Source organism: Manacus candei, unplaced genomic scaffold (genome assembly GCF_025592945.1).
Source record: "Manacus candei isolate 608988 ecotype Guabito, Panama unplaced genomic scaffold, ASM2559294v1 h1tg000026l, whole genome shotgun sequence".
NCBI classification, from domain to species: Eukaryota; Metazoa; Chordata; class Aves; order Passeriformes; family Pipridae; genus Manacus; species Manacus candei.
The window spans coordinates 2,512,421-2,570,159 of NW_026138074.1; the positions used below are offsets into that span (position 1 = coordinate 2,512,421).

Here is a 57,739-nt window from a genome sequence, read left to right on the forward strand (position 1 = left end):
ATCACTGTGGTCAGTGGTGCACTCCTGTGGGTAAATTTAACCCTGTGGTTCTCTGATCCGCTGAGATGCAACGGGAAAAATGAAAAGGGAGGAGAATTACCCAGGAGTTAACAGGCATTCTGCTGTGGAATTGGAGCCATTATGATGAAAAAAAATATATATTCTTAATTTTACTTTTTCAAAAATAAAACCAGGCAGGGGCAACATGGGCAGGGACAATCTGGACCACAATGCATCTTCCTCTTCCCAGTGCTTCCCTTGCAATCTTAGCTCTGGCCCTTTCCTTTCCTCACGCTGTTTTGCAACCTCTACTCCTTGTTGCACTATGTGCCGCAACACAAACTGCGTTGTGATGACGATCAGAGTCTAATGCATGATGGTGAACATTCAAGACACTTAAGTAGGATGGGTTTTGGAGTCAGGACCTCAGGCCAGATGCTGGCTCCAAGTCCAGCTAATTTACACTACCTTAGAAAACCGGTTTTGTTGGCTCTTTGGAAAACTCTCCAAAACAAGAGCAATGCTACAGCACAGACCTTGCTGGAGTTGCCTCAGGTTGTCCCATCTCTTCCTCCTCAGTTAATTTTGACCACTAGAATCAGAGCTAGAGGCCTCCATGTCCTGTTCATCTTTGGGGCTGTGACTGGATCCTAGTGATGGTGTGAGCTGAAACTGTCCCCAGAAGGGAAAGCTCCTGCAAAGATTTCCCTAATTCATCTCTTTGTGAGATACCTCAGCTTATTTTTTAACACTTCCTTGGAGAAAATAACATGTCTTAAGGGTACCAAGAAACTACACTTCAGAACGAACAGTTGAGAGTGAGGTACAAGGCAGGAAGACAACAAACTTGGTCTGAGGTAGATGGTGGAGTTTGACTTGCTTACAGGATTATTTGCACCCTTGGTTGCCATGACCTGGCTCAGATTCCTCTGATGAGCACCATGGGCAAGTCTGATCTTCATAGTACTTTGCCTGCATAACTTTGGAGAGCTACAGGGCAATGGGAGAAAGTATGTATGTTTTGGAAGATTTCTCCTCTTTCCTGGAGAGCATGTGAGGAGGAACTCTGCTGGTAGCAGAGCAGAAAGCATGTCACCAGCTCTGCAGAGCCAGACACCAACACAGCTGTGATGCCAAAAATGGAAGTCAGGGCACATAGTCAAATAGGTTTTGCACAAAGGGGAACCAGAGGCTCTGGAGCCAGATCCTGCTCTCGGTTTACCACAAGTAAAATTAAGGGTTAGCTGGTTGCAGAAGACCAGTTCCATGCCCAGCCAGTGATGCTGGCAGCAGAGCTTGGTTCCTTGGGTCAGCATGGTGCAGCAGATGAGGAAGAGGTGCTGGAGCATCTCAGGGCACAAAAAAAGAAAGATCTGCTCAAGTGTGGCCAAGGTTAAGAAGCATACAAAATGTTCATCCTCACTGCCTGCTTTCTGTTTCCTTATCAGTGCTGCAACTGCCCATTCTGCCCTGTACTGCCTGCCTGTGGCCTCCCTAGATCTCTCCTCAACATGCTATGAACTTGTGCTCCTGTTGCTTCATTTTCTTTACCCAAGTTCATTGCTCATTTCAGATCTTTGCCTTTGCAATTCATGGTTAATGGGCTACCCGGGATGACAGAACAGAGGAGCAAAGATCTCTTTGACTCCTCTGCTGAACCCATGTTAACGAAAGCAGACAAATGAAAGCTGTGTGCACGAGTCAGGAGCTGGCAGGGGAATGGCTGTGCTCAGTGGACTGGCAGACACTGTGTTGTGGAGACATCCCTTGCTGGAAGGCTGTGGGCAGCAGAGGCTGGTGAACCCCAGAAGAAGTGCCATCAGCATATGCTGTCTGTATCCCTCCTCCTTCTACTCTTCCTGGGGCACTTTTATGCCCCTTACCATCCTCTGCTTGAGATTGCCCCTGATATCCCATGGTGGCGTCCAGCAGAGACAAAAGGACTATTCAGGGTGGTAAATGGGACACAGGGAAAGAGGCTGTGTAAGGGGTAGAAACACCTAACTTGTAGTTGTGTGAACTGGAGAATCCATACTGTGCTTCCTACTCCGGCATTGCTCCAGCATGGAACATTTTCCCCATTTTAATGGTGTACCGTGAAATCCGTAGGCACTCTAGGACCCCATCTCACAATTAGAGACAGAGAAGCTGGGTGACAGCTGCAGCAGTCAGGGAGGCAACAGCCCTCATATATTGAAAGACACAGAAACACTCTCTCCAGAAAACTGGATTGTATCTGCCTATTTGGTAAGGGGGAAACTTCAATGCCCAAAGGCAACAAGTGTTGTCCCCATGCCAGCTTCCAGCTCCCGCCATCTGGGCATCCCTACAGCCCCAGGAGCCAGCAGCTGCTGCCCCACACCGCAGCACTGAAAGCTGCTCCCTCAAGGGCTCCTGCACGGATCCCACTAAAGTGTGCGCTGCTGGCTGAGGAGGAGGAGGACACTGAAGCAGAGCCGAGCTGGGAGGTAGGTAATGCTCACAGGGATGGGAATTTGCTTTACCTACCCAGCATTGAGGAAAACTTGCCCAAAATCTGGCGCTTTACTACAAGGGGACTGACTGGTGACGGTATTTTATCTTTAGGACAGCCTGCTGTTTTCCTTCTGACACTTGCCTGTTTTTTTCGGACTCTGGGAAGCCTAATTGCTGCTGCACATCTCCTCCTCCTGCAGCTGTGTTTGCACTGTCTTGGAAGTGACTATGTTGAAAGTTGGTCAGTCCTTCACCCCTGGCTGATCCCTGTATTTTTGCACCCATGTCTCTGGGTGACGGTGACTTGGTGCATCTGTCAGCTCTGCGGTGCTTCTCACCTTCTGTAATCCAGTTCCTAGTGCCTGTGTCAGAGATGAGAGAGGATTTGAAACCCAGGCACACTGGGGATGTTTTCAGCTCAGGTGCTGTGTCTTCACACTTTAGTGACAACCAAAGGGCTGATCCTTTCTCACCTGTCTAGGTCTCTGCCAACACTTCAAATGAAGTGTAAGACCTGTGTGTCCCTGACTGCCCGCTGCTTTTTATGGCAGCATGATTTTCTCTCTGCGAGCAGCAATTCCCTGCCTCCTGCTCTCACACCACAGGTAAACCTCCTCTTTCAGTGCACTGTCCACAACACTGCAGCCACGATGGAGCCAGAGTGGGATGTCGGGGCAACAGCAGGCAGCAGCTGCCTGCCCAGCCGCCTCTCTTCCCCACAGTCTGCTGCTCAGCCCTGCACCACACAGTGAGCCAGTGGCTTTGCTGATGCTGCTGAAACCTTTTTGCTTGCTGGAAGATTGGATGCCCTTTCTTTTTTCATTAGATTGATTTTTAGCCAGAGCAGGCAGACCTCCCTGCTGTGCCCCTCGTAATGCATGCTTCAGGACAGCACAGCCATGCTGAAACAGGAGCTGCGCTAACTGTAGTTGTGGCTGTGTTTCATTAGACTGACCTCCCCAGATCCCTTCCAGGTAAGTTTTTTATTGGTTGTGTGCATACCCAAAAGCCTATTAAATTTATTTGCTGAAAAGTTTCTTGGAGGACCACCAAGCACCCTTGGGATCAGCAGTTTGATGGAGGGTACTGAATGCTACTTCTGATATGGTTCTGTAACACCTGAAGGACATTTGTATGATCCTGCTGGCCATCAGCACCCTTAGACCATAGTTTAAGATTCTAGACATAAGATAAACTAAAAACCAACTTTGTATTAAAAGCAAGACTGGATGTCAGGCTTGCAGATGATTCCCAGGGCTGAATTTTTAACACAAGTGATTTAATGACACCTTTTTTGTCACAGGTTTTTAGAGAGCCTGGAGACAAGTATGTAATTGTCCTTTTCACTTCCTTCTTTTGTGCAATAGAGGAGTAAAAAGGTGTGTTTTAAACCAAGCTTAACAGTGAGGGCATAAGTGAAATCATGATGGGAGCACACTCATATTTTTTAATAGCATGCTGCACTGGGAAGTACATTAAATGTTAACCTCCTGTAGTATATGTAGTCAGCTGCTGTTTGATGTCTTATCAGAATAATTATTCACATTGCAAAGGGCAAAGAAAACTCAAAAATGTTATGCATCTTTCTTTTTTTATAATGTGATTTCACTTTTCTGCCTTGGACTGTGGATATATTTTGTTACATTACAGAGGAGAATTTCCGTTTTAATTTTGCTTTCAATTTTCCCAAACTGTTCCTGACATAGCAGGAACAAAGGAGGGTTGTTCTGTTCCATCCCAGCTCGCAGCGATTATCATTGGCAAAGTGAGGTGCAAAGACTTCCCAGTGCTGGCTGCCCCCACCTATGCTCTGAGCTCTTCTTTAAAGAGAGCTAACACTGGGAAGGGGTTCCCAAGTTTGGAATCACTGGCTTTACACATATTTGATAGAATAAAGATAAAGCAAGTAGAGAGCACTCTGGGTTAAGGAAATACAAACACCCAAACCACTTTTTCTGTTGTTTTTTGGACCTTATTTGAGATTAATTCAAGAGCTTTCTTTTTCTTCTAAGATTCCCTAAAGCATTGCGGCTCCACTCTTGGCTTTGGGATTTCTCAGATGTCCTTTGCTCTGTCCAAGAAATGTACACATGTTACCATTATTCCTGTCTATAAAAGCTGGTCTTGAGTTAGGTCCTGCTCAGAAAGATCCTTAAAAGGTTAATGAAACTTTTGACCTTTTACTCTTTTGCCTACCATCTTATAAGGTAGGAAGGCTTGATGGTCCTTGGAATTATTGGAGGATATCAGAAAAGAGTCAGCAAAAGAAAATCTGTGTGTCATAAAAGGAAATGTAGATTTTAGCTATGCAGTGGCAAAAGTTCATCTGTTTTATCCCACTCATTTGAAACCCACACCAGAAAAACATGAAGCTGCATTTTGGCAATGAGAAGGAAACTTGAACCATGCATCTGCATGATAGAAACTGACCCCTCCTGCTCTTCACTCAACTTCTTGCTGGATGTGGTATTTTTCAAAACATTTTGGGCTGTATCTATCATCTTCATTGAGCTGTGCATGTCCATCCCCAGCCCACAGGAAAGGAGGATGGTGTAGGTGGTGGGAACAGGAGCTCTGTTTTACCCTGAGTAGCCTAAGAGATCCTCCCTGCTGCTATGATGAAGAGGGAGAAAGAAGGGCTGATGCAAAAAGCAAACTCCTTTCAGTGAGTGCAAGGTCAGCTGCACTGTGGCCAAAATCACGTTTGCAGCCTCAGGCTGTGGTGTGAGGAATGCCTCCCCTCTGCCTCACTTTTCCCCCTGTCTTCCCCATTCTTCAACAAGTGTTACTGCTGGCAGACCTTGGTATGTCTCTCTGTAAGCAGCAGGGGCTTGATTACTTGCTTGTTCTCTCAAGCAGCACCATGCAAGATCAGGAGAGAGTTTAAATATGGTGAGAATTGATCCCTGCAGGTTCAGTACCTGCACTGCTGCCATCAGCCTAGGACAAGTGGGGGGTATCTGCTAAACAGCCTGTCCTGCTTGTTCTTGATGTGTCTGGATGACTTGCTGGGTCCATGCTGAGGTGCTGAGCACTGGCCTTCCCTCTGCCACAACACATGGCTCAGCACAGCAGCTGTGCTTGTTTGCAGTGGTGTGGATGCTGGATGTGCCTGGTGTGGACAGGGTGTGTCTTTGATGTTGAAAATGAGTTCCCAAGAGCCTACCAGTGCTACAACTCTGTAGAGAGCTATGTCCCTGGCTGTCTCAACCAGCAAATTTTGAAATTTCTTTCTGATACCAGTAAAAAGCCCCTCCAGGCCAAACGTACAATCACTGCACAGAAGTGTGTTGTGTCTGTATTCTGCTCTTTTAGCCTTACTTTCACCGTTGTGAGCTTGACCCATGAGCTTCCAGCTTTTGCCAATGCCATCATGATGCCCTCATTGCCAGGCCCTTTGACTCACCATCTCTCCTAGAGCAGGTTGAGTGAACCTTGAGGTTTTCAACACTTTGGGTATCTTGCACATTTCCTGCAAAAGGTGGCAAAAAAAATGTGTTTCCTGAGATGAACTAAATGAAAAAGAATAGTTACAAAAAACAGACAAAAGAACCTAAAAACCCAAGAAAAATAATAAAGCTGCTCATCAGCTTCCTGTTTACCAGCAACTCAGATAAAGATTTATCAGCAGCATTGTCAAGCTCTCTTCACACCTCCTCTCAGACCACAGCAGTGTAGCAGGTGTGTGTTACCCTAGCAAAATCTCTTTTCATGCCCCTGGTGAGGGCAGAAGCCTAAAGGAAGATGTGAAAGACAGAACAATGCTATGCAGATGCCTGCTTTGAGATCGTAGCCACTGTGGTCTGTATGGGAAGCATCAGCAGGATGGGATCATTGCCCAGATTTTGATATGTGATTGCTCTTGTGCTGAGAGCAGCATGCCAGTGGCTGGCTGGCTGAATCCAGGGCCCCTGAGTCATCAACCAGTCCTAAACCACACAGACTTCCCTGTTTTAAGAGCATGGTTTCATGTGTTGAAAACCTTTTTTCCTTTTAAAATCTGATAAGCATCTGGAGTTGCTTCTACAGGAGGTTCCTGTGGCAAAAATGAAGCTGCACTCAAGAGACAGACATGGGCACCAGTGCCCACATGAGAAGTCTCCCATCCTGAGGCCTCATAATTCCTCACAGCCACGGGAATGGCATGGCCTGAGGCCAGCTGAGAGGCAGAAGTGGTGCAGCCACTGCAGTGTGGCAGTGAGCTCTTGCAGGAATACCACTGGCACCCAGTTGCGGGAAGGCACTGGGCTTGCACCTGGGAACAAGTCTCTGGTGGTCTGCACCACTTGCTGCTGCTGCTGCTCTCTGAGGGTAGATAGTGTCAATGGTCCCAAGCCCAAACCCTGCCAGGAACCAGCCTAATCATTTAACTAAGGAGCTAATTAAGTGCCCTTACCCATGCCCAAGCAGCATCTGGTTTATCTCCATTCACAGAAACAAAAAGTGTTGCACAGGGTCAGACAGCATGGCTGTGGGGGTAGCATCCTGCCTGGTTTCTGTGCTGAAGCTCACAGAATTCCCACCTGAAGGGTCAATGAGCCTTGAAAAGAAAGTCCTGAGCATCAGCAGGAAGGTCTTTTGTGCTTTTCAGTGGTCTCTGACCGGCATTGCTTGGCTGGGTGCTAGGAGTAGAGCTATGCTCTGGCTGGGCTGGGCAGGCTGGAGCAGCTGCAACTGGATGCTGCTGGTGCAGGATGACCCAGCAGTGGTGGTGGTGGCTAGTGGTCACCTTTGCTCCAAGCCAGCATGGTCAGTGCCAAGGTCTGGTGGTGAGCACTGGGCAGACAGACAGCACAGGAAGCCCTGATAATCTGGTGGGGAACCACCAGCTTGTGCCAGAGAGGGAATTATGTGCCAGTCAGTGTAATTACAGTTGCTGGAAAGCACTAGAAGCAATAGGCTGGCTGCAAGAAAATAAAAAGAATAGGAACTGATACTGATCTGCCAAGAGGCAGCTGTGTCAAACCAGCCTCATTTTCAACCTCATGCCAGCCAGACAAAGCAGTGGTATCCCATATCTCAGAGCTAGCAAGCTTTCTGAGCACCTGAAACAACCTTCATGTGGGTGCACAGGTGGTCAGACAAACTCCTGAGCAATCACTGCTGGACAGGAGAGCTGCATAGAAGGATCCTGCATCCAGGGCTGTGCCCTGCCCTGGCACAAACCAGCATTTGCCTCTCTTTGCTGCTCTGGATGAAGGTCTGGTGCATGATTTTTCCATTTTTACACATGCCACCACCTTGGGAAGGGGTGCAAACATACTGGTGAACAGGATGGCTGCTCAAATTGACCTTGACAAGCAAAAAAGCCTGGCAGTGATGGGCTGCAGTGCATTAAGTACAACTTAATGCCCACTTCTGCACATGGGCAGGGTCAGATGAGGCCACAAACATAGTATCGTGAGGGCAGCACTTCTGGAGAACAGGATCTGGGGCTGATGTGCAGCATAGGAGAATTGTGAGTCACCAGTGCTATATGATTGCAAAAGGAAACAGCTACCCCAGGCAAGTGAATCTTCCAGTCTGCTTTGCCAGTTCTGGGTACTGTAATGCAAAAGGGATTAAGGAAAACTGGACAGTCACCAAAAAAAGAAGAGTGGCTAGTTTTAACAATTTAGAAAGCATGACCTAAAAGGAAAAAATATGGATTATGAGCTGTTAAGATTGAAGGAAAACATGGTATTAGAATATTTTAAAACAGCTAGAAGTAATTGCTCCTCCTTGGATATGGTAAATAACTGACTCAAATTATACCGGGAGAGTTTTAGATTAAGTATTAAGACAAATTTACTAGCAGTGAGTCTGGAGAAGCACTGGGATGGTTTGTAAGGAGAATCTGGGGAGAAAGCAGTGGCTTAGGAACAGGCTGAACAACAGCATAGCAAGAGTAACAGTGGGACAGGACACTGCCCCTGCCTTCAAGACAGGGGACATATGATCTCCCAGTGTTTCATGCAGCCCTGTCTTCTGTGATTTTTCTGTTCTAACTGGTTGCATCTCTCTCTGTTCTCCCTCCTTAGGCAAAGCATGGTCAGATGCAAATCTAAGAGGTTCCCATGCAGTGGTGAATGGAAGGTTTGAGAGAGCAAAGTGTTAAAAATCTAAGTGCTCTAGGGTGAGGGGAAAAAAGCATCAGGTAAGGGACAGACGGGGAAGATTTTTGTTCTCAGAGACTACATATGCAGGAGGTATATTTGTTTACTTCTTTCTGTCCCACAATTACCCTGTTGTAAAGCATGAGTGAGAAAATTCCACTCACTGCTGACACCACTATGAATGAGTTACTGTGCTGGGAGTTTTGCAACGCAGAGATTTCTGCTAGGGTGAAACTAAGCGATTGTGCAAGGCTGCAGCTGTCAAAGCCATAATCCTTGTGGCTTTGGTGCCGGTAGTGAAAAGTAAAGCGTGGAGCAGAATGAGCTGGTCCAGACCTTACCAAACACCTCCAGCTGCTTCTCCTATACAAACTCAGCAACAGTTTTTGGAGGACTCTCTGGCTCATAGCCTTTTTTTTTTTTGCACTGAGCATCTGCTGCAGGAGAGAAAGCCAGAAAAATGCCAAATAGGTTTTTTCCTGTGCACACTTGTACGTGTCTGCAGACACAAGCACTTTGTTACTGTAACACAACTCCACTTGGTGGAGGGTGTCAATATTTTTGCTGACCAAGCTAAAAAGAAAAATACAATTTTCTGCCTATTATCAGCAGAAGACACACATCTCAGTTCTACTGGAAAATGTTTGAAGCTTTGTAGTCTGCTCGGTTTCAAGGAAGAAGAGTTAGAAAAGGAGGTTTTGTTTAAAAAAAAAAAGCTATATTTGGAAGCAACACATTTAAAAATGAAAAATAGCAATGTTTTTCTGAAACTTGTCAGAATAAAGTACTATGACTCTTCTTTATTTTTCTTTGCTTGATTTGGAGGGGGAAATCCTACTCCCAAACAGCTTGGAACTTTCAGAGGTATTTTAGTCAACTAAATATACTTTTTTTGATGACAAAAAAAAAATCTCACATGGTCACAGAATTTCACCCAACCTCTTTGTACACAGGCATACAAATATATTATCCCCATTGAGAAAAGCAAAAGAACCATTCTTCCATGTGACGTATTTGTACCTCTACACTGGTAGAAGTGTAGAGGTACAATCATCTGAATAAAAAATTTTGATCAAGGTGATGCAGTCCAACTAAGATGGTGTGTTGATAACTGATGCTGGTAGACCCAGACATCGTGACAATAACTGAAACATGTCAGGATTCCTCAAAAGACAGCTCCTATGTGGTGTTTCATCCTGTACCTCACAGGTCCCTTCCTGCCTTGGTAACTCAGGTCTCAGTGTCCCCCTTGCCCATCCCTGCTGCCCTGAGAGAGAGGAGTGCAAGAGGGAGAGTGCTGCAGCTGGGTGAGGGCAGTTGCTAGTAAGTGCAGGCAGCAGAGACACCTGGGAGAGGGTTGTTGGGGCAGAGAGACAGCGAGGAGAAGGAATCTGGGATGGGACATTCATCAAAATTCTACCTGCCACGCTGCTCTCATGCTGCAGAGGATGTTCTCACCCTGACCCCCCACTTTTACCTTCTCCTGAAAAGCTGAGCTGTCCTCATGGTTTTTCTCATCAACCTTAATGATTGCTGTTATTTTTCAAGGCATTTTAGCTGAGCAACCCAGAAACTCTGAACATCACGTAACCCCTATTGCAGTTAATCCTGGGGTTTTTTCCCTCTGCTGAACTATCTCTTCCCTCTGCTAATATGACACAGTAAGCTCTCTGAGATGTAAAGTGAGAGCTGATCTGAAAGGGAAAAACCTCCTTTTGACTAAGAAGCTGCTTTTATTTTGCTGTTGAGGAAAGGCAGAGAAAGTGCTCTTCTCTGATAACAGCACCGGACTTGGCTGGCTCCCACAGCTCTGAGATATGTGGAAGCCGAGCATTGCATTGAGGTAAATATGTCCTCTGCTTTCCAGCTGGGTGCTATGAGAGCAGGCAGATCCAGGAAACACTTAGTCTTTTCTTCGGAGATATCCTACCAGGTAGGCATCTCACTCTGTTTTTATTCCCATCTTTTCCTAATGCCTTCTACAACAACACCAGAGTCTGTGCCATGGTGTCGGAAAGGTGCCTCCCATCTGCCTTACAGAACAACAAGAGCCATACTCAGCCTCAAGGCTGGCACTCCTGAGGCCAAAGCAAGTTCTTGCTGGTGGAGTCTTCTATGGCAACCACAGTTTCCTTTCTGTGTTAAAACTCAATTCATCTGGACCATCTGTAGGAGCAAGGAGAGGTTTCTACAAGAGCAGGCATAGCAGTTCTGCAGCAGCTAAGCTGGCCATCACCCCCAGGCTGAGGAGCTGCCGTGATGGCACAGGACAAGGAAACTTCCTGGGACTGATGTTAGAGGCTGACTAATGTGCATGGGTTGTCTCTGCCACTAGGGAATATTTCTGACTGTAGGAGCTGAGGAAGTGGCCATGCTGTTTGCCTCACAGCAAGATTCCTTTTGGTTGTGGCATTTGCCACAGTCTTTCCATTTAACATAAGGCTTCAGAGGAGCATCCCTTCCCTGACCCTGGGACTCCAAATAATTTGGGGGAGTGGAAGTCTGTATTACTCTGATATGCTGGTCACTTTTGGGCTGTCATTGTCTTCAGCTATATGAAGGGCTGTGTGGGTTTTTTTCCCCATTGAAGCAGAAGATAAAACTGCAGAAACTGCAAGTCCAAGTGTAAATACCAGAAGCACTGCAGTGCAATGGCAGCAGCACAGCTAAAGGGGAAGTGTGAGCAGCATGGTGCACAGACACATGGAGACTGCCCAATCCTCTCCATCTGTCTGGGGCTGCTGTGGCTGCTGCAGGCTGACCATGACAACCACTGTCAAAATACAAGACAAACCAGAAAGCAACATTTTAGCTGCATTTTTAAACTTGAGCGGTGACTGAGGTGCCTGAATCATCCTTTTCACCAAGTTGTGATGCCACATGGCTCTTCTCTCTGGATGCATGGACCCAAACCCAAATTGACCATAGGCCAGTGGGCACCAGAAATACCCACAGTCAGTTGTCTCTGTTTTGCTGTAAGGTATTTTTTTCTCACAGGAATTCCCACAAGAGTATCATTGGTGTTGGTGACCAGCTAAAAACTGATCTGGAGAGACACTGAAAGGCAGCAGTCAGGGCTCCTGGAGAAGGAAGTTCTGGGGTGGATTTTGAATAGGTTCTTAGCAAATACGTTCCTGCCCCCCCCAGCTCTCATCCAGCACCTTGGGAGCATCCCCAAGGCACTGGGAGGGACTGCCTGGTGCCGGCTGTCCCCTCCACTTTAGGCATCCTCTTCACAAACTCAACTAGGACCATTTTATATCAGCTGGCTGGCTCTCTTTCCACAGAAGGCTGCTCCATGACCCCAGTGACCCACTAGCGAACTCACTTGAGCCCAAGGGGTAAATATTGCTGTCATGTGGCTGTGCTTTTTGTAAGGTGAGACAACTCTCTTTTTCCCCTGCCCATCTCCTCACTGAGCTGTCTGCATGTAGCAAATGTATCCTTTCCACAGCGTTGCTTTACCAGGCTGAGCCCAGCTCTCTCACACTTCTCCTGCCACCTTGCAGCTTCTCTACATCTCTTTCTGCTCCAGTTCAGCACCTTCAAGTGCAAGTGACCTTTAACTTCTGTGTTCATATCTTGCCACCTCTTGCTGGTTTACCACATTTTCTGCTTTGTTATCATCCTCAGGAGAAGTACAAAGGGCTGTATGTTGGCTTGGCAGAAAATCCCTGTTTGCCTGCATGGCCCCTGTATAACTCAGGACATGGTGATTGCTACTCCCAGACTAAAAAATTGTTGGGAAGGTTACGAGTTATTACAGACTGGCTCATAGCTGACACGAAGAAAATTGCAAGTGTGTACCTTTCATCCTCTCTCCACCACATATCTTTCCCTGAGCTTTCAAGGGAAATTTAGCACATCTACAGCTTTCAGCACATTACATTTGTGAACACACTAATGGCTATTTGTCTCTACCACCCTGGCGGCCCACGCTCCTCTTGGGTTCTCTCTAGGAGAGTCAGTAGGGCTCAACTTGAGGAGAAGAATAAAATTTGCCATTCTTCCCTGTTCCTCAACCCAAGCATCTCCCATTAGTTTTCATCACCATGATTATCACCATTTCAGCCAACATCATAATTATTGTCATTTCAGTTCCCAGTCCCACCCTTTGTGCTGTGAATTTTGCCTCCCACCTGTCTTCACACCTGCCAGTCAGAAACAACACCTTTCCAAAGCCATGTTTGTCATCTCCTAAATTCATCTCCATTCTTTTCACTGCTTTTGACAAATCACATCCTCTGCTGCCTTTAACAAATTCTCTTCCTCTCTTTAGAAAAGCTCAGGAGATGGATGTGTGTCAGGAACACCAACCACCCCACAAGCACTACAGACATATAAAGCTTTCTGAAAGCTGAGTAGGTCCAAGGACTCAAACACATATATCACTTCTCAAAACACAGCAGAGCTCCACTTGGAAATGTCACATTACATTCCAGAATTCTGCTCTTTTCTTCCAAAACACTGGCATCACCGTAATTTTTTTTCTCCCTTTCCTTATTACCAAGCTGTTACCCACATAACCAGCACACTACTCCTTGATCTTCCCAAAGTACAGCAGCCAGCCATCCTCCAGCCACATCAGTCACTAGGAATGCTCACTTCTATTTTAGCTTTTTTCACTTGAATTCAAGCTCTTTTCCTCACCTTTTAGGTCCTCTGCATCTTCTTGCTTGCTCCAGCTTTCTCCAAAACACACAGCACTTCCTCAGATGTTTTCCTACTGCACTGTTCCAGCTTCATGCCTCACTTTGCCTGACCATGCAGTATTGTGGCTGATGAAAGTACACAGATGGGAGATTACCCAATTGAAAAATATGCATTTTGAATGAACTGAAATAATTTTGTGCTATCATAATCTGTGCAACAGAAAATAACTCATGAAAAAATATAAGATTTTTCCAATTTTAGAATATGTATTAATGTTTTAAAATGCAGAAGTATTTTATTCTTTTATCAGTTTCGTGTCAAATTATTACTTAAATTTTTTATAAGTGTTACTAACTTATCAACCAAACTAATGTAAAAAAACATACAATGGAAAAGGGGGTATCTTTAATTTATTACTGATTTGATCCTAAGAAGAAATGATGAGAGCTAAACAAAAACATAAATAGAAGGAAGATACATTATGTCGTACTGTGTGTCTGTAACACCAGGGCATACTATTGACATATTATTAATCATATAATTAGATCTAGAGAATAAAATAACATAAATTTCTGTTGAAACAATGTTAAAAATTAATTCTGAAAAAAATATAAACAAAATAAGAAGAGATGGTCTCTCTTATGTAATAAGACCAACTGAATATTTGGAGGTAGGGTAATGCTGTGGTCACCATTAGCATTTTGAACACCTCATGGGACAGGTCTTTTCTTTGTGACTCTGCTACTGACTAGTGTCAGGTCCTTCACTGGGTTATTTTTTTTTTCACCAGCTCATTTTCTCACTTTTTTTTTCTTTCTGCCTGCAATGTTGAATTTTTTTCTCTTTGAGACTCTTTTTCACTCTTCATTTAAGTAATAGTCAGCAAACTGGAAAGCTACTTTGGGTTGGAGCTGCAACGAAAGAATAGGTTAATAACTTCAATAACAGTCATGTTTTGGATCTTCCACATACTTCTTTGGGGTTCTTGGGTGAATCTCTGGTATTCTCTGTGCTCTTATAAATCATGAAAATGGTACCTATTGAGATTAATGGATGAAAAGCAAATAACTTGTTGGACTTACAAAGCATCATAGTTTACAGAATTACACTAAACAAAAGGAATTTAAAGCTATTGAATAAAACAAAACAAATCCAAGTCTGTCCTTTTTTCAATATTTTGTCCTTTACCATGTATCCTAAAGGCACTAAAATATGTCTTAAAAAACCTCAACATATCCAACCCCAATATCTCCACTGAATAAAAGCTGCTTAAAGAATTATTGCAAAGTGGTATCAGTAGCTGTGAGGTCTTATTTTGCTCAAAAAGCTAATAAATTTTTAATGGGAGGGATATAAACAGACTGCATATACAAGTGGTTATTAGCTGAAGAAAATGAAAAACTAAAGTAATTAGACCTGGAAATTGTAGTTCAGCTTCTGTAAAAAGTTGCAAATTAATTAGGGCATCTCCTGTGGTGCAGACGTCTGAACTTTTAAATTTTTCACTTTAATCAGGGGTGGCTGTGAAGAAGTGGGGTTTAGCAAACACATTAGAAGGAGTGCTACTATTTCCTACCTTCAAAAAGAGCCATATTTGATTTTTGTTTTGCAGAATGTGTTTGATAGCCCTCTCACCTCTTTTCCTGTTTATCGCAGATACAGAATCTTCTGTCTGCCTCCAAGCCCATTCTGTACCTGGCAGTTGCCCCTTTGACACCCGCATATCACCAAATCTCAGCCATCTCTGCAAGTGGTGAAGTGAACCTCCTGTAAACTCCTGAGCCCAAGCAACAGAGCAGAAGAAGAAGGGGACAGGGGCCATCTGAGAGGGTAGAAGAAGCTTCTTGCTGTCAAAGGTAAAGTCCATCCATATTCAATGTGCTACTAACGGGCCAACTTTGGCAACCAGGGGAAAGGAACCTGCAGCACTTAACTTTCCCTTGAAACCCTCTGTAAAACTGCTTTTTCAGTTTGACTGTTTAGCTGAGTGATGTGGAGAGGGGAGAAAATGGAAAATGCTGTGCCCTGGTTGGAGGCTTTCAAAGGTATTAATGATGTAAGGGTGGTCTGAAGTAGAGCATCTCCAGCCTCTGTTCAGCCCAGGAAAAAAACTAGAATGTTGCCAAAAGCAGATGCTTTATATCTATAAATCTAGAATTATGTATCTCTATATATCTACATATTTATGGATCTATGTATCTATAACAGAGTACTAATTATTTTTTGAATTTTTTTTCCTTTTGATAGCTCAGTCTATGAATTCCTTTTAAGGGGTCCCTGACAGACAATTAAGAAAAGTGAGCCAGCGTTGCAATGCTTACAGTTACAGTGTGTCAGCTTCACACATCGAAAGCATTAGCAGGAAATATTATCTAGCAACATCTGTTGCTGCATGAAGAGCCATTATCTAGTGACTCGTCAACTCAACATTTAGAGGTTTATGCCTTATATGAAGTTAAAATTAATAACGCAGATGTCCTAGCTACAGCTGAAAACTCAATATAGTAGAGAATTACACTATCAATGTAGATTGCAGCACTGCTTTTCTCTCATTGTTATTTCTGAACAAGGAATTCTATAGGGTTGAGTGCTGCATTTGTAACAGGTTTCTCTGCATGGCACGTACCAACTGAAACAGTCCTGGTACCCCCTGAAAAGCTGAGGCAGGTCAGTGAGGCATGAATAGCATCCATACCTGGAGCAGACCACGAACACTGACTCCAGTACTCCTCTGTGCTGTGCATACAGATCCTTCTGTTCCTCCACACAAGTGGCACAGCCAGGCAATAAGGGGTGAGTTGTGATTCCTTCCTTATCAATATAAAAATTTGCACTGTTCTCTCTCTTTTTTTATACCTGAGAGGCAATTTTTAATTTAGGAGAGCCCATCCTTTACTTTTATTGAATTAATCACAATTCCCATTATTGCTACAGCTTAATAACAATGATTGTTGCAAACTATTCTTCATCTGTGTCTTTGAAGCTCTTTCAAGATGTGATCAACCTGTAAGCAAGTGTAACACAGGTTCAGCGCAGCATAAATTTTCAAAAGTCTTAACTGTGACAAGCCAAATTCTTTCGAAAGAATCATTACTTCTTAAAAGGTGAACACTTATTTCTGCAAACCATATCCCCTTTTACAGGGGTCATGAACTGACATCTGAAACAATAGAAAAGGTAGCTAAAACACTGACTCACTTTTAGAGAGCAGGTCAGTGTTTTACTATTTTAAAGCTCCCTTCATTGCAATTCTTCAGAAATGACTGAGAGGAAACAACCCTCCTATTGTTTTGCTTTTCTCTGAACTAGAAAACTGAAGTTGGACAGAACAGGCTGGAGCACTAAATTGCTGTGTTGTACCAATAGGCACAGCCAAGCAGCTCACCAGCTGGCCTGCAGGTCAGTACCAAACCAGAGCTTGGCACTGCAAGTGCTGCTATGTATCCCTGAGAACTCCTTGTTGCTGCAGAGCTTTTTGTGTGTGATCCTGGATTCACCCATAGAAAACTAGCTTGCATGTCTCTGCACGCCATGCCAGTATCTAGCCCTGAGCAGCCTTGCTAAAAACGCAGTTGTGCTGCTGGGTGATGGCTTCTTCAGTCATGACACGTTTATAAGGGTCTTTATGCTACAGGCAAAATGCTTCCCCACCCCAGGGAGCACCAGAGAATCCAGATCCTTAGATCAGATGCAAGGTTTTGTACCCTTTTTTATCACTATGACTATTCAGAGCATGAATTTTTCCCTGTCATTGTGATGATGAGGGACTAGCCCGCAGGCACTGAGGCAATTTCAAGGAAACCAAGAACATCCTAGTGCTTGTACTTACATGTGTATAGGAACAATTGGCAGGCTGCCGAGGCAGCCTTTTGGGTGGTAGAGCTGCTCTTGTCCAGCCAGCGAGTCTGAGACTGCATTTTGCAGTTCCTCTCTCTGCCTGGAGAGCCTGATCCACAGGCTCAACATAGCATGGAGAGAGGTAGAAGCCACTCTGGCAGTACTGTGCTGGGACACCCAGCCATTTATCCTTTGCTCTTTCCTGCACAGGTATCTGAGATGAATCCCACAAGCCAATCCCTTGGCACAACTGAATATGATTATGGATATGATGAAAACACTGCTCCGTGCAATGAAGGAAACAGCTTTCGCAGGTTTAAATCCCTCTTTCTGCCAAGTCTTTACTGCCTCGTGTTTGTCTTCTGCCTTCTGGGAAACTCCTTGGTCCTTTGGGTTCTCCTGACCAGGAAAAGGCTGACGACAATGACAGACATCTGCCTGCTGAACCTTGCTGCCTCTGATCTCCTCTTCGTTGTGCCTCTCCCTTTCCAGGCCCACTACGCCTCAGACCAGTGGGTTTTTGGCAATGCTATGTGCAAGATAATGGCTGGCATTTATTACACAGGTTTTTATAGCAGTATTTTCTTTATAACCCTCATGAGCATAGACAGGTATATAGCAATTGTTCATGCTGTCTATGCCATGAGGATACGGACAGCCTCTTGCGGCGTAATTATCAGTTTAATCCTGTGGCTGGTGGCTGGCTTGGCTTCTGTGCCCAACATCATATTCAACCAGGAGCTGGAAATCGAGCAGGCTGTACAGTGTGTCCCCACATACCCCCCAGGCAGCAACACCTGGAAGGTTGCTTCTCAGTTTGCAGTCAATATCTTGGGCCTCTTGATTCCCTTCAGCATCCTCGTTTGCTGCTACGCCCAGATACTGAAAAACCTGCAAAAATGCAAAAATCGGAACAAGATCAAGGCGATCAAGATGATCTTCATCATTGTCATTGTTTTCTTCCTCTTCTGGACTCCCTTCAACATCGCACTGTTCCTGGACTCTCTGCAGAGCCTGCACATCATCAATGACTGCCAGGCAAGCTCCCAGATAGCCCTGGCCCTGCAGCTGACGGAAACCATTTCCTTCATCCACTGCTGCCTGAACCCCGTCATCTACGCCTTCGCTGGGGTGACATTCAAGGCCCATCTTAAAGGACTGCTTCAGTCCTGTGCCCGTGTCCTCTCCAGCCCTGCTGGAGGTGCTGGGGCTGGCCAATCATTTTCGACACCCACCCAGCTCTCTGGCTGGTCTGACAGCACTGGGGTCATGTGAGCCCACATGAGCTGCCTTCTGCTGGTGGAGGGGCTGGCTGAAGGTCTGATGCAGTCTTGGAGGGTGTTCCATGTGTGCAGCATTCCCCTGGGAGAAGCAGTATACCTGTACCTCCTTTAGGGATATGCTGTGAATTGTGACCTAAGTTGCGACATTAATTTTCCAAGAGCACCGGTGCACTTGTAAAATAGTGACTGTACAGGGTTGCAACAGAATGATTTTTAATTAAGTTTTTTAGAGCTCTTTTAATACACTTCAGCAAGCAAGGTTCTTCCTCTAGTATTTATTTTCTTCTCTGATGAAAGCATTGCTTCTGCCTCACCCCCAAATATGCTCTGCCTTGTGGAAGCTGTTCCATACCTGAATCCCTACATCCTTGGGACAGACATGGGGCACCCTCTAGGAAGTGGGGAAGTGGACAGGCATGGGATTGTTTCACGTTGTAAAAAGGGAATCACCTCAGCCACTGTCACCGCTCCCCCTTTGCCTCAGCTCCCAGATTAAGAGGCCCCTCAGCTCCGGACCCTGTTACTTTACTGTGGGATGCCCCCAGGGGCACAGCTGGGGAGCTGCTGCTGCCCAGGGCAGCCTTTGGTGGTGATGCCTCCAAAAATAACAAAGCAATACCTCCAGGTGTCCCCTATACTGGTCACTTATGGAGGCTCATACACTTGAAAATGTTGTCATCAGAGCAGGTAGGACATTGGCATCACCTCTGGAGCAGTAGGATCTCCAACTCTGTGCTTCCAGCACTCGCTGCTAAATATAATCACCACCAAATGGCATGTAGCAAGTAGGCTCAATCTCTTTTTACATTTGTACATATTTTCTAACATATTAGAAACGCTTTCTTTGAATAAACATATCAGCTGCACCTTTTTGTCGTGGCTCCTGAAAGTCTGTCTAAAGACTCATAAGCTGAGTTCAGGATAAGGAGAGGATGATTTTTGAGTGGGTATCAAGTAAAATACATTGGTGGAAATGAGAGGCACCCTGAAGCTGTTCAGCAAAATAAGTCTCACCTCCAATTTCCTGCTGAGGAAGATCTTTTCTTTCCCAGTGAAATCAGCTTAGACAGCACAAAACTTGGCAGTCAGGTTTTCTGACTGCAGGGAAGAGACACAATGTCTGTTTAAGGAGGGGACCACAGTCCAATCCAGACTGCATGAGATGTGCAACACCAAGGAGCTGCCTTCAAGGGTATAATGTGTCAGTGTAGAGTTCCCTGCACCTTTTTAGGCCTGTGGATGTCAGGGAATGATAATTTCATACCTGGGAGCTTTTTTGGCAGCTTTTTTTTTTTTTTCAGATTGAAATTGGGCATTTATGAAACAGCAAACAATTTACTTTGTTGACAGTTGTATAAAAGAGACTAAAATCAAGAAAAGCCTGCTTTTAGGTAAAGATAATATTCAAGGACTCTGGTTTTAAAACACCAATTTGGATCACATCTGGAGTCTTGTTAGTCAGAAGAAATAATAAGCAATAAGGGATAAGGTCACCAAGTCCTTATTTTTCAATAATTGTTTATTTGTCTTGCTGAATTTAAAATTTCCAAAAAACAAGATGGCCAAAAGCATTGCAATTTTTAGAAGATTGTGCCTCATTTTAGGTTGCTATGTCATTCAAAGCAAGACACACCAATATATGCCCCAGACATGCACAATTCTTTCCAATGTCACCATGAAATTCTGCAAGGGTGAACCTAAAATGTCCCAAAGAGGCTCTCGTGTCATGAATGCAGCAACCTCTTTCAGAAGTAGACTAAGATTGTCTCAGATTATGACACAAGAGTCAAACTCTGGTTTCTATTATTTCTTTTCTCCAGGTCCTACTGAAATCATGCTCTCTGTGCATGTGTCATAGAATTTAGCACAAATTACATGAGAAGCCTTAACCTAAGTGTGAAAAATAGGCTTTGCTGGGCTCACTGCAGAGTTTTTACCCCCCTCCTCCTCATCTTCCACTGCTACGTTTCAAAGACTGGTATTTAAGAATCCAGAAGCATAGATCCAATCCCCACATCCTCTGCCCAAGCACAGTCAATCTCTCACAGATCAATACTGCAGATGCTTAGGACGTTTTTCCCCTCAGAAGACTTTTTTCTCTGTATAATGTGGCTGCAAAAATGAATAATACAAGTAAATATTGTGCCCCTTTTATTGTAAGAACTACCAGAACAGAGGCATAAGTATACCCAGCATCATCCCAAGCACTTTTACACAGCAGAGCACTCAGAAGCATTGTGCCTTTTCTCTAAACATGAAATTTTATTTTTACTGCTTTTAACCCCAAGAGTTTATGCTACTCTTATATGTGATGGAAAGGATCTATGGAGACACCAGGCAATGTTCAAAAATTTTTGCACTTCCTGCACTGAAAGAGTTCCGAATAACAGCTCTACACTCATATGATACTAATAAGGAGCTGGTACTGCCGTTTTTTCAATTATACATTTTTTTTAGGCAGAAACTTGTCAGCAGCAGTCTACTTTTTTATGCAGGTGTAATAACCTGCTTGGAATAAATCAGGTAGCAGATGCACTATTTCCTCAGCTTCAAGGGTTCTGACACACAGTAAAACTGACAGAAGAAATTTGGCAATCTACTCATAACCAGATCAGCTAGTTTTCACATGCTGAGATGTTGTCAGCTGCAAATACCACTGCAAAAGCACGAAAGAACATTCGGGTTTGATGTCACCTGGATTTCCTGGTGCTGGGTGTGGCACTGTGAATATATATGCCAAAATATATAGCCGAATCTGGTTCCATTAAATTAGTGGAAAGTTGATCACTGTTCAGAAACGGATGGAATAAGGAAATTATTTCTGTTTGTAGAACAGACCTTTTGATCATATGTTGCACATCTAAAGCAATTATTGTTTCTCCAGAGACCAAGCTGTACTGAAATGATTGATATCAGATTTCTAGCTAAACCGCTAAGTATGATTTTTCACATTTGATAATATTTCCCTAGCTAGTTCAAAAATGTGTCTGAATCTCTCTTGAACTCTCTAGCTATTGATTTTCACCTAACATGTTTCACAGTACTCCACTTGCCTGTTTCATGTCTCTCTGTGCTTTTGTAGCATGATGTCTATGAGGCTGTGACAGGAAGATCTGACCTTACTCTACTCCAAGGCCTCTTGGCGGTGTGCAACAAAATGTCCAAACGTCAACATCCTCAAAAACACCTCCCAGAACTTTAAAATAAATGAAGTATAGTAATACTGTGCAAAGCAGTGCAAGGGAGAAATGTGAGAGTTAGAAAAGCAAAATCCTAATGTAAGATGTGGTGCTGTTGGTAATTCCTCCTGGCTTTTTTTCCAGCCTATGATTCCAAGCTCACAGCTTTCATAGTGTTCCTCAGTTCTGTTGACTTACCATGGGACAGCCCAAACTTAAGAAGATATGAGGCTGAATTTTAGACCTGCTACATTTGGCCCACCTCCCCAGGCTAGGGTCATGAGAAGTCTGATTTGATGAGGGCTCCTGGAAGATTAAAAAAAGTGAACATGAGAGATCGTTCTACAGGAAGAAAAATTTCTGCAAGTGAAGTTCTGCCTGCTCAGGAACAGTACTGGGAGGTTGTGTACACTCTTGCTCTCTATCTCTTTGGCCCCATGAAGCTTTCCTCTTTCCATAAGGAAAAACGAAGAGCTGCACCAGGTGTGAGAGCAGGGTAAAGTGCTGGTTGGTTCTGGATTTACCCTTAGCACCCAGCAGGTGTAGAGGTCTGTGACCTTGGTAAGGGACTATGCCCTGCTAACGGAAAGAGTTGACAGAAGGTCAGAAGTTGTAGAAAATGTCTACTTTTCCTTGCCTCTTCCACTTCTGGGGGACAAAACCAGATGTTGATTTCTGACTAAATACTGGAGTTTCAGTTATCCAACCTGTCTTAAAATCACTCTCCATCTCTCATTTAAGAACTCTCATTTGAGATGTTTATGCAGTATGACAAAAGTGAGAATCAACCCATAGAAAACACCTGTTGATACAATGACAGAAATCCTGCAATACTTCGGGATGATACAGCTCTGGGGAAAAAAAATCACATTAAACTTCATCTTAAAACACTAAATTACTTAAGCTAGTCTTCTCGATGAGTTTGGGAAACCATGAGTGTATGGCTCCAAAGAGCTGAGAAATTTATTTACACTCCTACCAGTTGTTACTTATTGCCCATTGGATGCTGAGGGCAGTGGTCTCCAGGCAGACCCCTGCCACTGCCAGTCGCAAGCAGCTTTACAGTATCATCACACAGAGAGGCTGCTTCAGAGACACAGGCCTGTGAGGTCAAAAAACTCATCCTGTGCTCAGGCTAAACAGCAGTTGAGGGCTGTGACTAAGAGGATATAGGGCTGCTGGATCTGGATTTCACTCAGATGTACCTATAACTGCAAAATATAAACACATTTCTCCACTTATTGCAGCCTGTGCACCAATATGTCCCCAGAACTGGCTATTGGAGAGCCCCTCAGGTTTCCAGCAGTTCAGGGACACGGACATCAGTAATCTCTGATAGCAGGGGCATGGGAGACATGAAAAACCCTCAGAGTTTGTGGTTGGGATGGAAGATTTGTGACAAAACCAAACATACAGTGTCTAAAAAGAATATGGAAAAAAATATGTTAATAACAGCTGTTGTATGGTAGAACATGAAGTTATATGTGGGCACTGCTCTTAATTCCAGGAACTGCTTTAGCCTCCTCCTACTTAGAAATTTCAACCCACTGTAAAGCACTCTTGATCTTTTGATTTCTTTGCCTCTTTGTTTCTTCTGGGTCACATCCCTTACCACGGATTTCCCACTCCTAAGGACTACTTCCTCTCTCCTCTTTTGGGAGTCCCTAGCACCTTGATTTCTTTTCTGCTGTAAACACACCAGAGGGTAAGTCTGTGCCTTTGTCCCTAATCCTTTCCTTACAGCACACCTTTTTGCTTCTCCATATCAACCTCTCAGGTTGTTGGCTCTCAAAAACAAAGGTCAGCAAAGCTGCCCTGTATAGAGGGCTGGTGAGTGAATCTGTTGAATTTCTCTAGCCTATCTCCAGCTCAAAAATATAAAAATTTCCTGAAATATATTTCTATATCTTCTTAGTACTGCTGTGTGAAATATTCTTGTTACAGGGGGATCTATGTAAGGAGAGACTTCTGCAACCCTGTAAATGAAGACTCTGCTTCCCAAGTGTCTTCTTCAGCCTTGTGGCCCAGTGATACAGTGTTGGTATTGCTATTCCTGGGCTACCAGCTTTGTACTGAGTATGCAAGGTCTTGGGGCTAAGGTTTGCCAGCCTGGCTTTGTCTGAACCCATTTTGATCTGCCCAAAGCTTTGTTTTTGCTTGGTTTAGCTGTAGGTGCAGTTCTTCTGAGTAGGAGACTATATTTAATCTGCCCTAGTTTTGTTTATCTTTTGTGGTACAACCACAGTTTTTATGCAGATACTAGTAAAACTGTTATTCTTTCTAACATGACTCTAACATGATGCTGCAACATAGAGAAATACAGTCTGTGTATGACAGCAGGGGCCTTGAGAAGTAGGGAAGGAGCAAGAGCTGTAGAGGGACAATTTCATGAGGGACCAACTGGCTGAAGTCACTGACCTTAGGACTCAGAGGAGCAGTGGAAAAGTAAAAGCATTACACTCAGAAAAAGGGTATAGAAAACAAATTTAACTATTCACTATTGTTGATGATGCAGCATTATTACTATTAGTAGTAGTAATCATAGTATTAGGATCATTATTAGTATCACTATTACTTCATTGTTGTTTCTACCCAGATGTATTCATGTCTTTATTATTTTTCCCTCCTTTCTTTCTTTTTTTTGAGATAATTAGATCAGGACTAATAATGATTGCTGTTATTACAGTGCTGATAAGTTCAATCATACTAAAAATAAATTATTTTTTTTTGTGTATAAAGTGTTTCTTTTCTGACCACTGTGAGCATTACATTTGCCCCACAAATGAGGCCAACTGGACCACACTGAACACCTTGGTAGACAGGCTGAGTTGTAGTACCACAAATCTATGAGGTACAGTAGCCCTTTGGGGAAACTCAAAACGGGTGTGAGAGAGGGAATGTGCTTTGCCCTGAAAGCCTGAGATTACACAGGTCTGTGTATGATAATCAATTTAAAGCCAGGTTCTGTCAAGTGTTTGAGCTCAACCACTGAATTCAGTAAGGCAGGACACAACAGTCATTGGGATTTGCATAATATTTTCCAGGGATTGACATTAGAGTTAAAAAGATCGAGGAAAGAACTACATATTACCTTCTTCTCCAATTTAAGCTCAAATTATAAAGAAGAAGAGTTGTATTAGCTAAAATCAATGACATTGTTCATTTGTAGCTATGCACTATAACTATTTGTAGTCCTTAGACTTGAATCTTGGCTATAGAAACGCACCTCACACTGTTTTCTTTCTCATACCTTATGTGGGTTTTGCTCTTCTTAATTAGAAATACATTATAACCAAAATACATTATCTCGTGCAAATCCCAAATGCATTAATAAATCAACCCAGAAGTGAGATACAAAACTTTCTGTGGTTTGCAATTTCTGCTGAAATGACCTCATGATGCCACTAAATTCTGAAGCTTGTTAACTTCAACTTTCTTTAAGAACTCGAAAATCTCACAGGTCTGCTCAAATTCTGGTGGCCTTTAGATGACTTCTATGCCCAACTACTCTCTCTCTCTCCCCTTCTGTCTGCAGTTCCTTTCCTTCTCTTGACTGGGAGAAGATAATCAGGTGTCTTCTCTCATCCATCCCAGTGCACTCCAGTGTCAGCTGGTCAGCCTGTCTTCCTCCTTAATGGGTCATTCTGTTCTCTTCCTTCACCCTGATTCTCAAGTTAGCTGACAAATTGTGTTTTCATTCGTCACAGCTTTCTGATACAGCTTTTCCAGGTTGTAGATGAGGTCCAGAGCCCTTGATCCTAATTTTTTAAGCTTTTTTCTCAGGCAGAGACTCTGTGATTTCAGAGAAAAAAACCACAGGCTTGTGGGGCTTAGACTTCCCTGACAGTCTTTAAATGTGTGGAGGGAGGGAAGTTGGAAGTGTCAGTGGTAAGCACTGCGTAAGCATTTAGTGTTTAACGCATTTAACATATGAACAACTAGGACACAAGAAATGGTCCCTGGTCAGTGTGAAAAACAGTAATAGTAAACTTCTCCAATATCCAATAATATTGAAAATCTATTATGACTTTAAGAAATCTGGTAAAATGGAGTGCAGTGGGCAGTGTTAATTCCTGAAACAAAAACACCAGTGTTAGTTTGGTTTTGAGATTTCAGGTGAAACTAAATGCACTTCAGGCAATGAAAATACTTTTTTTTTGGCTAATATTCACTCAGTCTTTATGTAGGCTTTTATCTCAGCATACCTTAGCAGAGCTTGGGCAGAAATACCAGCTTTCCTTTGAATTCTCTTGTTCATATGGCTTTTCAGTTGAAGTTATTTTTATCACTTCTCTGTGGCTTGTTTTCATCTTAACACTTACACAATCTCTTCTAAGAAGAATGGCAGACTAGTTTGCATGTACTAAATATGCTGGCATAAAACAACAATGTGATCTGAGACCTTCACAAATACAGACTGACTTGGCTTCCCACCAGTCTTGCTAACACTGATGGTGTTTTGCACAGTGGCACAAACAGCCTATCCACAGCCATTCCACTGACAGAACAGGTGAAAAACATCTCACTTGTGGACAAAACTGTAAGCTAGCTCTTCAATTCCCATTATGAGACAGCAATTAGTACTGCCTTTAAAAAAAAAAGGGAGAGAGAGAATGTAATAAAGTTTAACACACCACAGTACAGAAGATACCACAGCGATTCTCATTTGCTGAGAATGGAGAAGAGTATGCAGTCTGTGGTACCACAGACTGTGTGTGGTTAGTTTGCTGTGGACTGTGAGAAAGGAGGTTATGATGACTTGTCTAAAGCCCAGTGTTTTCTTCTATTTTCTCTACAGAAGTTACTAAGGAAATGGTGTCTCCACCTTGTAAATAAAACTTGTCAGAAGATGATTAGAATCAGATTCATTATGTGTATAAATTAGTTTAATGTGTCTTCCAAGCTGGCTTCAGGCTGGACTCTCCATGGGGACTTCTCTGAGAAATAAAGGAGGTTTCACCAGACAGATGCACAGGAGTATAAGGCCAGTCTCTGAGAAGACTGAAGACTATCTGAATCTGGTTGTGTCTTTCAGGTTCAGTTTCATTGAGCAGTCCCACAGATACCTGAGAAGCAAAATCCTTGAAGACTTACATTTCAGAGATGCCAAGTCCTGTGCCACAAATACCACTGGAATCTTCAAGCTTGTCACAGGACAGGCACAAGTTCCATCAAGGGATTTAGGCCTGAATTTATTCTGCCCACCCTTAAATGTCTACTTCTAGGACATCGCTTAAGCACCTTTCCTTTCTACACAGATTTCCATAGATAACCTCTGCAGTTGTGTTCCTCATGTTCCAAGGCTCAATATGAAGACAAAGAACCAGCAGCTACAACGGATGGGAGCCTTGCTCCAGCACAATACTTTGCTTTGGAGAAAAACAGTTCACAAAACAGGTTTCCCAAATTGAGAGATGCTTGACAGTGTTATTCGTGATCTTGGCACTTCAGCTTCCTCATTTCACAATTGAGATAATTGTATTGATTCTTCCTATATATATGGTGAGAAGACAAATACTGTAATACCTGTGAAGCACTCAGATATTACCCTAACAGAACTAGAGGCATGATCATGAGGGAAAAGCAAAATTCTGCAGTCCAAGAAAGGCCTGGGTAGTGTACAATAAATAAGGCCTGGTCCTGCACAGTAGTGAAGCGCGACAAAAAGAACTCTGAATAACCAGTCCCTCAGCTGGGAGGATGCCTTCTGCAAACCAAATATAGCATTCTGATGTGTGTACTAGGAATCACAATGTTTGTACTCAAGAGGCTAACATGAAGGGCAGATTGCATTGATATTTCCTTGTGCAGTTCTTCCTATGAGCCACTCTGAATAGCTGAGCAAGTGCCGTGACACCTGAGCAGCTAACAATGCAACTTTCATATACCTTCAGTTGAAACTGCTTTGCTTTCGTCTATCTTCCTACCTCTTCTAAAACATGGTGCCCTATAAAACACCTACATGGATATGAGGTGTAGGGGAAGAGGAGGACAGCCTTTGCAACCTTACTTCTGTGCCATGACAGGTAACACATACAGTTTTCCTGGGTATGAGCAGGCGACAGTCTTCGTAGTGCCATAATAAATCTGATCCTGCTTCTGGGGGTGTCAGCAGCTAGACTGGTCTTTAAATCTACAAAATAGGCCTATTCCTCTTCAGCAAAGGATGTAGATAGCATTATCAGGCTTACATGTTAAAAAACCACCTCAGCCTCTAAGAACAGAAAATCAAAAATACTTCTTGTTTTTCCAAAATAAATGGTTTCTCATCACCAAAAGCCCTGAAGATTTCTGAAAAGCCCTGAATACTGTTATCTGAAACAGTTCTGTCAATGTACAGGCTGGCTGTCTACTAAGAACTTGTTGTCTAGGCTGTTTATATCATTAAAGAGAGCTCCCTCTGTAAGGTGATTAATTCTAGCCTGAGGTGGAGTAACTTAAAACAATCTGCCACCCTCTGCAAATACCTACCTCTATCCCTTGACTATAGAGGGAGCCCTTAGATTAGCTAGCCGACTGCCAACTAAGGGTGGGAGAGACAATTCCTACATTCAGTTTGAAGGAGTTGGAAATTAATTACCTACTAACAGACCTTGCAAAGTCTTCCTGCGGACTCCTCCTTGTGCTCAATCAAAGTTGCCACATGCTCACCCCTCTGAGCTTGAGGACAGTCAGCAAAATGCCTGCTGAGGGTTGTTGTGGGTGAGTGTGCTCAGGAGGAGTCTACAGTACAGGTCTTGTTAAGATGTTGAACTCCTTTTTTAACAGAAAACATCTACTTCATTTATTTTCACCATGAAAGGGCAGGCTGAAGCACACCAAAGGAATGGGGAAGCAACTCCATTGGTACGCACATTCCCTCTTCATGCTGTCCTGCTTTGCTTGAAGTTCTTAAACATGCTTTGACACAGGGACTGAGGGCATCATTTCTCCTTCAATGTGGAAAGCCTAGAATATGAGATGAACTGCAAAACCATCACTTAGCTATGGTCTTAGTGGCATACAGCTGAGGTCCAGTCATTTCTATTCAGGCAGTCTGGTTGGTAATTTTACCATTATTTTTGCCATCAATGATCTACTTCTAGCTATGCCTTTCCCTCCACAGGAAAAGATACTTCTTCCAGAAACAAGGAAAATTATTTTAGTGCCCTCTACGTATCTCTACGCCTTGACTTCAGTATTCACATAACATTTTAAATTTAAGGCAAGAGTATTATTGTTATTATCTTACATTCAGTAGTTGATGGAGTCATAGTAGCACACCATGGTTCAGTTTTTTCAGTGGTAGTGTTGCGACAGCTTGTAGAAAGCCCCAGCTGAATAAGACAGTTTTGTTGCAGAAATTTTTTGTTCCTTTTTGATTTTTCTCTTTGGTACAGTCAAGCAGTACAGATTTTCAATTGATTAGCATGGTAAAGTATATGTACTCTTTTCTTACTGTTCTTACTGGAGAACCTAAACAGTGCTCTAATTTTATACAGCAAGCAATCTTCACCTGGTAATGTCTTTGACTTTGGAAGGCTTTTCTCCCACTACTTCCTCTACTTCTGTCTCCTAGGCAGTTATATGGATTAGCTAATGTATATAATGCCCATTAAACCCATACAGGAAAAATACTAAGAGTAAATTCATAGAAATTAACTCTGAGAGATCTCTCCAGAGATCATCTAGTCCTTTCCCAATCATTTCTTGTAGGTGATGCTTTCTAGACCAATGAACATAATTTCTTTCCCCTGGATTTCTTCAGAGTCTCAACATATCTGAAAAAGACGTTTTCAGGGGACTCTATTCTCCTTTTTAACAGGCTCTGTCTTCCATAATACAATAATAATTTAGCTACAATTCAAAATGTAGTCACAGATGCCTAAAATAAAGTGTCTAATATGAAAGGTTTCTTTTCTTTTGAAGGTTTCTTTTTTTTTTCCCTGTAGTTTAGTCTTGATCAGACTTCCTGAAGTATCTTCAGATTATTTGGATTGCCATTTCAGAAATAAACCGTTCCTGATTTTCAAAAGTCAGAGTAATTTGAGCTCAGGTAGCCTGAAAATACTGTCCATTTGACTTCAATCTAATCATCCAGATTGGAGGCACAAAGAATTAAAATTCTTTCAAGCAATGTGTGCAAAACTGTTCTTTTTTTCTCAGATTAGAACAGAGTTGTCAGTCAGGAGTCACCACCTCAAGCAACCATCAAACTCACTATGCCAGACTCAAGACTGTTGCTTACCTCACAGATTGTGAAAATAGTACATAGGTCTTCCAAGGCAGACTTCTTCTTTGATCTTCCCTAGAAGTGGTCTGGAGCTTGGTTACTTCAGAAAATCCCTGAGCAAGGCAGAAGGAAGCCCCAGTTTCACCAAACAGGTAGAGAAGAGGTCAAGGGTTACTTCTGGTACTCCCAGACAATTATACCCATGCACAGCCCCTGGCCAATGAATTCCAAAGGAGTTCCACTTTCAAGACCTGAGATAAGCCCCTTTTCCAGGTGTCCACCCCTCTTTTTCATGGGGCAGCAAAAATGAAGTGCCTTAGGCAAGATTTTTGATCCTGCAAGCCAAGCAATTCTTTACCAGTGGTTCACAAAAGATTAAATGTGCAAACAAGACTTCTGAACTAGCAGCCTGTACATTGAGTAGGAAGAGATGTCCTGAGTGGCAAAACCCATAGCTTTTCAAATTCAGACAGAAAAACGAAGGGAGAGGGTGTAGAAAGAAAATGTGGTTTCTGTTTCACTGTTATTCGCTCTGTCCCTGTAGGGAAGGCACTTTCTGCTCAGGCTTGAAAGTTTTCCATGGTTTGCTGTCTATACTTACAGCAAAATCTAGGCAGCCCCTTCCAGATCAACAGGAAACATTTTTGTGCTTTAAGCCATCAGACTCCTCTTCCTAAAGCCTTGCTTAGGTGCTCTTTCTGAAACAGCTTTATGAGTCTCTTTTGTACACCCTGGAACACATGTGGTCAGGTTATGTATCCCTGGTTTTATTGAAACTCCACGTAGATTTTTCTGTCCTTAGCAAATGACGACAGCTATAATTGTAGCACAAGCCAGTCTTACAACTTTTCAAGAATACTATAGGAAAACACCCTGAAGTCTTAGAATAGTCAAGAACTGTTGCCAAAAGCCTACAGATTTGAAAAATGCAGCTTTCCTATAAAATTGGAAAAGACTCCACAGGGAGCAGAGAAGTGGCCATATTATTCATCACTTCTGGTTTATAATGATCTATGGGACACACTGATATGTATCCCAGAGTCCTGAGAGAATTAGCTGATGCAGTTGCCAAGCCACTCTCCATGACATTTGAAAATTCAGGGCAACAGGGGAAATCCCAGGTGACTGGAAAAAGGGAAACATTGCACCTATCTTTAGAAAGGGTAGAAAGGAGGACCCTGGTAACTACCAACCTGTCAGACTTACCTCTGTGCCTGGGAAGATCACAGATACCAGATCCTCCTGGCAGCTATGCTAAGGTAAGGTACATGGAGAACAGGGAGGTGATTCAGGGCAGCCAGCACGGCTTCACCAAGGGCAAATCCTGCCTGACCAACTCAGTGGCCTTCTATTCTGGAGTAACTACAACAGTGGGCAAGGGAAAGGTTACAGATGTTATGTATCTGGACTTCTGAAAAGTCTTTGACACTGTCCCCCACAACATCCTTTTCTCTAAATTGAAGAGAGATGGATTCAATGGGTAAACTCTTAGATGATTTAGAAAATGTCTGGATGGTCCCATCTGGAGGGTAGTGGTCAATGGTTCAGAGTCCCAGTGGACATCAGTGATGAGTGGTGTCACTCAGGGTTCATATTGGGAGCAGCACTATTTAATATCTTCATTAATTATGTAGACAAAGGAATTGAGTGCACCCCCACCAAATCTGCAGATGACACCAAGCTGAAGGACGGGATGCCATCCAGAAGGACTTGGACAAGCTTGAGAAATGGGCCCATGGGAATCTCATGAGGATTAACAAGACCAAGTGCAAGGTGCTGCACTTGGGTTTGGGCAACCCCCCGTATCAATACAGGCTGGTGGATGAACATATCGAGAGCAGCCCTGCTGAGAAGGATTTGAGGGATGCTGATGGATGAAAGGCTGGACATGACCCAGCCATGTGTGCTCACTGCCAGAAAACCAAGTGTGTCCTGGTTTGCACCAAAAGCAGCGCGGCCAGAAGGGCGAGAGAGGTGATTCTGCTGCTTTACTCCAATCTGGTGAGACCCCACCTGGAACTCTGCATCCAGCTCCGGGCTCCCCAGCACAGGAAAGACATGGACCTGTTGGAGCGAGTGCAGAGGAGGCCCACCGAGGTGCTTAGAGGGATGGAGCACCTTTCCTATGAGGAAAGACTGAGGGAATTATGTTTGTTCAACCTGGAAAAGAGAAGGCTTTGGAGTGACCTAACTGCTGCTTTCCAGTAACTGAAGGGAGCCTAAAAGAAAGATGGAAAGAAATTATTTACAAGGGCATATAGTGACTGAACAAGGGGCAATGGCTTTAAACTGATCCTAAGTTTAGATTAGAAGTGTCTAGAGCAGATAGAAATACTTATCATCCTGAGAATGGGATTTTATTGAATTTAACCAGCCAGTCTTACCCTTGTAGAGATGCAGTAGTTCAGATACTGAGTGCTCCAGTTCCATCTGGAGTAGAACAAGTAGACACCCATGAAGTCTTCATCCCTCAGTTCTTACCTCAGCCTGGAAACTGAGCTCTTTCAGAAAAGAAGAATGTGACCCTTGATTCCTGTAATAATGTTTTGCAATAGATCACACAGGAAGTGCTGTTTCCTATTTTCAGATATAGGGTTTAAGTATGTGTCTGTTCACAAAGGAGAAGAAGACACAGTGAGACAAAACCAGCTTGATAAATCAGTGAGTAACTAATTTTTTTTTCCTTATTTTTACATCTTAATGTGTATATATAGATACAGATTCACTATGTGGGGAAGTATAGGTGCCTAATGACAGTAGTAGTAGAGCTAATACTATCTGTAAAAACAGTTGGGTCTTGTAACTAGTTTACAGTGTGGATAAGGTGAAATATGAAAGTAGAGAATTGAACTGGACAAGCGTTGTAGAAAATAATCTTTTTTTCTACCGAAACTTACAGGGTCTTGGTTTCAAAGCTGTTCCAGGAGGTCAACAGCTTGCAAATATATTCTGCTAAGGATAGAAACTTGTCAGACATTAAATCCTCCACACTTAATCTAATCTCTCCATATCTAAGTCACATCTTGCCCTATCAGATGCAGATGGCAGATGTTCTTCATCACTATCCTATCACATGGTTTCTCTGTATTATTCAAGCATTTAATCTGTTAAAGGAACTATTTCACTATCGTATTTTAAAAGGATATGCTCTTTGCGACTGAGTCTTCTTTTTAATGTGATGTCTCTGAGTCACCACATTAGAAAGCCTGTATTCCATACCTCAGCTAAAGATATCGGTTTTATGCCCAGTCATGATCTGGGTTGCAATTTTTGTTAATGAGGTTTTACATGAATAAAAATAATCAGTACTACACTGGAATTGTACTCACAATTGTACTCACACAAGGAAAGGTGAGCTCCTTGTCATTTGCCTGGAATGGTTGGCAGTGTCAGAGCAGTGAGCTTGAAGCCTTTATAGCAATAACAGGACATCATATGATCCTATGCCATATCTTGGCAACCTCCACTCCAGATTATTAACTTTCTTTTTGTACTTGAGTTCATTCACAGAATGGTTGTGACTATGACTGTTGTTTGAATTACTCTGAATTCAATGTTTTATCTGAGGCACTGTAAGCAAAGACACTGAAAAAAAACCCTCAAAAATCCAAAGCACAACAAAAACCCCTCAACAGACATACTAGCCCAGAACTTAGCCTACACAAGAGAAGAGCACACTTATACATGTATTCATGATTTGGAGGAAGACATTTAATATCTGTCTCGAGTTTCTCATTCTCAGAATGCTTATTTTCAGTACTTACACTATTCTTTTACTGTGCATTTGTTTGGGTAAGAATATATTCCTACTTCTCTTTTCTTGGGACCACATAGACTCACTCTATTTAACTTCAGAAAAGCTCAGAATTTTTGCAGGACTGTCTCTCTGTTTTTGATGGGGAATGGAAAGAATAGGATCTTGAGGGCTCAGAGAGAATTAAGCCTGTTTTTTCCAGCCCAGAAGACATTTTTCCTTGAAAGTTCTACAAGGTTGAAAAAACCTCACCAGTTAGGAGGCAAGCAATTCTGAATGTTTCTAATGCTCAGCTGTTATAAAAGAGGAAGAGGTTTTCCAGGTGAGGTTTTCCAAGCAAGGAAAGGACTCTTTCCCTAGTCAAATCATAGAAAGAAAGACTGTGGCAACTACCACATGAAAAGATGTGTTTGAAGGAAACTATCAGTTCAGAGACTTACATGGAGCATTTAGTTTACACTTTCATCTTTTTCTTCATCTTTTTTGGTAACAAGAAATGTTCCTACATCTATGCTTGCTTTCCAAGAAAGTGCAGGTGTCTGCGCAGAGTTTTCTCTGTAGTTTTTCTCCTCCTGGAAAGTCAAAGAGATAGAACTATTAGTGGGAAACACTGGCTACTCCTCTTGCAACACCTGCTATCAGAATATGGGGTATTATTTTTTGTTATTTGAGTATCAGTTTTACTCTGTGCTACATTATACATCTCTCTATAAAATGCCCTAGAAGCTGCTGACACACTTTTAAGCTGACTAGAAGTCATTAAGCAGTTTCTTTTTCTGTATGACAAGTACTGTCATTTGTAAAAGGAGGAGAGTGAGGGCAGGAGCAGTAGCACTGTGTTACCTACTCATGCATTTCAAAAGAGAAATCTTGTCTTAGACTGTAAGAGGGGAAAGGGAACTTTTGGGGTCATTAAATTGTGAGCTAAGTGGCTCCATTAATGCACAGGTGCTCTTCTAACTAGTTATTACTTACTCTGATTTCTGTGAGGAAACTTTGCCCAAATCCCCTTTAGGGTACTGCAGACTCATTGAGCTGTGACAACTGTCATACCTGAGTAAGTCACTGTAGCAACTCAGGAGCCTTTCTGCTTGAATTACATGGAAATGTCTGATAGTCATACTGGCACCCAGGCATTTTACAGCTAAAGGTGACACAGTATAGATAGCAACTAATGCTCAAGAGCTAGCAAGGCTTCTCTCAAAGCACCCAAAATACAGAAAAGACATGATTCAGAGCTACATTTTCATTACAGGAATCTGTGATGTTGCCATGAGTGCAGTTTTGTTAAAACTTAAACAAATGAAATTATGTTTATTTGGGACCACAAAGCTTCAATTATTAAGCAGACCAAATTTTCTCCCATCCAAGATGTAGCCCCATTTTCTCTGCAAGAACTCTTTTCCAGGGTGCAGGCATTTGGCCCATGGCTTGGTCACACCTCTCTGTATCCAGCTTCTTCGGCAACTCTGAACATAACCAGTCCTCAAAGGTGAAACAACAGTAGCCTCTTATTGGACTGCTTAGAACACAGAATAAATTAGAAAGGAAGGAGGGCACAAAGGAGAATCTTATATTGATTGCTACATTAGGCTTGACATTGTTGCCCAATTTTGCAAAAATCATTCAGAATTTCTGTTAGCAATAAAACTACCCTGTGCATGCAGAAACTGTGGGATTGTGGGCAAGACAGTGGGCACTGATGCTCACATGCAGTCCAGAAAATGCAAAAGCCCCTCAAATTAAAATAATTAAGACTTTCTGGATATTCATTTGTAATTTTGGAAGGAAAAAAAAAGAGAGAAATAAATGAAATAATCAAAAGTTCCCAAATCAGAATGTTTCAGAAGATTATGTTTAAAAAGCACAAGGGTAGAGATAAACCTGGAAATTTCTTTGTTGTAACACACCAATCTTTGAAGGCTTGTGCCTAAATAACTTAAGAGTTAAAACCAGACTTCTTTTCAAGGGCTACAGCTTCTGCAGAAGATGTTCCTTTCTGCATGAAAATGAAAATTGGAAAAATGATTAAAGATAAATTAAAAAAAAAAGTCATAGAACCATAGAACCATAAAATCAACCAGGTTGGAAAAGACCTCCGAGATCATCAGGTCAAATGCAAACAAGTAATTTCCAGAAGAATTTTTTAGCCAGGTCAGTTTTCTAGAGTTCTTTGTGATTAACATTGCCTGCATGCGAAGGAGAAGGAATTTTTTATAAATTATTTCAGAAAATATTTTTAATATTTTGTGCTTGTCGTGAAGAGGAGTGTCTGGCTTCTCACCCATGCAAATGCTCAGAGTTTTCCCAACAGGTCAGAGACAGTAAACAAAACAGTCACAGTACATGCTGTCTTTCTAGCCAGCATCAGTGTGAATTGTATATAGTGCAGGAGCTCAGTTTTGGTAGTGGAGAGGTGAACTTGCTCTGGTTGGGATGGACTTACTTTTCTTGCCAGCAGTTCTTATGGTGATGCCTTTTAGACTTGCAACCACAGCTAGAACAAGTGACCCAAACTGACCAAAAGGATCATACTCAGCAAAAAACAAGGGGAAGTTTTTCCAAAGTAGGCATTGCTCAGAGACTGGCTGGCCATCCATCCGCTTGTTAGCAGGTGACAAGCATTTGTCGTTGTCTCATCTCTTGTGGTCTTTTTCAGTTTCATTTTCTTATTCAACTGTCTTTATCTTAGCCTGCAAGTTTATCTTGCTTCAACACTTCTGATTCTTTCCCCCATCCTGCTGTCAGGGGATGTGGGTGGGTGACTCGATATGGGCTTAGCTGCCGGCCGCGATCAACCCCTCACAGGACTTAAGACTTGGACAGCAAAGGAGACAAATCTTTAGGGAATCAGTTAACTTTGGTTCTGCTGCTCCCACAATTATTTTCTGCTGGTGTTACAATTCAGAATAAGTTCCAAACTAAAAAGAAAAAGATTAATTATTTTCTTTGTATACAAAGATTCAACAAGGCTAATGTGCCGGGGGGGGGATTTATATCAAATACTAGGAAAGATTTCTTCAGTGAAAGGGATATCAAGCATTGGAACAGGCTGCCCAGGGAAACAGTTGAGTCACCATCCTTGGAGATATTTAAAAGGTGTGTAGATGTGGTGCTTAGGTACATGGTGGACTTGGTACTGTCATGTTAATGGTTGGACTCAATGATATTAGAAGTCTTTTCTAATCTAAATTATTCTATGATTCTACAATATTACAATTCTATATATATGAGTGTATATATGTGAATGTTTACTTGTGCACATGCACACAGAGAAAATTGTTTTAACTCTGTGTAACCAAAAAAATTTATTCAAGAAGATTATTTGCATTATATATATCCACTGAGACAAAAATCCAGATCAAAACTAAGTCCTCTGGATCCTGAATGTCTGTAATTACATATCAGGAAATAAGCTTTTGCTCAAACTGCTGAGTAGGCCGACATGAGCGTAAGACACTTTAGAAATTTCACATGCTACAGCTCAGAATGGCCCACCATGTAATTGAATTGACTATCTACCAAAAAGCAGATCAAAGGCCTGTCTCTGTGTCACTCCAACCACGGGCTGAGTTTCTTCAGTTACATTTAGTCTTGCAGAACTTGGGTGCAGAGAGAATGAAGTCGTGGTTTTGAGAGTGTGGTGTCTGCAAAAGACATCTGCAATCACACAGGGTAGACCACACCATTGAAAAAAGGGCATTCAGGAAAGGAGCAAACACTGCTGTGGGACATGAGCGGTCAGGGATCACACAGCAAGCTGGGGCAGAGGCCCTGCCTGGTCTTCTGTGTCAGGAGCAGTCTGTTGCCTTTGTCTAAGAACTGGCATCAAATTGACAGGAAGGTGCTCATTTCAAAACCATCAACTTGCCTTGGGCAGTCACCACTCTGCCATGAAGTGCCTGAGAAAAGCAGTCATGATGGCACAGCAAGAGTGAGCAGCCCTTCAATCAGACAGCAAGTAGCTCTATTTGAGTGGCTACCAAAGGCATTGATTTCACTTCCCCACTAAGTGACCAGGGAGCACATTTGGCCACTCTGACACTCATCTTCACAAAATCCTCTTCCCAGCTTCTCATGGGACACACGGGAATTCTTCCATGTTCTCCAGAGGTCTGTGAGAAGACTGTTCTCCTCAACTTTTCAGAGGCCAAGTTACACAAAGATAGCTATTCTTCTGCACCTGGCTCACAGTCCTACTTGGGACTTGGGAAAGGGGAAGACTTTGGTGACTGGAGGGCCTCCCACTGTAACAGAACTGGCCTGGGGGCTTTCACAGCTTTGCTGCACACTCACCTCCCAGGTCCTGGCTCCTTCTTGCAAGGGAAGTTCAGTCTCTACAACGGTTCCCAAACCAAAACTGAAGGGACAGAGAGGTTGCACTTCCTCAGTGTCGCCTCACTGAAAACACTGAATAACAAAGGGTGAAGAACAACATCACGTGAAGAACTGTAGTGCACACAGATAGCAATGTTCATATCTGCCTTTCGCCTCTGTGCTTCCTCCAAGACACTTAGCCAAGTCTTAACTTTGCAGCTTCTGAATCACGCCTGTAAACAGCTACTGAAACAAGGAATTAAAACTCCTTACATCCCCAAGCAGCACTGGGGAGGTCTTTCAACTGACAGTAAGATGCCACAACAGACACAGGTGTCAGAGGCCATCCTGACAGCAACTCTCATCTTTTGTGCCATTTCCCAATGTGTTTGTCTCTCCGTTCTCTCTACAGGACTGTGCACTGTTTTCATTCCAAAGCGACCTGAAACCAACACGTTGCCATTGCCTACGCCTGGCAGAGGGTCTCTAAAGGACACAGTGTTTGCCATTTTAACTCAGACCAACGCTGCTGAGTTCTCGCTCTGCAACACCCAGGACAGCAGGTATGTTTAGTATTTTCCAGTGTCCTGTTTCCCATAGGCATTAAGGCTCCCAGGTCACAAGCAACCTAAAAAACTGGTGTCAGCTGTTTTTCACCCATGCCACAGTGCCTTTGCAGGCACCATTTACACCTGGACAGTGCCTGGTCCTCCTTGGGTGAGGAGTACAGGATGGACTGGCCCAGTGAGCTGGTGGCCAAGTCCCAAGGAGAAGCACAACTATGCTCTGTGTGCCAGATACTGTGCTTTCCTGTGGCTGCCTTCCTGGCTTTCTACACTCCATTGGAAAGCCACTGGTGATCACAACAGCCCCAAACTACCCATGATTCATCTTCCCTCTGCTTCTGGTTGAGTCAGGCAGCTGACAGGCTCTACTGAGAAGGAAAAAAGCACCAGGCAGTGTACATGTGGGAAGTGACACACAACACTTCCAACATGCAGCAATGTGATTTCACAGATGTATAGATGGGTTTCCTGGGAGATCTGCAATATCATTCCCTTTCACACTGAACGTAGTAATGTTTGTGTCCTCACCAGCAACACATTACAAATGAGAACATCAAAACGTTTCATTCTCCTCGCTGCCAAGCTTGGAGATTCCTCTGGTTTACCATCCTTGTCTTCCTTTCCAGACCAAAACACCATGGGAAGTGATACAACAGACTTCACCGACTTGCCATATACAACAACATTTGACTATGATGATTCAACACCATGCATGGGAACTGAAGAAAAGCACTTTGCAGCAAAACTTTTGCCACCACTTTATTCTTTAGTAGTGATATTTGGCCTGACAGGCAACATGCTTGTTATCCTTATCCTGGTAAAATATAAGAGGTTGAAGAGTATGACTGACATCTACCTGCTCAACTTGGCAATTTCTGATCTGCTGTTTGTATTTTCTCTCCCTTTTTGGGCCTATTACGCAGTTCACAGCTGGATTTTTGGGGAAGCGCTGTGTCGAATTCTCTCAGGTGTCTACCTCCTTGGCTTCTACAGTGGCATCTTTTTCATAATCCTGTTGACCATGGACAGGTACCTGGCCATAGTGCACGCGGTGTTTGCTTTAAAGGCCAGGACAGTTGCCTACGGCACCCTCACCAGCATCGTCACCTGGGCTGTTGCTGTTTTAGCTTCTGTTCCTGGGATAGTATTTCACAAAACTCAGAAGGAAGGTTTACGTTATACTTGCAGTGCTCATTATCCAAGTGATTCCACAATAAATTGGAAGTACTCCTTTATTTTAAAGATGAACATTCTGGGACTTATTGTTCCAATGCTCATTATGATCTTCAGTTACTCACAAATTCTTAAAATATTATTGAGATCAAAGAGTGAGAAAAAACAGAAGGCAGTCAGACTTATTTTTGTGATCATGATCTTTTACTTCATCTTCTGGACACCATTCCATATTTCTTCTTTTTTGCATACATTTCAAGGTTCACTTTTCACTCCAAATTGTGATATCAAAGGCCAACTGGAGAAAGCAATTCAAGTGACAGAAACAATATCAATGATCCACTGCTGTATCAATCCTGTGATCTATGCATTTGTTGGAGAAAAATTTAGGAAATATCTTCACGCCTTTTTCCGAAAGCACGTTGCAGCTCATCTTTGCAGAAAGTGTCCAAGTCTTTACCAGGAAAAATTAGAAAGAGTCAGTTCCATGTTCACAGCATCCACTGCAGAGCACGACATCTCTACTGGACTGTAAAATTACATCAGAACATTAGTTAGTAAATGTTGCACCACTTGCTTTGCCTTAAGGACTGCCTGATGTTATTTAAGATCTTTATGTCGACCACTACTGAAAACTGTACAACCCTCAATTCTTGTGGTTAACTGTTCCCTGGAATTACAGCATTTTCCATTGTTAAACTAAGAGAATCAATGAGTTCTCCAGGAAATATTAATACCATAGCTGTAGCACATCAAGATTTGAATGGTACCCAGAATAGTATGATTCTGTTTCTTTACAAAAATTCTATCCAGTGAGATTTACCCCGGGGAAATACAATATTGCAAAGAGTAAGGAGTAATAGGTCATCTCACAAGATCCATTTCTGTTATGTGAACACTGTAAGATAAACACTGGGAGGAAGCTTTGGGGATTGATCTACCTGTTTATTATTCAATATTAGTGAAGTACCTCTTGGAAATGTCTGTATTCTTTCTGCAACATGGTCAAGCATTTGATAAGGAGAGGCTTTTAGTTTTCTTCCTTTTTCCCTCCTACTCCTTATTTTCCCCATGTGAATAAAAGATGTTTGAAGAAAAAGGAATTTAAGGATTAATATGAGTTATATCAAGATAATATCACTCCTTTGATGGGAGAGTTGACTGACCTTTATCTTACCGGGACCATTTAACCCAAGGGTTTATCAGTTAGCCAACAGTGTAGCCATTTTTGAACATAATCCTCTCAACTACAGACTAAGTTATAGTATTTTGATTTTAGTTTTTTAATTTTATGTCTGCCATATCACTGTCCTGTTACTGACATTTTCCAAAGTGGGCTGTTAATCAGCAACATTGTGATTTTTGTGGGTGAAATTTTTCATGTAACTGTACACACCAACTGCACAAGACAATGATGCCAGCCTAAAAAACATGAGCTTGTTTCTGACAAATCATATCCCTCCAAGAAAAAAAAAATTAACCAATAAAAGCACTTCAGCAAAGATCTACGAGGCCAGAATGAAAATTACCTCAGCATTTGCTATGCAAGATTCAGTATGAAAAAAACATCTGAAGGATTTTGGAGACTATGACACAGTACTGAGAGGAGGCCTTCCTAGTTCTGGATAGATAAATCAAGTGTGTAGAAGAAGAGTTTATGTGGCAACACACGACACAAGTGTGTCAGGTTAGGTTTCTGTATGAGAGAAACATGTTCTTCACACATACAGTAAGTCTGATGTTTGGGATACACTTTTAGGAAGACAGTAGACTTGGAACTGCAAAAGCAGCCAACTCCAGAGGAGTCATACTTGCTCTGTCTTCCCAGGAGAAGAGTGCCTCTGGCCAACTGGTGCCTCAATCAGAACTGCATGGTGATTGAAGACGCAAGACCTTTATGCTCTGTGTTGTCCTATGGCCATACACTTATTCCATTATTAGGAGTTTCCCTGTAAAAGAAAGTGCTATTCTAGGGACATGGTGCTAACAACGGAGAGGAAGGAGGGGCGTAGCAGAGAGTTTCTTACTTCAAACTGTATGGAAGTGCAGGGGAGCACTCCTTATGCAAGTGAGCTGTCCTTCCCTTTTTCTCCCCATTTATTTCAAAAGGCACTGCTCATGCATGTAAGGACTTGCTTATGGAAATCAAGTTCAACCAACTTCCAGCAAGGTAAGGATACCAGAGGGGACTCCACACTACTTAACATTGTGCATGTGATGCAGATGTCTAAATTACAGCAAATCTCTTCAGGGTGCCTCAGTGAGGCACTCAGTAGAGAATAAGAAGTGCCTGGGGCAGAAGCAGACATAGGATTTAAATAGTCTGAGAGGAAGATTACCTGTCCAGCTGTAGAAGGACCTGGAAATGCCAGCCTCTTAATTTAGGTATCACATGCCTTAATCTAGGTGGTGTAGATACTCTTCCCCCTATAGCCTTATAATGTCTAGGCACGTTTCTATTAGTTGTTAGCTCTTATCCTATCAGCTGCTATTATCTGGTCCCATCAGCTGTTATTACCTGGCCACTACCTTGTGTGGTTTATAGCCACAGATAGAATAAATGAAAGACCAAATGAAAGACCAAAATCTACCCTCACAGTAAACTTTCTTGCTTGGAAATAATATTTTCTTTTATTTTGTACTTCTTATTGAAACAAAGCAAAAGCACCTTTTCAATATTAAAGCATAAATTAGTTCAGCGTAATACAAACTCTACTGTAACTGTGATATTACTACTGCTGTGTTCTATTTTAAATCATTATCTTTTTGGAATTAAGTCTCTTCCTGTTTTCATGTTAATGCAGTGAAATTAATAAAATCTGTGTCTGGAAAATTGTATGTACTCTGTAGCCCGTGTTCTCTTCTGTAAGCAAAAGGGCATTGGCTCTGTTCTCAGAGCGGAGGTGGAAAAAAGAGGCAGCCATGGGCTTAAACACTCTCAATACCACACTTCAAACCAAGCAAGCATAGAACTGCTTGCCCAGTCCAGAAGCTACTGCAGCTGATACACCTTTTATCCACCAGCAAGCTTGAGAAGAGTGAGCTACAATAGCTTTGGGGAATGTCTGTGGCCACAGATTTTAGATGAGTGAAATTTGGAGAAAGAGGGTTGTGTGTGCTATAAATAAGGAAAGAGAAGGAATAAAAAAGGGCAATAAAAGATGTCACTTTATTAATATTGGAATAAAGACAGGATTCTCCATAGACTTTCTGCAGCCAATTTCAGATCTTCTTGCACTGTCCAGAGTGACTCCAGTCAAGCCATGTGCCTGATCTCCCAAGTTCTATGTGTGAGGGACTTAAGCACTCAAAGTTCAGTGTGAAAATATGCTGCTCCTTTACCATGCAATTCTCCCTGCTTCATTGTATCCATTCCTTTTTTCGGCCTATGATCCCTCCTCATATACCCTGCACGCTCTCCTCATCTGTCCACCATGGGATAAGCCAAATTCTATACCCACTCCTGTTTTTCTCTGATTTTGATTTTATATTTTGTGCTGGCAGAAACACAAATAAATTAAACCTAAAGATTAGCTTGTTATTATGTGCTCATTGGTTCTTCATTGTAGCTTTGCACTGAGATATACAGGGCTCTAGATAGCTTTGTGGAAGTTTTTGAGTCTTAATTGGTCAGATGTGGCTGCACCTTAGTATAGTTGCAGGCCAGGTAGCCTCAAATTAGCAGACTGGTTACAGTGGGATGGAGCTACTCATGGGGAAGGTTTAATAAGATTTACAGTCCCTATGAAAGAGAACACAAGTCACCTTGGCAGAGAGGTTGCAGAAATTTTACATACTGGAGGAAAATACTCCATAACTCAAGGTCTGCAGTGAAAAAACATTGAGATGAAGATACAATGCATATGTGAGAGCTAGAGACGCAGGCAGATGTACAGAAACTGTGTGAGGAACTAGAGGTATGCTAAGAAAATGGCAAGGATTTGCAAATATGCCATGATTGTAACTACAGCAGAGAAGAAACTAACACAAGGAAGAAGAACCACTGCAGTGTTTTTGAGGCATCTGAGCAGCTCTGGTGAGATATTGAGGAAACAAAAGCAAGCATTTGAGATAGTGTGCAAGTAGCATCAGAACATCAAATAGATTCAAGACAAGACCTCTGTAAACTCCACATGTAAATTGTTGCTTTACAGCAAATGTTGAACAGTTAAGTGGAAATTGTTGCAAGTTCAAAACTTTTGGAACTGAACTTCTGAAGAGGTAATGTGTTGACTGGGCTTCCAGCATGCTTATGAAAAGAATGTCTATGTGCCATGGACAAATTTATGTGCACAGCCCCGAAACCCATCACACAGTTTAGTTTATGCACCGAACAGGACAAAGTCTGACCTTCCTGTTAGGAGATGCTTCTGTCACGTCCAGAAACATGTAGGGAGAAATGTCTCACACAGCAAAAGATAACTCTGCCAGTGGTCAGGAAGACTTCCTAAGGGGCAAAAGGAAACGTAGCAGAAGTGCATGTATGGTATTGGTGAGTGCTGAACAGTGCTCACAAGCAACCACCAGATTTATAATCACTGCCATTGGTTTGTCTGTAATAAGTATATGATGTACGAACATAGATATAATAAAACTTCCGGTAACCAGTACACAGGGATGTTCCTGCCATCAGACTTTCTTGTTTGTTAATCCAACTGTAACCTTATGTGTACATACTTTACATAAACGTAAATGGGATATAAGGGGAGTAAATGAAAATGGATAAATGGGAAAAAGTAACAGCAAAAAATGAAAGAATTACTTTATTAGGTCAACAGAGGCTAATAAATCAATATAATAAAGTAATGGGAAGATCAGAGGTAAATACTTTATTAGAACATTCAAAGGTTTAGGTGAGTATGAGAGACTTTCAGCTCTGAAGCTCCAAAATAAATATTGCTCCTTCCAGTGAAAATTATACTGAGGATAAATTCAGAGAACATGAGGACAAATTTACATGATATCTTGTTGCAATTAATAAGAAACAAAGGAAGTGCCAGGAGAATAACATGATGTTGATCAGGTTAAACAGCACAACAGGCAGATACTGCTCATTTTGAAGTTTAATTTTGCTGCTGATTTCAACTGCTGATGCCTACTGACCTTCTAGTGGCTACTGTGGTTACTGTGACCTTAGAAGCATTATTCAACAGTACAGTAATTAAAAAACATTAAGCTAACAGGGGAAACAAAAGTGAACTGGAAATTTCTAGTGCATTTAAAATATCAATAAGAACCAAGTTAAAACAAAGGAGTGTAGGCATGTCTTTGTACCCATATTCTGGTGACATTTGCTTATTAGGAACTGTACTTCATTCAGAAAATGGAATGGTAGGGCAAAAAAAGTGTTTTGTAAGTTTGTACAGCTGCTAAGAGGTTTGTAAGTCTGGTGACAGTGAGAGCAATCTCGGTTTGAGTGTTTGAAGTCTGAAATGACTGATCCTGGGAAGGTGGGACCCCAACCCTGAGGTGGAGGAGGTCAGCATTATGAGAAACACAGGTCAGTATGCAAAACTGCACAAACCTCCAAGTGACGCCCAGCTTTTCAGAACTGTCTACAAGATTATGCCAGTAGGATGCTATCCTTACGACATGAAACACACAACCTGTCCTGCTACCAGACCTTTAGAATGGAATAGAAACCAAATGGATAGAAGTAAAAGAGCCATTTGAACATAACTTTCAGGGTTGCTAATATAAGGTATGCACAATTACAGACAATATCTAATCTTTGGCACCCAAAAGTACTTTCTCATTCCTGGGTCCTGGTGTTGTCCTGAATATGGGTTTTTTCACCTGGTGTGCAAGAAGCCAGTTCACACACACAGAGTTGAGGCATTTGCTCCTTTCATATCTGCACAGAGATGGGTGCTAGGTGGTAAATCCACAAAGCTAGCACACTTTCAGTATGCCACGTGCTCATTTTTATACATTTCAAACCATAAAAATCCAACATTTCCCATATAGGTAACAACTTAAAGCTGGAGTCCTTGCCTTAGCATTCTCTCAACTCCATTTCAAGATACAGTGTACACTTACTTTACCCTGCATGCTCTGTGAAGAAGGGGTTTTTGTGAATAAGGAGTGATCACAGCCTATAGGTGGGTACTTAACTATGTTAATGACTAAGCACTAAGCTCAAGCAGACTTCTTCGTCTTTAGCAACAGTTTCGTTTCCTTTGTATTTTGATTTAGTGTCCTCTTGTTCTTATTTCTTGGCCCACAGCTCTTTGTTCCTGCAGCTTTGATTATTCTGCTGTTTTTCAAAAGTTCTTTTATTTCACCTGTGCTATACTTCGGTGAATTTTCAACCCTCTCAAGGTATTTTATTTCAATACCAGCACATACCTTGCCATTGTACAGACTCCATTCATCCTTTCTGTGACCTAGTATTCACTGGGAAGAAATTTGGTATGTGATTTTCCTAACCTGCCTGATAAAAAGTCCAGGATTTACATGTATAATGAGGAGCATTTCCAATGTACAGTTGTGATAGCCCCAAACACAACCTCAAGACCTAGAATTTATGTAGTATAAATGTACTCAAAAAAGCCTGAAGTGTGAGAATTAAAGGCCTATGTAAAAATGAGATTCTGAGAGCTGAAAATTTGTGAAATGCTTAACTGTGACCCAAAAGTAAAGTCTGTTGTACTATGACAAGCCCTTATCTATAAAAAACAGGTAGCATACATAAGAAGCCTGGATAAAAATAGTAGAAGGGAGCAACATTCTCCTCCTCCTCACTGCATGAGGAAACAGTTGGTTCAGTAAGAGCAGGTTGGAGAAAGCCAAAACAAAAATAATACCATGACAATGGAATTAATATGTGCTGCAATGTACAATTATGTATGTGCAAGATTTACAATAGAGAAACAAACACAGAACCTAAGAATAGTAGGGGGGAAAAAAACCCATTGTCCTTCCCACCAGTAAACAACCATGTGAAGAAGTGTTAATTCAGATTAGAAATGCTTATGCCTCACAGAGTTTGTTGTTTGTAACCCAGCTTCCTTTACATCTATGTGTAAAATGTTTTGCTTGGTTTTTTTCACTAGTCTCCATGAGAGAAATCTTTAGGTGTGGTACATCGTATTTTTTTCCCTGTTTTCCTCAGAAGAATACACCTCACAGATGCTAAGACTGGGTATGATTGTTACGGTGGTAGCAAAAGTTTAGTCACCAGAACTTGAGAATCTTAAAGAAAAAGCTGATAAGTATAAATACCCTAAGCAATAAAGCAGTTTTAGCTGAATGTCTTTAATCAGCCTCTTCAAAACAATTTCATGTTACTCATGAATTAAAGTATATGCCAATACTAACCTAATTTGGACATATTGAATATTCTGTTATGAATAGAACAAGTAACAGCACAGTCTGTGTTCACTTGTCTTCATTAGACCTCTTCTCCAAATGAAAAGGATTAATATGCTTTGCTGTAGTTATAGACTTTTAAAACGTGTTGTGCACTATCATATCATGTTTACCTAAAAAAGGTATTTGTTGTTCTGTCCCAGGACTCTTTTTTCCCCAAGTCTTTTTTCTTCAGATGGTGCAAGTTTGCAATAAGTTGAATGGAAACTATTAGTTGCATTTTCAGATTTCTGTACCCACAAATCTACTTGATGACATTTGTGTGTCACACTGGTACATGAGCTTTTGGTATGTTCCTAGCAGACATGTCAGTACTGGTGGAGACCTGACAGAAATGACAATATGTCCTTGTGGGAGGGCCATACCACTTAGATACCAGATAATTCAATGTGATGGCCTGATTACTGTGAAGATGCGTCATATAACCAGTCATTAGATAGCAGAGATTGACAAATGTAGTTTGATTTGACAGCGTATGTGACTGCACACTTGCTGAGTACATCAACTTGAGCCCCACAGGTGAGGAACAAAACTCACTTCCATTTCCAAGAATGTCTTTATGGAGAGAATGAGTATCACATCACTGAAAATAACTTCTCCTTATGTCTGAATGTAAAACCATAATAGGTAAAATTCAAAGCTACACCAATCCACTGAATTATTACTTTTATTACTGAACAATAGCTTCAATTTTTTGGTAAAATTATGAGGTTCACCTGTAGGTAAAGATTCTTAAAATCCACTGTAGCTCACTGCAAGAAGCAGTGCATTTTTTCAACAAGATGTTGGGCAAGGGATTGAGAAAAGCTGAAAAATCTGACTTGTAACAACACATGTGCTGCTTGCATTGTCCCTGCCTCAGTGTTCACACACACTAGACAGAGGCAATCTGGAGGCAGCAGGGAAGAGGAGGTGAGACAGCATTAAGATGGCCAGTCCCAGGCTGGTGTGATGGAGCTTCAGACTGGATGGGAGACCAGCTCTTGCAAGGGCCCATGGAGAGAACCTGAGGGGAGTAGGGGAGCAGAGAAAGAAAGATCTTATCCCAACAGCACTGACGAAAAGCTTACCACCAGCACTCCAGTGCCCCACAAACAGCACGAGGGGCCGGGGCTCGCCTACAGCCACATGTAAGACCTGATCAAATCTGGTTTCCCAGCAGCCCTGCTTATCTACTGCTGGTGTAGAGCTAATTGTACCTATCCCGCAGGTGTGGATAATAAAATCACAGCCTAGGCACTTGCTGCCAGAGTGAGCCCAGTATTTGGGCTGCCAAGTGTCCAACAATGCACACTCACTCTGGGGAGTCTCTCATTTGGCTGTAAGATGCAGCTGGTGAGCAGACCAAGAGCATTACCCTTATTCAGCTGCTATATCCCTGAGTGACAGAGGCCCTCTGTTGGTGTGCAGTACCTTGAATCAGTAAATAAAATGCCCCGCTATGCTTGCTGACCAGACTGAGCCATGAGAACAAAAATCTATAATCAACAAAATCAGATTACTAAAGCCAATCAATCTGTGGGAACAAGGGACTATTTCTGAAGACCAGCCTATCACAGATCTTAGTTTTAAGTTGTTGTTGTTCAAAGGATGGGGTCAAGTTTTATGGGAGCATGTTTCAGAACCAGCAACAGGTTTAAAACTGTTTCCCCTGTTCCTATAGTGTGATATTAGGAAAGGTTTTAGAGTCTTCAGTGGGTTCAATAACATATAACAAGTAACAAACAACAAAGCAGGCTTCATAAAGAAATACTTAAAATGTCTGTTAATTTTAGGATGTAGACTGATTAGGAATTATACATTGAAAAATTAATTTGATACAATACCTTGTTTGAGAATTATAGGAATTCGTTATAAAAGTGGATTTTTTTTGCCAGAAAAGTTTGGCAGTAATTGGGAGCTTGTTTTAGGTGTAGTCGAAACATTTTCAGAGGCAGCTCTTTCCACTGACTGTGTAGAGGGTCGAGTGTAGTCCATCGAGCAAGGTAGTGTGAATATACCCTTAGAATACTCTATGGGGTCATTAGTTTTGACCCTGTGACTCCAGCCTTTAAAGAACTCATTGGAACAGCTAATCTATTTGTCCTATGGAATAAAGATTAATCCCTCATGCAAAGAAGGGTTGACAAGGGAAACAGGGTGAGCTTTTAGCTTTCTTACTGTCTCTCCCCAAAATCTGAGATGTAACTCAGAAACTGTGATTCCCTTGACTTCTGTTAAGGGATAGCAGCATCCAAAGAAAGACATCTCCACTGTGCTTTTGGCATTTTAAAATCTTTTAAGGATACTAAGAACTGAGTGCAGAAAAGACAACCCTTTAGTGCCTTCAATAGGTTGATAGGATGAGATACTCCAGAATCCTCCAAGGAGATGTCAAGGGGAGGAGGGGCTATCTTCTCAGGGTTTCTCTCTCAGGGGCTCTCAAGTATCTGGTAAGACACAATCTTTTTCTTGCTTTTTGTGTATCTTTCCTACCTCCTGTGTGGTTTCTTTGATGTCCAAGAAGGATCTAAAAATCTGCTTACGGTGCAGCTTCAGTCTAACTCTGAAAACCACCAGAATCAGACACAAGGAAAGAGACATGACATCAGATTTTATCAGGCTTTTTTGAAACTTAATTCCAAAAACTAAGCAACAGTGCTGTTTTAAAAGGTCAAACTCACTATATAGACTAAGTCATGGTCTTACGAGAGGGATTAAAATAAAAAACATAGTCCAGAAGACCAGGTTAAAGAAAAATAGAATCAGTCAAATTTCTCAAAATATAAGGACTGCAACTCAGACCAAGACAATGAAAGTGCAGGTAATTCTGAATAGAAGCATGAACTTTATTTAAAAGCTCCACTTTTTGTTAAGGGACAGAAAAACATAAATGAAATTTAATGATTAAAAATGTAAAGGGATGAACCTCATGTAAACTGTTTTTGATCAAAGACATTAGCTAAAAGAAAAAGATAAAATAACAAAATAAACCCCTTTTTCTAGAATTACAGCTGTGAGTTGTGAAACTTTGAGTTCAGCTCCTTGCAGGATCCTCTACAATTTCAACATCTCTGCACATCTCGCAGAGTAACATCTGATGACCCATTTTTAGAAAAAGAGAACCAGAGAACTGCTCCTTCATTTTTTTTAAATGAAAACAGATATTTTTTTTGCTAGAAGTTTTCAAACCGATACATCCTTCTTCACGCAGGAAGAGGTGTTTTTGACCTTAGTCTTGTGACTGACAAATCAGTTTAGCATTACTCCTGTTGTAATAATACAAGACATCACTTGCTCTGTAAGATATATGGTAAGTAATTTTTGCCTCTCTTTTTCTTTTTTCCTTTTTTTTTTTTTTTTAACTTTGGTAGGTGTTTAGGTAGTTTGAAGCCTGAAGTGAAAAATACTAGTGGAATCTTGCCAGTGTATTCATCTTTAAAAATTACCCTGGGGAAATGTATAGGATATGTTAAATGGAATACACTAATTTTAAAGGGCAAAATCACTGGAAGACTTGAGCAGACAATCCAGGTAAGCCAAGAAATAAATATCTAGAGATTGAGCTGAGTAAGAAGTATAATGGAGTGTGCCTCTCTGATTTTTTTCCCTGAAAATGATGTGCAATGTTGGAAATACAGATTTTAAAACTGTTACAGTAAGATAAAACAGCTTATTTGAGTCAAGAGTACTTATTCTTCTCCTAGGATCACTACAGAAAATCCAGTGTTGTATTTTAGACACTCTGACTCATGGATCCTGTTTACATGCAGCATAGCTTAGCATTTTACCTCCATTTGCTACAGCTTTATAATTATTATTATTTTATAGCACTATGCAAATTAACTGAAACTCACTTTAATAAAATCTTTGCCTCTTTTAAAACAGAAAGCTGTGACTTGAAACTCAGCACAAAACAGTGACATGAGTTTGCTCATCTTTTCTATGGCGAGCCTTTCTCTTGAAAACTGCATGTCTGCTAGTCTCAAGCAGAGCAACAGAAACTAGTAGATTCATACAGCAGATTGTGGGGTTCTAGAAATATTGCATTTATCTAAACTGTATTCAAAATAATATAGACCTCTTTTTGAAACATCTTTTCTTCAGAGATTTTCATGGACTATATTTTTGAGTTTTTTTAATGCTCAGGAAACATAAGCCCAGTCAGATACCTCTAGTTGGATAAACAACCTAGGCTGATTAACCCAATGAAGCATTCTAGCCAGTGGCCAACATTGTTTCCTAAACCATCAAGATTATAGGATAAAGCACAAACCCACTTACAGTTCCCTTTTCTGGTTTCCAAATTAGTATCTGCAGTTTCCATTGTCAGCATGTGCTGGATAGTATACACAATCCAGAGTAGCAAGTACTTTTGCAGAGAGGCTTCTGAAGCAAAGGCTAGGCTAGAGGAATAGGGCTCGGGTAGCAGAAGGAACCTCTCAGAGGGGACACTATGATTTAAGCACTCAAAGAGGGTTGTAAAGGAGAAGATAAAATGCAGGGAAGATGCGGCTGTCATTCCAATAAGGCCAATGAAAAGTAGAGATGGCACTGAGACAGCAGTTAGCAGGAAGAAGGGGTTGTTGCAAAAAGAATTATCACAGTAATATCAAGGCAGCATTTTGCAATGATATTTGCATGAAACCTGTCAATCACATACTCATAAAATCCCACTCTGGGTTTATGACTAAGGTGTTTTTCATACCCATTTTTATTCACGAGCATCCTGCTGGTGCAAAATTAGCAAGACAGGAAGTGGTGGGTCCGGCACTGTGTAGCAGCCAGTCCCTCACCCCATAATCCCAGTAGACACTATAGCTACTGGCACGTAATAAATGAGGATATTTAGCTACAGGTAGTAGCAGGAACATACTGTCAGGGCATGCAACATGGATCTAGTAGGCCTAGCTGAAGGCAATATTAAATATTTACATGGTGCTCAAGTCTCATCATATTTTGAAATAAAGAAGTTAATGTTTTTGGACAAAATAGTGTTTTATAAAGGTGCTTTTTTTTTTTGTTTTTTAAAGCATTGCTGAAAGCATTTAAGAAATATAAGCCCTTAGATACTTTAAAATCAGCTTATTTACTGGCAACAGACTGGAGCCACAGCCACTTCCTTTACCAACAAAACCATTATCTCTGTATTGTAATAACTATGTAGTTAGTATGGCTGTGGAAAAAAACTGTTTCATGGAGATTGCCAGCATTTTCTAAAGATGGTCTTTGTAGAGTTTGACAAAACTTATTTTCTCCAAGAAGTTATTGTGGGCAAAGCTGAGATCTTAACTGTTACAATTTGCTGATTTTCTCTTGTTCCTTGTTCTCTAGAAGAAAAGTTTACACCACACTCAGCATGCCAAACTACTGTCTGAATATGGATGTCCTCATTATTGTATGGAGCAGTGTTAACAGCCAGACTCAAGAAGAACTTGGGGAAGAAGGTTTGCAAAAGCAACACTTTTTGTTTACAAGATGCAGACTTTGCTCCAATAAAGCTTCCTCTTTTGGAGCAGATTCATGTCTGCACTGTATAGCATAAGAATCTCCATCAGGAGTTGGTAGCAGAACCTCATTTGTAAGATTACAGGGAAGTGAAAAAAGACCTATCAAAGAGCCCTTTCTCCAAGACATCAGCTTAGGTTTAGCTAAGTTAACCACTTTGACACAGATTAAGGACATTAGTACGCTAAGAGATCAGTTTTTACAGCAGAAAATAGTCCTTTCTCCAGAACAGTTTTGTTGACAGACAAAAAAAATGCTTTGGGGATTTCACAGCCTCTAAGTCAAAATGGCCAACCAACAGCTTCTACCAAAAAGCAGATCAAAGGCCTGTCTCTGTGTCACTCCAACCAAGGGCTGAGTTTCTTCAGTTACATTTAGTCTTGCAGAACTTGGGTGCAGAGAGAATGAAGTCGTGGTTTTGAGAGTGTGGTGTCTGTAAAAGACATCTGCAATCACACAGGGTAGACCACACCATTGAAAAAAGTGCATTCAGGAAAGGAGCAAAAACTGCTGTGGGACATGAGCAGTCAGGGATCACACAGCAAGCTGGGGCAGAGGCCCTACCTGGTCTTCTGTGTCAGGAGCAGTCTGTTGCCTTTGTCTAAGAACTGGCATCAAATTGACAGGAAGGTGCTCATTTCAAAACCATCAGCCTGCCATGGGCAGTCACCACTCTGCCATGAAGTGCCTGAGAAAAGCAGTCATGATGGCACAGCAAGAGTGAGCAGCCCTTCAATCAGACAGCAAGTAGCTCTATTTGAGTGGCTACCAAAGGCATTGATTTCACTTCCCCACTAAGTGACCAGGGAGCAATTTGGCCACTCTGACACTCATCTTCACAAAATCCTCTTCCCAGCTTCTCATGGGACACATGGGAATTCTTCCATGTTCTCCAGAGACCTGTGAGAAGACTGTTCTCCTCAACTTTTCAGAGGCCAAGTTACACAAAGATAGCTATTCTTCTGCACCTGGCTCACAGTCCTACCTGGGACTTGGGAAAGGGGAAGACTTTGGTGACTGGAGGGCCTCCCACTGTAACAGAACTGGCCTGGGGGCTTTCACAGCTTTGCTGCACACTCACCTCTCAGGCCCTGGCTCCTTCTTGCAAGGGAAGCTCAGTCCCTACAGCAGTCCCCACAACAGTCCCCAAATCAAAAGTAGCCATGGCTCTGAATATATTCATCATTCCACTGCTTCTGGTTGAGTCAGGCAGCTGACAGGCTCTACTGAGAAGGAAAAAAGCACCAGGCAGTGTACATGTGGGAAGTGACACACAACACTTCCAACATGCAACAATGTGATTTCACAGATGTATAGATGGGTTTCCTGGGAGATCTGCAATATCATTCCCTTTCACACTGAACGTAGTAATGTTTGTGTCCTCACCAGCAACACATTACAAATGAGAACATCAAAACGTTTCATTTTCCTCGCTGCCAAGCTTGGAGATTCCTCTGGTTTACCATCCTTGTCTTCCTTTCCAGACCAAAACACCATGGGAAATGATACAACAGACTTCATCGACTTGCCATATACAACAGAATTCGACTACGGTGATTCCACACCTTGTCCTGGAACTGAAGAAAAGCACTTTGCAGCAAAACTTTTGCCACCACTTTATTCTTTGGTAGTGATATTTGGCCTGACAGGCAACATGCTTGTTATCCTTATCCTGGTAAAATATAAGAAGTTGAAGAGTATGACTGACATCTACCTGCTCAACTTGGCAATTTCCGATCTGCTGTTTGTATTTTCTCTCCCTTTTTGGGCCTATTACGCAGTTCACAGCTGGATTTTTGGGGAGGCGCTGTGTCGAATTCTCTCAGGTGTCTACCTCCTTGGCTTCTACAGTGGCATCTTTTTCATAATCCTGTTGACCATGGACAGGTACCTGGCCATAGTGCACGCGGTGTTTGCTTTAAAGGCCAGGACAGTTGCCTACGGCACCCTCACCAGCATCGTCACCTGGGCTGTTGCTGTTTTAGCTTCTGTTCCTGGGATAGTATTTCACAAAACTCAGGAGGAAAGCTCAGGCTACACTTGCAGCCCTTATTATCCCTCAGAGCACAGAGATGTATGGAAGAAATTCCTGACTTTAAAGATGAACATTCTGGGACTTATTATTCCAATGTTAATTATGATTTGCAGCTACACACAAATAATAAAGACATTACTGCAATGTAGGAATGAGAAGAAACATAAAGCAGTCCGGCTTATTTTCATTATCATGATTATCTACTTTTTTTTCTGGGCACCATACAACATTTGCATTCTCCTGCGTGACTTTGAAATTGCGTTTTCCATCACTACTTGTGAAGGCAATAGTCAAATGCACAAAGTAATCCAGGTGACAGAAACAATCTCAATGATCCACTGTTGTGTCAACCCTGTGATTTACGCCTTTGCCGGAGAAAAATTTAGGAAGTATCTTCACAGCTTTTTCCGAAAGCAGATTGCATCCCGCTTCTCTAAATACTGTCCTGTTTTCTATGTTGACACAGCTGAGAGAGCTAGCTCCACCTACACACAGTCTACTGGAGAACAAGAGGTTTCTGCTGCATTGTAAATTGTGTCTAGTGAAAGACTGGAATTGACTCTTGTGAAATCAAGTCTGTCATGAAAGCCTGCAAAATCTGTCCTGTATACTGGCTCTAAGGCAGCTGCAAAAAAAAATAAATCAAAGAATACATACCAAAGCTTGCATTTGCTCATAGATTTGGGTATTTGTAAACAAATGAAAAGGATGTATCAACTTAGCTACACAGGTACGCAAATGTGGGATTCTGTAGGGAAAAAAGTGTTCTCTTTGTGAATGTAAAATTATAGTTTCATATAAAAAAAAACATATAAAGAAAACCTCAATCTTCATATAAAGATTGAGGGCCTGAGCTAGCAGTCTCATAAACTGTTTTTTTGAACTGGACTAGTGGTTAGAAATTTACACTGGTTCTTTGGAAACATCTCTTGACCATATGTTACACAAGATACCTCACTCAAGTCAGTCTCAGTCACATTTTTTACTAGTTGTGTATCTCTGTAAACAATGCTAAATTACTGAGGTCTGTGATACAGAATCTTTATGAGTGGTATGGAAAATTTCATACACTTAGAACAGACTTTGATATTTCAAGGTGTATTTTCCTTTGTGTATGGTCGAGTACTAACCTCAGATCTTTCTCATAATAGTTCTAACTAGTAGGGATGGATAACTGAGTGACCTTGATATTTCAGAAGGCACTCTTAATCATCTGCTATTCATACTAAAAAAGCTAACATAATGTCCTATCATTGATCACAAAATCAGTGTGGTAACCATATTTTAAAAATAAAGTATTGCACATGGAGCTTTAACCAGGTTAGATCAAACAAGAAAAATTACTCAAAAGGGTTTTAGCTTCTTAGTGCAGTGATTTTGCTTGCCATTTTTCTAGCCTACATAAGAGAAAAACGTTAAAATAAGAAATTAATGCAGTCGCAATGGCTGCAAAACCACAACAGTGTTAGAGGTGTGAAAATGATTCCTGAACAGGGTTGACACAGATGTTTTTAGAGATATAAGCATATGTTATAATCATTTATCAAAACATCTGATTAAGTAAAAATATTCCCTATTCTACAGATTCAAGGGCATAGAGGATCTTTTTTTTGTTTTAGAAGCAAGTATCATTTGGGGGCTATGACAATGTTTTTTTCCTGCCATTTACGAGTTTCACGGAGTGTAAAAACTTCCATAACTGATGGTTAAATATAACTGATTCTCCATAAAGTTCAGAACCTGTAAAGAATGTGAATACATAGAAAACATAAAATAAATATGGGGCTACTCAAGTGCTTAAGAACATACTATAATCATGCTTTGATTTCAGCCATACCATAATCATGCTATTAATTGATTTTGGCCAAGTTCTCCTTTCTAGCATTTCTGATATTTCCCCTAACACATATGGTATTGGACAAATTTGGAGAAAGGAAATGAAAAGTGAATGTTTTGTTTGCTGTTCTTATCCAGCAAGGTAATTTCTGATTCCCAACTTCTCTAAACCACCTTTTAAATAATTTTCAAAGAAACAAAAGTTTCAAACTGTCCCAGAGAGATTTTAAAGTGCCAAGTGCTTGTGAAAACAGGAAGTGAAATAGACAAAACTTTATCAGACCAGTTGTTTTTAATTATTCAATTTTGTCATATTAAGCACCCCTTGTGAATTATACCTTTATGGGAAGTGTAACAGAAGTATACCACACCTTCTAATTTACAAGATCTTCAGCTGCATACTCTTCTTAAAGACCCTGTGCATCAATTACTTTTGTATATGGTTTTAAAATGGGTAAATATATCAGCATAAGCAGAAATTGGGCAATTTCAGCATATAATGACATATGCATTTATTTTTAAAAGAAATATGAAGCTACATGCAGGAACTTCCAGAGTGGTTGCCTTTTTTTTTTTTTTTTACTTTTAAAATGACTTTATGAAAACAATTTTATGTTTTATTCTGCTCTTGACAAGAACTTTCATTTGGCCTTTTCTTTCTCTGGAGGGCTCTGATGCCAGACAGGGTATGTATCTTCACCATCCCTGCAGGAAAAAAGTGCAACAACCAAACATGCTTGAACACGCTGACAAGCTGTCTGAGAGGAATGTAAAAAAGCAGCCCTGTTCCTTTGCAGTGTTCTCTTATACATCATGGATCTTTCCAAGCAACAAGCAGCCTCCAGAGGAAAGAAGTGGGACTTTGAGATTGGTGGCCCAGTGGATCAGCACCTTTCCAAGAGCTTCTATTCCTTCACTGAGAAGGTACCACATTTCAGCAAATGAAATCAAACCAGATTTCAGCAGTAAACTGTGATCCACATTCAAGGAGATAATTGAAAACACAGTATTTGATAGCACTGCTGGTACATTCAATTAAGGACTCTGCCAGTAACTGTAATAATATTTTGTATTATACAATCCATTGAAGTTGGTTAACTTTTGTGTGTTTGACTTCTTGATCCTTTTACCACCACCACCACCACCACCACCACTAACTCCCCCCCCCTTTCTCCGTATTTTTTAGAATAGCCCAGAAGACTGAAAAAGGAAGATAAATTCCTATAAATAACAATAAAAGAGCAGGCAGGACAAATTCAGAGTTTTAAAAGTGGACTAAAAATCAGCATCATCAAATAACAGAGGACCATCTTATCACTACTAATCTAATAATAAGTATGTTATTTTGCTTTTCATTATATTCAGTTTTGTTTACCTTTGTTTTACAGATGGGAAAAGCATTATCTCACACTATTCACACCAGTCCTAGGTGACTAATACCAAGCATTTTTAAAAGACATAAGCAT

The 57,739-nt window shown here is 41.8% G+C and overlaps 2 protein-coding genes across 8 annotated transcripts; both read left to right on the forward strand.

Moving 5' to 3' along the window:
• Nucleotides 1–14,948: 14,948 nt before the first annotated feature.
• On the forward strand, nt 14,949–19,173 carry LOC127471777 (C-C chemokine receptor type 8-like). Of its 2 annotated transcripts, none has more exons than XM_051789066.1 (2): nt 14,949–15,079; nt 17,271–19,173. In XM_051789066.1, exon 2 carries the CDS (start codon nt 17,280–17,282, stop codon nt 18,333–18,335), a length of 1,056 nt encoding a protein of 351 aa, XP_051645026.1. In that variant the 5' UTR covers nt 14,949–15,079; nt 17,271–17,279; the 3' UTR covers nt 18,336–19,173. The 2 variants fall into 2 exon arrangements, with proteins under 2 accessions (XP_051645026.1, XP_051645027.1); XM_051789067.1 differs by lacking the exon at nt 14,949–15,079 and adding an exon at nt 16,608–16,622.
• A 3,721-nt stretch (nt 19,174–22,894) lies between these two features.
• Nucleotides 22,895–57,379, forward strand: LOC127471800 (C-C chemokine receptor type 5-like). Of its 6 annotated transcripts, none has more exons than XM_051789124.1 (5): nt 22,895–23,227; nt 32,322–32,395; nt 38,218–38,368; nt 38,998–39,074; nt 53,964–57,379. In XM_051789124.1, the coding sequence occupies exons 4-5, from the start codon at nt 39,009–39,011 to the stop codon at nt 54,966–54,968; spliced, it is 1,071 nt and encodes a 356-aa protein (XP_051645084.1). In that variant the 5' UTR covers nt 22,895–23,227; nt 32,322–32,395; nt 38,218–38,368; nt 38,998–39,008; the 3' UTR covers nt 54,969–57,379. The 6 variants fall into 6 exon arrangements, with proteins under 6 accessions (XP_051645084.1, XP_051645083.1, XP_051645085.1 ...); XM_051789123.1 differs by having other exon boundaries at nt 38,998–39,067; nt 53,957–57,379; XM_051789125.1 differs by lacking the exon at nt 38,998–39,074 and having other exon boundaries at nt 53,887–57,379.
• The last annotated feature ends 360 nt before the right edge of the window (nt 57,380–57,739 follow it).

Excerpts from the sequence above, each read along its gene's own strand:
- LOC127471800 (XM_051789122.1), top strand. The coding sequence starts at position 53,712 with ATGTATAGATGGGTTTCCTGGGAGATCTGCAATATCATTCCCTTTCAC.
- LOC127471777 (XM_051789066.1), top strand. The coding sequence starts at position 17,280 with ATGAATCCCACAAGCCAATCCCTTGGCACAACTGAATATGATTATGGA.